Raw genomic sequence first — 72089 nt, 5'->3', positions numbered from 1 at the left:
ATACACTGTATTCACCCCCTTCTACAGTGTGTGTGTGACCTAACAATCCTTATTAAGCACTGCAGTTTGTTGAGAAACTGCAGTGTGGCTAGGCTGAGAAACACTCACCTCTCCAACCTTATCCTTAGGGCTTCTTTGATTTTCACCCTGTCCCTCATCTTTCTTGCCCACCTTCACACTCCCCTCTTTAGATTTGGTGGATTTTATAACTGATTTCTTTTGAAAAAAATCAGAGGGGGCTTTCTTAGCTTTGGATTTAGAAACTTTTGTTGGTTTGGTAGCTTGGATATGCAATTGTTGGGTCATTGACACAGTTGCCATAGCTACACTAGAAAGCAAAGAAATTTGTGTATAATCTACAGGGTCAAACTTCTTCTTGCTGGAATCTGACTTTCTACACGCACTGGCAAAATGCCCTGCTAAGCCACATTTGAAACATTTGAATTTTGATTTATCCACAATGTTTCTATTTGGCTTAGCTACTCCAAAGTTCTTCTTGAACTTGAGCTTGAAAAATATTCTGGAAAGGAATGCAAGATGTTCATCAATATCATCCATATCATCTTGGCTCAAAGAATCTTCATTTTCAGCTACCAGCCATTTGCCCTTGTTTTCACAGACCTTTGAAGTAGACTCAACAGCTTCTACCTTCACCTCTTTCTCCAACTCAGCAACCAGTGCTATGGAGCCTCCTTTCTTCCTTTCTTTCTCCATCCTCTCATCTTGCTTTATTTCAAGCACATAAGTTTTCAGGATGCCATACAGTCTCTCCAAAGTAAACTCCTTGTAATCTTGAGAGTTTCTCAATGAGACTGTCATTGGTTTCCATTCCTTTGGAAGAGATCTAAGGAACTTGAGATTGGAGTCTTTTGTCTGATAGACTCTTCCATACAACTTTAGAACATTTAGTAGTTTTTAAAACCTACTAAAAATGTCAGTGAGAGACTCACTATCTTCACAATGAAAATGCTCATATTGCTGAATTAACAACTGCATCTTATTCTCCCTTACTTGCTCAGTACCATCACAGATAATCTAAATTGTGTCCCAAACCTCCTTGGTTGTTTTGTAGTTAATGATGTTATCAAACATATCACCATCAACTCCATTGAATGATATATTCATGGCCTTCTTGTCTTTCGTGACTTGCTCAATATCAGGATCTGACCATTCATGCCTAGGCTTGGGAACATATGGTTCATTGCCTGTTGCAGCTCTCATTGGCACATGAGGACCTCTCTCTATGCAATCCACATAGGCCTCATCTTGAGAAAGAAGATGTAGGTGCATCTTCACCTTCCAATGGTGATAATTGTCTTTGTCCATAAATGGAATCTTGACTCCAACATCCTTCTTGTTCATCTTGCTGTTTTATTGTGATATTTAAACTCTTTGTACTTCAAGAGCATGCTCTGATACCAATTGTTATTCCCTAACAATACAACAAGAATTACAGAAGGGGGGTTGAATGTAATTCTGGCTCTTTTTTGGGATTTATGAAAAATGGTTCTAACTCAATTTATATCTAACTCTTTGATTTGCAAAGTGCGGAATATAGAGTTAAGTTAATCAAACATAAAGTAATAAAAACTCAGGTCTTTAAAACTTTCTGGTGGATTTGAATGTATCTACCATATATATATATATACATACATATATATATATATATCAAGAGAACCATGTGAAGTTTGAATAGCTCACAACTGCTTTACAAGTGAACAAACAAAACTACAGAGAAATGCTACAGGATACAGCTTACAAATGTTTCTCTGAAAAATGTATTTCCTTAATTTATTTGTTGTTGTTGTTCTACTTGCTACACTTGGTTTATATATTACCAAGTTTACATAGAATAAGATAAGATAATAAAATAAAACCTATCAAGTCTAACTCCATGCTGCTTCACTACTCTATTCCAGCATCTTTGAATATCTTCATAATAGCATGGAAATGGTAATGCTTCTTTGCTCTCAAAACCCTGCTAAACAGGCTGCCACATTCCTTTTGCAAACACTCGACGCATGTGACTGTGTTGTCACTGTCAACAGATATTTGAATTGATCATCCGTCGGGTACATGCTTATTATTCGTCGGGTAGCCTTGTTGATCATCCGTCAGGTAGCTTTGTTGATCATCCGTCGAGTAGCCATTTATCACTTGACTCTATTTCATTTGTGCAGAATTACAAGACATCTTATATTTACATTTAATCAACCTATTCTGCACATCTATTAGCAGTCCACATGATTCATACGCTACTACAGAATCTATACAAAGTTGTTTGTAGAAGTGTGCTACAATACTTATTGTTACATAAGCTACTCACCCGGTGGATATCAATTAGTCATCCGTCGGGACTATATTGAATCATCTGTCGGGACTATAATTGATCATCTGTCGGGTGCTACAAAACTCACTAAGTTAAATCTATTAGGGTGTTTTGTTTAGCTTATCATCAAGTGCACAACACATTCTTAACATATATAAATATTTATTTAGTTAGAGATAGATTATTATGATGCACATATATATCATATTTAATATATAGGTTTTTATGTTGATTTATTTTTATATATTTAATTTATATATATTTATAGTGGATTCAAATATTAGTATTAATGTAATACATATGAAATATCACCCAACTGTGTGATGACAAAACATTGGTAGGGTGTGACTAAATCATTGAGATCGACGAGGTCAGATAATATTTTTGTAATAATAATTTATTTATGTAATAATTTATATGTATTGTCATTTTTTTATAAAATAACATAATTTTATATTCTAGTTTCTCATGTATAAATATTGTATATATTATTATTATTATTATTATTATTATTATATATGTATGTATGTATGTATGTATGAACCTACTATTCAAACATAAATCTTATTCAAACTAAATATTTTTTATTATAAATATGAATATATTTTTATTTAATATTTATTATTCAATATTATAAGACTAATAGCTTAACACTCCTTTTGTTACGTCTTCAAACATAATCCATTAAATTAGTGACTCAAGGTTCAAGCTGGCTAGCCCCACTATTGTTAATACTTTGTTATAAATAATTCTAGAGATACCAAATTAGTACCCAAAATGGTTCACAAATGTCACTAGTCACTCAATTGTTTTTCGAAAATCATTACCAAGCCGTATATGTCGGTCCAGTTCGGTTTCTAGGTATTAACTGTAACTGAATCGTTTGGAACAATTTTTTTGGTCTGATTAACCGTTTATCAATTTCAATTTTTTTTTCAATTTTTTTTTTAATTTAATTATTTACCACAATGCTGAGAAAATTTTGTAGCTGCGATTTAATATTTTGAAATTTCAATCGGCAAAACAAAAATGAGTACTATTAATTATTGGAGAGCATGTTAACCATATTTTTACTAGCACATAGGTTCTACAATATTGTATAAATTAATTAAGGGGCTTCCCAGAAGATTCCATGAATGAACTATATCTAACACCAATGTGAATGATTTTACAAATTTAAAGTAGCTAAAACAAGACTCTAATATTAGGAGAATGGGGCACCACCGCAACTCTGCTGGGCTCTACATAATTAGAATTATGAAACCAAAGGTACAATAGGGCCTGCACTACTCATGTTTAGAAGTTTTCCTTTTCAAATTTCATATAAGTGTCATCTATTTTTTTATGTATAAAATTAATTAATAAACAAATATTTTTTAAATATTTTTAAAAAAAATAGAGGTTGGGTTTTTCGGTTCACTTATAAGGATAAAACCGTAACTGTTATTAAATTATTCCATCAGTTCGGTTACGGTTTCTTCATTTTTGTCGGTTTCGGGTTTTTACACTTTGGATTTTCGGTTTTTTTTGTTCACCCCTAAATAATAATAGTGGACCCCCTTAATCACATTCTCCCAAATTGTCAAGTCACCGTTGTCACGTCATTAAGTACCAAATTTTAGTACCCAATTTGTTAACTCTAGCACTACTATTTTCTTATTAGCTGCAGGGTCGGATAACCAAGCACACCAAAGTAACTTATATTAGTTATATTCAATAATCGATGATTTTGTATTTTTTTATTTCTTAATGTTAATTTATCAAGAAACTTGAACTTCAATATATTAATGTTTTAATTTTTTTTTTGTACTTTTAATATTTTATAGTAAGTGGTTGATCCGAAACTGAATCGTAATAACCGTAAATTATGCTTTTAACCGCAAAGTTGTTGTAGATGGAAATTTTTAAAACAGCTCTTCGCGATTTGGTTCAACTTTTACCTCAAAATTAATACGATCTGAACCGTGTACTCCTTCTAATGTATGCACAAGTATGTATATATGTATTAATGTATCTATCAATATATTAATTATAAATATATATATATATATATATTATGTAACAATTAATAGATATTAATAAATCAATGATAAGATAACGTAAAGATTATATGAATAATAATGTAAGCGTTAACATCTAAACTATTTACACTAAATTTTTGTTTGTAAAATATGTATATTTTTTATAATTATGTGTATTAATCATGTAATAATTAATTATTATTAATGGTTGAAATAAATAGTTAATTGATATTAATTAGAGGGATGCTTTAATTGAGGTAATAAAAGTCATAAGAATTAATGTGTATTAATCATGTAATAATAAAATTAATATTAATAGTTGAAATAAATAGTTAATGAATATTATTTAGAATATTTATAATAAAATTTACTCAGTGAACTTCCTGTTGTTGTATTATATTATACATGTTTAAATCCCGTGCGATGCACGGGTTCCGTTAATATTTAATTTTTTTTAATTTTTTTATCTAATTATATAATAATTTTAATATATTTTATATAAATATATAATAATTATAAATTTATAATATAAATTAATAAAAGAATTAGAATAAACTGTTGTCGTATTTTAGTAGGATAAGGGTTGATCATAATTTAACGGGATAAGGATTCTAATTCTAGTAGTTTAGCAATAAAGTAGTTTAACACTATTTATTTTTATTTTTAATAATCAAAATTAGGCATAACAGTTGAACTAAAATATATCTTATTCTCATTATTACAGTATAGTATAGGTTGATATATAATATTAGATAAAGTTATCAAAAAAATATAGTACATCAAGAAAAGTACCTATGTCCGATTAAGAATGGTGTTGGTTGGACAAAATAAGCCACAGGAGTTGTCGAGAAAAGAGTTGTCGTGTATAAAGCATTTTTCTCGAGAAAAAAGTGTATTACATTCGGGGATCTCACAAGTTCTCAACTATCCTTACTTAGTGTAATGCACCATTACATTTTTGTATGGGCTAATTATCATTTAGTTCATCAATTAAAACCAAAAGTATCACTTGAACTATTTTTTTAATTTCGGTCTCAATCGACACATTAATTAATTTAAAATATTCACTCCGTCTAAGTCAATCTAAAACTAACGGTCAACATGATGATATGGCAGTAACGGCTTTTTTTTGCTGAGTGGTTGCTGACATGGCCAATCAACGTATATATTTGTGTGTATATATATATATATACATTCATTCATATACATGTTCAATTGCATAACAAATCAATCTTTTATAACAATAGCATCCAAAGAGCATGTCATCTAATATCCCCTTTGTTCACAGCTCGGACAGTTCTGTTGTGCACTCAAGTGCAAAGATAAAAGAGAGGTTTTATTTTTGCGGCACACCATCTAGGATCCGAGTATCATGGACATTAAAAAATTCTGGAGAGCGATTCTTAATATGTACCCAGATCAAGGTACATTATATGCTAATATGTACTTATTTTGGTTAAATGAACGAGTTTTTCTTATTTTGGTTAAAAAAATTTGTAGGATATCAATGGATGCGATTTTTTTTTTGAGTGGTTTGATCCAAACTTCCATGGTAGAGCCAGAGACGTTATAACGGATTTGAATCATAGAAGAATATATTTGGAGGAAAAATTAAAACTTGCAGAGGAGAGACTTGGTGTGGAGGTTGAAAAAAAGAAGATGTTGAAGGTTCTGAACAAGAGGCTCTGCATAGTGTTGAAAATTTGTGGCATTCTTCTTGTCATATTAATTGCTATATTCTTTGGGAGGCATGAGAAAACAACAGCTAGTTGGCTCTATCTTAATTAGGTTCATGGTTGTTGTGATTTGTAGTTGTGAAATTAAATGTAGGTGGTTGTGCTGGTAGGTGTTAAAAATGGGGATGTGATGTTAAATGGTAGAAATGAAGAGAACAATGTCAATTATTATGTAATTGTACTATTAATGTTAAAAACTAATGCAACCATTCGACCATTATCATTGTGCTTGAAACATAATTTGCAAAATTCGATAGTCATTGGCATTTCATATTGTTCAAAAGTTTTCAAAAGTACATACCATAAACATGAAAGAGAATACTCTCTTTCAAAAAGGTAATCTTTTAAAAGATAACCATTAGTAATGTCTAAAGTTGCAGCAACATAACAAAATACTTGCCCTTGAAAAAGTACTGCAATTTACATATTTCTTGCTAGAACGGATTAATGAGATCTAATCATCATCAAGAGATAATGGATCATCAGGTGTTTTCTTGAAAGTGAACTTGTTCTTCAACCAAAGCCTACTGATCCTCCATAGTTGCACATCTGCATCTCCATTGTCCTCCAAACTGTCCTCCAAGCTTTCTTCCTCACTGTCTTCAATACCTCTAGCATTCACAGATAAAAGTTCATCCTCTTTCTCTTTATTATTCTCAATATCATCATTGTGCTCTGTTAGTGGTGGCTGAGATATTGCAGGGTGGTTAACAGGGGGTGTCCCTGCACTAGGTGTTCCTCTTGGCAGGTGGTTTCCAATGTTAAAACCAGGTGTTGGCATGAACAAATTACCTTTAGGAATTACCTGTTCTGAGGTACCAGCATCATGGCCATTTCTTGCCCTTGTCCTTTGGTTGACTAGCCAAGATGGTCTTCCTCTTCTCTCTGTTTGAGACTTGTACAACACCTTCTCTTTACTAACTTCTTTTGCTTTCTCCTTGCCCTTTGTAGTTGTTTGGTCTTTCATAGTAGGTGTAGTTGAAACTATACTCCGTGGTTCCCTTATAACAATGCTAGTTGATCTCCTCACTGGTAGTTTGCTTCTTGTTGCTTGTTTTTTAGTGTTATCTTTAAGGACTTTCTTCTTCTGTCATATTTTCTTGACCCTCAGATTCTAGCCTTGGAACATCCTTTGTTGGACAAGTTGTCCTCTTATGACTAGCCTCCTTGGAGATAGAGCAATGCACAATCCTCCCTTTATTGTATCTTTGAACCTCTGGTTGACCTTATTGTTCAGCTGCATCTTGAGTTTTACTCCTACTTTGAGTACCATCCTCCCAGTCCCCCTTCTTCTCATCTTTTTTGGCATTCTTCAGAGTTTCTTATGTTAGTGTATACTGAAAATATTTATTTGAAGTATGTACATTTATTTCTGGCCAGTTTATTTGAGAATCATTTGAATGTTTACATGTTGTCTAATATTATATATTGTGAACAATCTAGTATCAAATGGGATACAGAATATTAGATTGTTAAATACGGTTATATAATATAATAAGGGTCACAGCACAGGTGGTGTTGGACAATCCACTGGTATGGCTGTAGTATTATTTAGATTAGTTTATATTGACTAATAAATAATAATAGTATACTTTGTGTATATTGAACAGGATCAAATTTAGAATTGTTCCCTTAATACTGATTAAGAAGGAGAACTAAGATTCTATGTTATTATTAATGCTTAGGTTCTTAATCCGGAAATAGTAATTGACACGTGTATATTATTTACATGCTTTGATTTATATATGAAATAATTCTTTTGAATTATATCATTATATTTTGGGTGATGGAATTATATACATGGTGGATATTATTTATTGAAGGAATCCATGTCCTGATAATATTCGGGTTAATGATGTCCCCTTGAAAGCTCAAAAAGATTTAATTATGTGAAACCCTGCAGGTGGAATTTATTCTGGCATAATTAAATAAAGGTTGAGTGGATGATCAAGGATAAAAGATATTAATTAAATAAATTATCAGTAATTTATTTAATTAATGGACATATGATATTTTAAACATGGGGAATTTAATAAGCAAATAATATCGGAACCGAATTAATTAAATTACGGTATTAGGAAAGGTAGTGCAAATATTAATTCTTTAGTGGATTGAATTAATATTTAATTAGATTGGGCTAGGCTTAAGATGTAATTATAAGGTCCAGCCTAATTATCCATGGTCCCTATTATAGCCTATATATATTCTTATTCTCTTCTTGCTTGGAATTGTGTGAAAACATATTATAGCCACCAAGGAGCAAGAAGAGAGGATAACTTGAGAAGATGGAGGACACACTTCGCTCAAGGGAATTTGGGAATACAATAGAAGAGCGTGGAATCAACCATTAACAAGGTAATCCTCTTTTCGTAATCTTTATCGTAAAACGTAGGAACACCCTAAGTCCGTGGTTCCCAACAATTGGTATCAAGAGCCTGGTAATGGGTTCTACGTTTTATGATATAATGTCCATGTCGTAATTATATATGCGTGTATATATTGTTTTGCTTGTATTGGTTTTGATGCAGGTTGTTAATCAACTATTATGGCCATGTATATTTTAATTATGTGTTTGGATCCCACGTGGTTTAATCGTGGTTAATTTTTGTTTTGGTTTCCACGTGGTTTAATCGTGGTTGTAATTTACACGAGGGTTGATCGTGTTAGAATAGATTTTACAAAATTAGTTTTATATTAGATCTATTTTTTTTATAATTGTTCTGGATATTTTGTAATAGTTATGTGCGATCGGATATCAATTCCGGTAGTTTTTTGTTCCGCTGGGCGATTACATGGGGCTGCGACTACTGGGGTTGTTGGGGCTGCTGGGGCTGCTGCGGCAGCTGGGGCTGCTGGGTCTGCTGGGGCTGCTGCGGCAACTGGGGCTGCTGGGACTGTTGGGGCTGCTGGGGCTGCGGGGGCTGTTGCGGCAGCTGGGACTCCTGGGGCTGCCGGGGCTGCTGCGGCAGCTGGGGCTGTTGGGGCTGCTGGGGCTGCTGGGGGCGTCGGGGCGCGCTTGGGGCAGATTTTTTTTGAGAGCTGGATTTTTTTTCAAGGGCCATAATAGTGGAAAATTTATTTTAATTTTTTTCATTAAATTTTAATTATTGCTTTAATTTATTGATTATGTGTGTCGTTAATTATGTGTATAATTCTTTTAAAATAGCATGTTTAACTTAATTAGGACGACATGGACATAAAATTTATTTATTACTTTAATTAAATGTTATATGCTGCTAAAATTATGTGTGTATTTTGAATGCATGATTAGACATAATTATAACAACATAGGGCCCCATTTAATTTTAAAATTCCTCAATTTTAATAAAAAAAATTCTAAGTGGGAGAGGGAATTAATATAAAATTAAATCCCATGGTCTCCATTATTGGTTGTAGGTAATTTAACATAAAGACGAATATAAATTATATATACGTCACCCATCGTGGCATGTAATTTGTGGTGTCTAGAATGTTATAGAAATTACTAGAACAAACTTCTTAAATTAATAAATTTTGAAAGGAATAAATACGGATTTTCTTTATTTCTGATTTGGGGCGATTTTGTCAAAAACGGGTTCATCGAACTTGTAAGGCTGTGGGTTTTAAGCGAGACTGATGTGACTCCTCCACTACCTGGAAATCAAACCATTGATGAATATTGAATTGAAGTATTCTATTCAAGGCAAAATTACGAATATTGGAAGGTATACACGCCACCCATCGTGGCGTACCAAGATCCATAAATTTCGAATAATTTAAGATTTGATGATGGTATACACTTAGCTATGAAAAATAATATAATCCACCCCAACGTGGCATATTGTTTAGTAATAGGACCGAAGTAACATTTAAACAAAATTAGGTGGTATACATGTCACACATCGTGGCGTACCAGAAGCCTATGGTGTTTAGATGTTAGTGCATTAAATTTTAATAATTTAGATCTTAATAATTAATGCACCCTTATTTATGTGATGTTTTTATGCATGATTCTCAGGATAAAATGGGCTTTAATCCACTATTCACCATACTTAAGGATAACAAACTTACCGGACCTAACTATATTGAATGGAAACGAAATTTGGACATTGTGTTGACTGCTGAGGAGTACAAGTTTTGCACTTATGAACCCAAGCCTGAACAGCCTGCTGCTGATGCTCCTGAAGATGAGAAAGAGTATTATAAACGGTGGATTAAGGCTGATGAGATGTCGCGATGTTACATTCTGGCAGCAATGTCGGGTGTTTTGCAGCATTAGCATCAGTCTATGGCCACTGCTTCGGATATGCTCTTTAATCTCAAGGAACTTTTTGGAGATCATAATAGGGTTGCTAGGCAAGTAGCCATGAAGGCTTTAATGAACACTCAGATGGCTGAAGGCACACCTGTAAGGGATCATGTTCTCAAGATGATGTCGCATCTGAATGAGATAGAGATCCTTGGTGCTGAACTTGATGGGGAAACCCAGATTGACATTATCCTTATGAGATTATCCAAGAGTTTTGAGCAGTTCCGCTTGCATTACAACATGAACAAGAGGCAGTATAGTCTCGCGGAACTGCTGACAGAACTTCAGGCAGCTGAAGGATTATTTCGGCAGAGTGTTCAAGTGAATGTGGCTGAGAAAGGTTCTTCCTCTAAGTCGAAAGGTATTAAGAAGAAGAAAAAGGCTCAGACACAGAAAGCTGTGAAGGCAGTGGGAGTTCAGGGTGGTGTGAAAAAGCCTAAGGGAAAGTGCTTCAGATGCAAACAGTCAGGTCACTGGAAACAGGATTGTCCTCTTCCTAAGAAGACAAACAATACTGGTATGTCTCTTTCTCTAGTTACAGAAACATTTATAGCGGCTATATCTACGAGCACTTGGTGTGTAGATACAGGAGCTACTGATCATGTTTGTAATTCTATGCAGGGGTTCCAACTATCCCGAATGCTTAGAGATGGTGAGATATACGTGTTCATGGGAGATGCTACGAAAGTAGCAGTAGTTGCAGTAGGAGTTATTCATTTATCTTTTGGTTCTGATAGGATTTTGGTTTTGAACAATTGTCTTTATGTACCTTCTTTTAGAAGAAATTTAATTTCGGTTTCTAAACTTGCTTTGGATGGTTATAATGTTTGTTTGGATCGTAATGTTTCTATTATGATGAATAAACGAATTATATGTTCTGGTACATTGCAAGACAATTTGTATATAATTAATCCTAGTCAACCTGCACTGCAACTGCAATTTAGGGAATTGAACAACACATCTTCTAACTCTACTAAAAGAAAGGAACCTTCTAGTTTGAACCAAACATATCTTTGGCACTTGAGATTAGGTCATATTAACTTGAGGAGGATTCAAAGACTGGTAGTAGACGGGCCTTTAAGCTCATTGGCAGTGGAGCCATTTCCAGTTTGTGAATCCTGCTTGGAAGGTAAAATGACTACTAGGCCTTTCAAGGCAAAAGGGAATAGAGCCAAACTACTGTTAGAATTGGTTCACTCTAATTTATGTGGACCCATGAATATCCAAGCAAGAGGTGGTTATGAATATTTCATCACTTTCATTGATGATTATTCTAGATATGGGTAGGTTTATTTGTTGCACCGTAAGTCTGAGTGCTTTGATAAGTTCAAAGAGTACAAAGCTAAAACGGAGAAGCGACTTAATAAAAGTATCAAGTCACTACGATCAGATCGTGGTGGCGAATACTTGCTTGGAGAATTTAGGGAATATTTATCAGAAAATGGGATAGAATCCCAGTTAACTGCACCAGGCACACCCCAGCAGAACGATGTAGCAGAGAGAAGGAACCGGACTCTTTTAGAGAGTGTTAGATCGATGATGAGTTATTCGGATTTACCCAAGTCATTTTGGGGACATGCCTTAGAGACAGCAGCTTATCTTCTGAACTTAGTACCTTCTAAGTCGGTTCCTAAAACCCCCTTAGAATTGTGGACCGGGGACAAACTGAGTCTAAGACATATTCGAATATAGAGTTGTCCAGCACATGTGCTGAACAAGAACGCGACTAAGTTAGAATCTCGTACAGAAGTAAGGTTGTTTGTAGGCTACCCCATGGGAATGAAAGGATATTTATTTTATAGTCCGAAGAATCGGGATGTCATTGTTAGCACCAATGCAAGATTCTTAGAGGAGGAATATATAATGAATCACAAACCAATGAGTAGTGTCGTTTTAGAGGAACTAGTGGGAGGGACAAATAATACCCATGAAGCTGTAGTACAAGTAGAACAACCACAACATAATGTACAACCTGTCACTAATACCGCACCAGTGCCTCGTCGTAGTGGGAGGGTTGTTCAACAGCCTGATAGATTCATGTTTTTGGGTGAGTCTTCAAACTTGGTCTCTGGTGAACATGATGATGATCCCCGTACATACGAAGAGGCAGCACAAGACAAAGATGCAGATCTTTGGCAAAAGGCGATGGAATCTGAGATAGAATCAATGTATTCTAATCAGGTCTGGGAGCTCGTGGAACCACCCAAAGGAATAAAACCTATTGGATATAAGTGGATCTACAAGAAAAAGAGGGGATTAGATAAAAAGGTGAAAGCCTGGAAAGCAAGACTTGTTGCGAAAGGGTATACTCAGAAAGAAGGTATCGATTATGAGGAAACCTTTTCACCGGTAGTCATGCTTAAGTCAATCCGTATTCTTTTATCTATAGCAGCTCATCTCGATTATGAGATTTGGCAAATGGATGTCAAGACAGCTTTTCTTAATGGAAGTCTTGAAGAAACCATCTATATGCAGCAACCAAAAGGATTCATTAAGGAAGGCCAAGAGCATCTGGTATGTAAGCTTAAGAGTTCTATTTATGGACTTAAACAAGCTTCTAGAGACTGGAATATTCGTTTTGATCAGGCAGTCCAGTCATATGGATTTGATCAAAGTCCAAGCAAATCGTGCGTGTATAAAAGAAGTGAAGGTAATGCAGTGGTTTTTCTAGTACTATATGTAGATGATATTTTACTCATTGGAAACAATGTTGAGATGTTGTCATCAGTAAAGGCATGGTTGTTCAAACAATTTGACATGAAGGACTTAGGTGAAGCGACATACATCCTTGGGATCAAAGTTATAAGGGATCGCAAGAAAAGGATGTTGGCTTTATCTCAAGAGCCCTACATTGATGAAGTATTAGCTTGTTTTAACATGCAAAACTCCAAGAAAGGTTTTCTACCATTTAAGCATGGAGTTGCTCTATCTAAGAAGCAGTGTCCTTCGACACCTAAGGATATAGAGAGCATGAAAGCAGTTCCTTATGCTTCAGCATGTGGAAGCTTAATGTATGCTATGTTATGTATGAGGCCTGACATCTATTTAGCTGTAGGCATGGTTAGTAGATATCAGTCGAACCCAGGTCAGGAACATTGGAGTGCCGTAAAAACTATACTCAAGTACCTGAGAAGGACTAAGGAGTATATGTTAATTTACAAGGCCTCAGATCTATTTCTTTTGGGATATACTGATTCAGATTTCCAATCAGATAGGGATAAGAGGAAATCAACCTCGGGATATGTTTTTACTTTGGGAGGTGGAGCCGTTATATGGAGGAGTGTAAAGCAGAAATGCATTGCAGACTCCATCATGGAGGCCGAGTACGTGGCGGCCTCTGAGGCTGCCAAGGAGGCTGTATGGTTCAGGAACTTCCTTTTGGACTTAGATGTGGTACCTAATTTGCCTAGGAGCTTGACGGTGTATTGTGATAACACTGGTGCTGTGGAAAATTCAAAGGAACCGCGAGACCACAAAGCAGCTAAACATATTGAACGTAAGTATCATCTTATACGAGGAATCGTAAAGCGAGGGGATATAGTTGTGGCTCACATATCATCAGAAGACAACCGAGCAGATCCTTTCACAAAGAGCTTGCCAACCAAGGTTTTTGACAAGCATGTGGAAGCGATAGGAGTCAGATGGATGGACACATAGATTTTTATGTAATAGTGGATTAAATAAACACTGATGTACACATAGAATATTTTGAGTATAAGTGGGAGATTGTTAGTGTATACTGAAAATATTTATTTGAAGTATGTACATTTATTTCTGGCCAGTTTATTTGAGAATCATTTGAATGTTTACATGTTGTCTAATATTATATATTGTGAACAATCTAGTATCAAATGGGATACAGAATATTAGATTGTTAAATACGGTTATATAATATAATAAGGTTCACAGCACAGGTGGTGTTGGACAATCCACTGGTATGGCTGTAGTATTATTTAGATTAGTTTATATTGACTAATAAATAATACTAGTATACTTTGTGTATATTGAACAGGATCAAATTTAGAATTATTCCCTTAATACTGATTAAGAAGGAGAACTAAGATTCTATGTTATTATTAATGCTTAGATTCTTTTGATTTACAAATGTTTCTCTGAAAAATGTATTTTCTTAATTTATTTGTTGTTGTTGTTCTACTTGCTACACTTGGTTTATATATTACCAAGTTTACATAGAATAAGATAAGATAATAAAATAAAACCTATGAAGTCTAACTTCATGCTGCTTCACTACTCTATTCCAGCATCTTTGAATATCTTCATAATAGCATGGAAATGGTAATGCTTCTTTGCTCTCAAAACCCTGCTAAACAGGCTGCCACATTCCTTTTGCAAATACTCGACGCATGTGACTGTGTTGTCACTGTCAACAGATATTTGAATTGATCATCCGTCGGGTACATGCTTATTATCCATCGGGTAGCCTTGTTGATCATCCGTCGGGTAGCTTTGTTGATCATCCGTCGAGTAGCCATTTATCACTTGACTCTATTTCATTTGTGCAGAATTACAAGACATCTTATATTTACATTTAATCAACCTATTCTGCACATCTATTAGCAGTCCACATGATTCATAAGCTACTACAGAATCTATACAAAGTTGTTTGCAGAAGTGTGCTACAATACTTATTGTTACATAAGCTACTCACCCGGTGGATATCAATTAGTCATCCGTCGGGACTATATTGAATCATCTGTCGGGACTATAATTGATCATCCGTCGGGTGCTACAAAACTCACTAAGTTAAATCTATTAGGGTGTTTTGTTTAGCTTATCATCAAGTGCACAACATATTCTTAACATATATAAATATTTATTCAGTTAGAGATAGATTATTATGATGCACATATATATCATATTTAATATATAGGTTTTTATGTTGATTTATTTTTATATATTTAATTTATAAATATTTATAGTGGATTCAAATATTAGTATTAATGTAATACATATGAAATGTCACCCAACTCTGTGATGACAAAACATTGGTAGGGTGTGACTAAATCATTGAGATCGACGAGGTCAGATAATATTTTTGTAATAATAATTTATTTATGTAATAATTTATATGTATTGTCATTTTTTTATAAAATAACATAATTTTATATTCTAGTTTCTCATGTATAAATATTGTATATATTATTATTATTATTATTATTATTATTATTATTATTATTATTATTATTATTATTATTATATATGTATGTATGTATGTATGTATGAACCTACTATTCAAACATAAATCTTATTCAAACTAAATATTTTTTATTATAAATATGAATATATTTTTCTTTAATATTTATTATTCAATATTATAAGACTAATAGCTTAACACTCCTTTTGTTACGTCTTCAAACATAATCCATTAAATTAGTGACTCAAGGTTCAAGCAGGCTAGCCCCACTATTGTTAATACTTTGTTATAAATAATTTTAGAGATACCAAATTAGTACCCAAAATGGTTCACAAATGTCACTAGTCACTCGATTTTTTTTCAAAAATCATTACCAAGCCGTATATGTCGGTCCAGTTCGGTTTCTAGGTATTAACTGTAACTGAATCGTTTGGAACAATTTTTTGGTCCGATTAACCGTTTATCAATTTCAATTTTTTTTTCAATTTCTATTTTTTTTAATTTAATTATTTACCACAATGCTGAGAAAATTTTGTAGCTGCGATTTAATTTTTTGAAATTTCAATCGGCAAAACAAAAATGAGTACTATTAATTATTGGAGAGCATGTTAACCATATTTTTACTAGCACATAGGTTCTACAATATTGTATAAATTAATTAAGGGGCTTCCCAGAAGATTCCATGAATGAACTATATCTAACACCAATGTGAATGATTTTACAAATTTAAAGTAGCTAAAACAAGACTCTAATATTATGAGAATGGGGCACCACCGCAACTCTGTTGGGCTCTACATAATTAGCATTATGAAATCAAAGGTACAATAGGGCCTGCACTACTCATGTTTAGAAGTTTTCCTATTCAAATTTCATATAAGTGTCATCTATTTTTTTATGTATAAAATTAATTAATAAATAAATATTTTTTAAATATTTTTTTAAAAAATAGAGGTTGGGTTTTTCGGTTCACTTATAAGGATAAAACCGTAACTATTATTAAATTATTCCATCAGTTCGGTTACAGTTTCTTCATTTTTGTCAGTTTCGGGTTTTTACACTTTGGATTTTCGGTTTTTTTTGTTCACCCCTAAATAATAATAGTGGACCCCCTTAATCACATTCTCCCAAATTATCAAGTCACCGTTGTCACGTCATTAAGTACCAAATTTTAGTACCCAATTTGTTAACTCTAGCACTACTATTTTCTTATTAGCTGCAGGGTCGGATAACCAAGCACACCAAAGTAATTTATATTAGTTATATTCAATAATCGATGATTTTGTATTTTTTTATTTCTTAATGTTAATTTATCAAGAAACTTGAACTTCAATTTATTAATGTTTTAATTTTTTTTTGTGCTTTTAATATCTTATAGTAAGTGGTTGATCCGAAACTGAATCGTAATAACCGTAAATTATGCTTTTAACCGCAAAGTTGTTGTGGATGGAAATTTTTAAAACAGCTCTTCACGATTTGGTTCAACTTTTACCTCAAAATCAATACGATCTGAACCGTGTACTCCTAATGTATGCACAAGTATGTATATATGTATTGATGTGGATCTCTCCACAAAGAAAGAAATGAAGAAGAAGAAAAGGGATAAGAGAAGAAGAGGATATTTCAAAAAAACACGATCAATCCAGAAACGTGAACTTTGAATCTCAAATTGCTTAGATCAATCCAGAAACTAAGTAATTCAAATCTAACCTTCAAAACAATCCAGTAATTGAAGTTTAGAGGGAAGAAAAACTACTCATAGTTTATCTCAAAACAAAAGTTTTATATCATCCATTGTCTCCCTTAAAAGATTACATGAGAAGGGTATTTATAGGCTTAGACAATAACCCAAACCCAATAGGATTCCGAGATAAATTCAATATCAGCTTGAATTAGCCAATATCTGAATCCTTCCAGGAAACAAATTTAAAAACCAAATCCGAATAGAAAAAAGACAAAAACCAAATCCAAATAGGAAAATAAAATCCTAAGTGCTTAAAACAAGAAAAACCCTTTCAAGTGAAAGGTAAAAACTTGCAAGCAAAATTCGAATTAATAATTATATAATAATCAGCTACTTGTCCAACTTCATGCATCGCTCCTTTATTCCCTGTTGTCCAAGTAAGCTGCATAACCCATGTTTGCATCCTCTCCAATTGAACATCACCACAAGTACGCATAACCAAATCCAAATTAACATATTCATTCCTTGATCCTCATCATGTATTAATGTATCTATCAAAATATTAATTATAAATATATATATATATATATATTATGTAACAATTAATAGATATTAATAAATCAATGATAAGATAACGTAAAGATTATATGAATAATAATGTAAGCGTTAACATCTAAACTATTTACACTAAATTTTTGTTTGTAAAATATGTATATTTTTTATAATTATGTGTATTAATCATGTAATAATTAATTATTATTAATGGTTGAAATAAATAGTTAATTGATATTAATTAGAGGGATGCTTTAATTGAGGTAATAAAAGTCATAAGAATTAATGTGTATTAATCATGTAATAATAAAATTAATATTAATAGTTGAAATAAATAGTTAATGAATATTATTTAGAATATTTATAATAAAATTTACTCAGTGAACTTCCTGTTGTTGTATTATATTATACATGTTTAAATCCCGTGCGATGCACGGGTTCCGTTAATATTTAATTTTTTTTAATTTTTTTATCTAATTATATAATAATTTTAATATATTTTATATAAATATATAATAAATATAAATTTATAATATAAATTAATAAAAGAATTAGAATAAATTGTTGTCGTATTTTAGTAGGATAAGGGTTGATCATAATTTAACGGGATAAGGATTCTAATTCTAGTAGTTTAGCAATAAAGTAGTTTAACACTATTTATTTTTATTTTTAATAATCAAAATTAGGCATAACAGTTGAACTAAAATATATCTTATTCTCATTATTACAGTATAGTATAGGTTAATATATAATATTAGATAAAGTTATCAAAAAATATTTAGTACATCAAGAAAAGTACCTATGTCCGATTAAGAATGGTGTTGGTTGGACAAAATAAGCCACAGGAGTTGTCGAGAAAAGAGTTGTCGTGTATAAAGCATTTTTCTCGAGAAAAAAGTGTATTACATTTGGGGATCTCACAAGTTCCCAACTATCCTTGCTTAGTGTACTGCACCATGACATTTTTGTATGGGCTAATTATCATTTAGTTCATCAATTAAATCCAAAAGTATCACTTGAACTATTTTTTTAATTTCGGTCTCAATCGACACATTAATTAATTTAAAATATTCACTCCGTCTAAGTCAATCTAAAACTAACGGTCAACATGATGATATGGCAGTAACGGCTTTTTTATGCTAAGTGGTTGCTGACATGGCCAATCAACGTATATATTTGTGTGTATATATATACATTCATTCATATACATGTTCAATTGCATAACAAATCAATCTTTTATAACAATAGCATCCAAAGAGCATGTCATCTAATATCCCCTTTGTTCACAGCTCGGACAGTTCTGCTGTGCACTCAAGTGCAAAGATAAAAGAGAGGTTTTATTTTTGCGGCACACCAGCTAGGATCCGAGTATCATGGACATTAAAAAATTCTGGAAAGCGATTCTTAATATGTACCCAGATCAAGGTACATTATATGCTAATATGTACTTATTTTGGTTAAATGAACGAGTTTTTCTTATTTTGGTTAAAAAAATTTGTAGGATATCAATGGATGCGATTTTTTTTGAGTGGTTTGATCCAAACTTCCATGGTAGAGCCAGAGACGTTATAACGGATTTGAATCATAGAAGAATATATTTGGAGGAAAAATTAAAACTTGCAGAGGAGAGACTTGGTGTGGAGGTTGAAAAAAAGAAGATGCTGAAGGTTCTAAACAAGAGACTCTGCATAGTGTTGAAAATTTGTGGCATTCTTCTTGTCATATTAATTGCTATGTTCTTTGGGAGGCATGAGAAAACAACAGCTAGTTGGCTCTATCTTAATTAGGTTCATGGTTGTTGTGATTTGTAGTTATGAAATTAAATGTAGGTGGTTGTGCTGGTAGGTGTTAAAAATGGGGATGTTATGTTAAATGGTAGAAATGAAGAGAACAATGTCAATTATTATGTAATTGTACTATTAATGTTAAAAACTAATGCAACCATTCGACCATTATCATTGTGCTTGAAACACAATTTGCAAAATTCGATAGTCATTGGCATTTCATATTGTTCAAAAGTTTTCAAAAGTACATACCATAAACATGAAAGAGAATACTCTCTTTCAAAAAGGTAATCTTTTAAAAGATAACCATTAGTAATGTCTAATGTTGCAGCAACATAACAAAATACTTGCCCTTGAAAAAGTACTGCAATTTACATATTTCTTGCTAGAACGGATTAATGAGATCTAATCATCATCAAGAGATAATGGATCATTAGGTGTTTTCTTGAAAGTGAACTTGTTCTTCAACCAAAGCCTGCTGCTCCTCCATGGTTGCACATCTGCATCTCCATTGTCCTCCAAACTGTCCTCCAAGCTTTCTTCCTCACTGTCTTCAATACCTCTAGCATTCACAGATAAAAGTTCATCCTCTTTCTCTTTATTATTCTCAATATCATCATTGTGCTCTGTTAGTGGTGGCTGAGATATTGTAGGGTGGTTAACAGGGGGTGTCCCTGCACTAGGTGTTCCTCTTGGAAGGTGGTTTCCAATGTTAAAACCAGGTGTTGGCATGAACAAATTACCTTTAGGAATTACCTGTTCTGAGGTACCAGCATCATGGCCATTTCTTGCCCTTGTCCTTTGGTTGACTAGCCAAGATGGTCTTCCTCTTCTCTCTGTTTGAGACTTGTACAACACCTTCTCTTTACTAACTTCTTTTGCTTTTTCCTTGCCCTTTGTAGTTGTTTGGTCTTTCATAGTAGGTGTAGTTGAAACTATACTCCGTGGTTCCCTTATAACAATGCTAGTTGATCTCCTCACTGGTAGTTTGCTTCTTGTTGCTTGTTTTTTAGTCTTATCTGTTTAAGGACTTTCTTCTTCTGTCATATTTTCTTGACCCTCAGATTCTAGCCTTGGAACATCCTTTGTTGGACAAGTTGTCCTCTTATGACTAGCCTCCTTGGAGATAGAGCAATGCACAATCCTCCCTTTATTGTATCTTTGCACCTCTGGTTGACCTTATTGTTCAGCTGCATCTTGAGTTTTACTCCTACTCTGAGTACCATCCTCCCAGTCCCCCTTCTTCTCATCTTTTTTGGCATTCTTCAGAGTTTCTTATGTTAGTGTATACTGAAAATATTTATTTGAAGTATGTACATTTATTTCTGGCCAGTTTATTTGAGAATCATTTGAATGTTTACATGTTGTCTAATATTATATATTGTGAACAATCTAGTATCAAATGGGATACAGAATATTAGATTGTTAAATACGGTTATATAATATAATAAGGGTCACAACACAGGTGGTGTTGGACAATCCACTGGTATGGCTGTAGTATTATTTAGATTAGTTTATATTGACTAATAAATAATACTAGTATACTTTGTGTATATTGAACAGGATCAAATTTAGAATTGTTCCCTTAATACTGATTAAGAAGGAGAACTAAGATTCTATGTTATTATTAATGCTTAGGTTCTTAATCCGGAAATAGTAATTGACACGTGTATATTATTTACATGCTTTGATTTATATATGAAATAATTCTTTTGAATTATATCATTATATTTTGGGTGATGGAATTATATACATGGTGGATATTATTTATTGAAGGAATCCATGTCCTGATAATATTCGGGTTAATGATGTCCCCTTGAAAGCTCAAAAAGATTTAATTATGTGAAACCCTGCAGGTGGAATTTATTCTGGCATAATTAAATAAAGGTTGAGTGGATGATCAAGGATAAAAGATATTAATTAAATAAATTATCAGTAATTTATTTAATTAATGGACATATGATATTTTAAACATGGGGAATTTAATAAGCAAATAATATCAGAACCGAATTAATTAAATTACGGTATTAGGAAAGGTAGTACAAATATTAATTCTTTAGTGGATTGAATTAATATTTAATTACATTGGGCTAGGCTCAAGATGTAATTAGAAGGCCCAACCTAATTATCCATGGTCCCTATTGTAGCCTATATATATTCTTATTCTCTTCTTGCTTGGAATTGTGTGAAAACATATTATAGCCACCAAGGAGCAAGAAGAGAGGATAACTTGAGAAGACGGAGGACACACTTCGCTCAAGGGAATTTGGGAATACAATAGAAGAGCGTGGAATCAACCATTAACAAGGTAATCCTCTTTTCGTAATCTTTATCGTAAAACGTAGGAACACCCTAAGTCCGTGGTTCCCCACAATTGGTATCAAGAGCCTGGTAATGGGTACTACGTTTTATGATATAATGTCCATGTCGTAATTATATATGCGTGTATATAGTTTTTGCTTGTATTGGTTTTGATGCAGGTTGTTAATCTACTATTATGGCCATGTATATTTTAATTATGTGTTTGGATCCCACGTGGTTTAATCGTGGTTAATTTTTGTTTTGGTTTCCACGTGGTTTAATCGTGGTTGTAATTTACACGAGGGTTGATCGTATTAGAATAGATTTTACTAAATTAGTTTTATATTAGATCTATTTTTTTTTGTAATTGTTCCGGGTATTTTGTAATAGTTATGTGCGATCGGATATCAATTCCGGTAGTTTTTTGTTCCGCTGTGCGATTACATGGGGCTGCTGCGGCAGCTAAGAGTACTGGGGCTGTTGGGGCTGCTGGGGCTGCTAGGCCTGTCGCGGCTGCTGGGGCTGCTGGGGCTGCTGCGGCAACTGGGGCTGCTGGGGGCGTCGGGGTGCGCTTGGGCAGATTTTTTTTGAGAGCTGGATTTTTTTCAAGGGTCATAATAGTGGAAAATTTATTTTAATTTTTTCCATTAAATTTTAATTATTGCTTTAATTTATTGATTATGTGTGTCATTAATTATGTGTATAATTCTTTTAAAATTGCATGTCTAACTTAATTAGGACGACATGGACATAAAATTTATTTATTGCTTTAATTAAATGTTATATGTTGCTAAAATTATGTGTGTATTTTGAATGCATGATTAGACATAATTATAACAACATAGGGCCCCATATAATTTTAAAATTCCTCAATTTTAATAAAAAAAAATTCTATGTGGGAGAGGGAATTAATATGAAATTAAATCCCATGGTCTCCATTATTGGTTGTAGGTAATTTAACATAAAGACGAATATAAATTATATATACGTCATCCATCGTGTCATGTAATTTGTGGTGTCTAGAATGTTATAGAAATTACTAGAACAAACTTCTTAAATTAATAAATTTTGAAAGGAATAAATACGGATTTTCTTTATTTCTGATTTGGGGCGATTTAGTCAAAAACGGGTTCATCGAACTTGTAAGGCTGTGGGTTTTAAGCGAGACCGATGTGACTCCTTCACTACCTGAAAATCAAACCATTGATGAATATTGAATTGAAGTATTCTATTCAAGGCAAAATTACGAATATTAGAAGGTATACACGCCACCCATCGTGGCGTACCAAGATCCATAGATTTCGAATAATTTAAGATTTGATGATGGTATACACTTAGCTATGAAAAATAATATAGTCCACCCCAACGTGGCATATTGTTTAGTAATAGGACCGAAGTAACATTTAAACAAAATTAGGTGGTATACATGTCACACATCGTGGCGTACCAGAAGCTTATGGTGTTTAGATGTTAGTGCATTAAATTTTAATAATTTAGATCTTAATAATTAATGCACCCTTATTTATGTGATGTTTTTATGCATGATTCTCAGGATAAAATGGGCTTTAATCCACTATTCACCATACTTAAGGATAACAAACTTACCGGACCTAACTATATTGAATGGAAATGAAATTTGGACATTGTGTTGACTACTGAGGAGTACAAGTTTTGCACTTATGAACCCAAGCCTGAACAGCCTGCTGCTGATGCTCCTGAAGATGAGAAAGAGTATTATAAACGATGGATTAAGGCTGATGAGATGTCATGATGTTACATTCTGGCAGCAATATCGGGTGTTTTGCAGCATCAGCATCAGTCTATGGCCACTGCTTCGGATATGCTCTTTAATCTCAAGGAACTTTTTGGAGATCAGAATAGGGCTGCTAGGCAAGTAGCCATGAAGGCTTTAATGAACACTCAGATGGCTGAAGGCACACCTGTAAGGGATCATGTTCTCAAGATAATGTCGCATCTGAATGAGATAGAGATCCTTGGTGCTGAACTTGACGGGGAAACCCAGATTGACATTATCCTTATGAGCTTGTCCAAGAGTTTTGAGCAGTTCCGATTGAATTACAACATGAACAAGAGGCAGTATAGTCTCGCGGAACTGCTGACAGAGCTTCAGGCAGCTGAAGGATTATTTCGGCAGAGTGTTCAAGTGAATGTGGCTGAGAAATGTTCTTCCTCTAAGCCGAAAGGTATTAAGAAGAAGAAAAAGGCTCAGACACAGAAAGCTGTGAAGGCAGTGGGAGTTAAGGGTGGTGTAAAAAAGCCTAAGGGAAAGTGCTTCAGATACAAACAGTCAGGTCACTGGAAACAGGATTGTCCTCTTCCTAAGAAGACAAACAATACTGGTATGTCTCTTTCTCTAGTTACAGAAACATTTATAGCGACTATATCTACGAGCACTTGGTGTGTAGATACAGGAGCCACTGATCATGTTTGTAATTCTATGCAGGGGTTCCAACTATCCAGAATGCTTAGAGATGGTGAGATATACGTGTTCATGGGAGATACTACGAAAGTAGCAGTAGTTGCAGTAGGAGTTATTCATTTATCTTGTGGTTCTGATAGGATTTTGGTTTTGAACAATTGTCTTTATGTACCTTCTTTTAGAAGGAATTTAATTTCGGTTTCTAAACTTGCTTTGGATGGTTATAATGTTTGTTTGGATCGTAATGTTTCTATTATGATGAATAAACGAATTATATGTTCTGGTACATTGCAAGACAATTTGTATATAATTAATCCTAGTCAACCTGCACTGCAACTGCAATTTAGGGAATTGAACAACACATCTTTTAACTCTACTAAAAGAAAGGAACCTTCTAGTTTGAACCAAATATATCTTTGGCACTTGAGATTAGGTCATATTAACTTGAGGAGGATTCAAAGACTGGTAGTAGACGGGCCTTTAAACTCATTGGCAGTGGAGCCATTTCCAGTTTGTGAATCCTGCTTGGAAGATAAAATGACTAATAGGTCTTTCAAGGCAAAAGGGAATAGAGCCAAACAACTGTTAGAATTGGTTCACTCTGATTTATGTGGACCCATGAATATCCAAGCAAGAGGTGGTTATGATTATTTCGTCACTTTCATTGATGATTATTCTAGATATGGGTACGTTTATTTATTGTACCGTAAGTCTGAGTGCTTTGATAAGTTCAAAGAGTACAAAGCTAAAACGAAGAAGCGACTTAATAAAAGTATCAAGTCACTACGATTAGATCGTGGTGGCAAATACATGCTTGGAGAATTTAGGGAATATTTATCAGAAAATGGGATAGAATCCCAGTTAACTGTACCAGGCACACCCCAGCAGAACGGTGTAGCAGAGAGAAGGAACCGGACTCTTTTAGAGAGTGTTAGATCGATGATGAGTTATTCGGATTTACCCAAGTCGTTTTGGGGACATGCCTTAGAGACATCAGCTTATCTTCTGAACTTAGTACCTTCTAAGTCGGTTCCTAAAACCCCCTTAGAATTGTGGATCGGGGATAAACCGAGTCTAAGACATATTCAAATATGGGGTTGTCCAGCACATGTGCTGAACAAGAACGCGACTAAGTTAGAATCTCGTACAGAAGTAAGGTTGTTTGTAGGCTACCCCATGGGAACGAAAGGATATTTATTTTATAGTCTGAAGAATCGGGATGTCATTGTTAGCACCAATGCAAGATTCTTAGAGGAGGAATATATAATGAATCACAAACCCATGCGTAGTGTCGTTTTAGAGGAACTAGTGGGAGGGACAAATAATACCGATGAAGCTGTAGTACAAGTAGAACAAACACAACATAATGTACAACCTGTCACTAATACCGCACCAGTGCCTCGTCGTAGTGGGAGGGTTGTTCAACAGCCTGATAGATTCATGTTTTTGGGTGAGTCTTCAAACTTGGTCTCTGGTGAACATGATGATGATTCCCGTACATACGAAGAGGCAGCACAAGACAAAGATGCAGATCTTTGGCAAAAGGCGATGGAATCTGAGATAGAATCAATGTATTCTAATCAGGTCTGGGAGCTCGTGGAACCACCCAAAGGTATAAAACCTATTGGATGTAAGTGGATCTACAAGAAAAAGAGGGGATTAGACAAAAAGGTGAAAGCCTGGAAAGCAAGACTTGTTGCGAAAGGGTATACTCAGAAAGAAGGTATCGATTATGAGGAAACCTTTTCACCGGTAGTCATGCTTAAGTCAATCCATATTCTTTTATCTATAGAAGCTCATCTCGATTATGAGATTTAGCAAATGGATGTCAAGGCAGTTTTTCTTAATGGAAGTCTTGAAGAAACCATCTATATGCAGTAACCAAAAGGATTCATTAAGAAAGACCAAGAGCATCTGGTATGTAAGCTTAAGAGGTCTATTTATGGACTTAAACAAGCTTCTAGAGACTGGAATATCCATTTTGATCAGGCAGTCCAGTTATATGGATTTGATCAAAGTCCAAGCGAATCGTGCGTGTATAAGAGAAGTGAAGGTAATGCAGTGGTTTTTCTAGTACTATATGTAGATGATATTTTACTCATTGGAAACAATGTTGAGATGTTGTCATCAGTAAAGGCATGGTTGTTCAAACAATTTGACTTGAAGGACTTAGGTGAAGCGGCATACATCCTTGGGATCAAAGTTATAAGGGATCGCAAGAAAAGGATGTTGGCTTTATCTCAAGAGCCCTACATTGATGAAGTATTAGCTCGTTTTAACATGCAGAACTCCAAGAAAGGTTTTCTACCATTTAAGCATGGAGTTGCTCTATCTAAGAAGCAGTGTCCTTCGACACCTAAGGATATAGAGAGCATGAAAGCAGTTCCTTATGCTTCAGCATGTGGAAGCTTAATGTATGCTATGTTATGTACGAGGCCTGACATCTGCTTTGCTGTAGGCATGGTTAGTAGATATCAGTCGAACCCAGGTCAAGAACATTGGAGTGCAGTAAAAACTATACTCAAGTACCTGAGAAGGACTAAGGAGTATATGTTAATTTACAAGGCCTCAGATCTATTTCCTTTGGGATATACTGATTCAGATTTCCAATCAGACAGGGATAAGAGGAAATCAACCTCGGGATATGTTTTTACTTTGGGAGGTGGAGCCGTAATATGGAGGAGTGTAAAGCAGAAATGCATTGCAGACTCCACCATGGAGGCCGAGTACGTGGCGGCCTCTGAGGCTGCCAAGGAGGTTGTATGGTTCAGAAACTTCCTTTTGGACTTAGATGTGGTACCTAATTTGCCTAGGAGCTTGACGGTGTATTGTGATAACACTGGTGCTCTGGCAAATTCAAAGAACCGTGAGACCACAAAGCAGCTAAACATATTGAACGTAAGTATCATCTCATACGAGGAATCGTAAAGCGAGGGGATATAGTTGTGGCTCACATATCATCAGAAGACAACCGAGCAGATCCTTTCACAAAGAGCTTGCCAACCAAGGTTTTTGACAAGCATGTGGAAGCGATAGGAGTCAGATGGATGAACACATAGATTTTTATGTAATAGTGGATTAAATAAACACTGATGTACACATAGAATATTTTGAGTATAAGTGGGAGATTGTTAGTGTATACTGAAAATATTTATTTGAAGTATGTACATTTATTTCTGGCCAGTTTATTTGAGAATCATTTGAATGTTTACATTTTGTCTAATATTATATATTGTGAACAATCTAGTATCAAATGGGATACAGAATATTAGATTGTTAAATACAGTTATATAATATAATAAGGTTCACAGCACAGGTGGTGTTGGACAATCTACTGGTATGGCTGTAGTATTATTTAGATTAGTTTATATTGACTAATAAATAATACTAGTATACTTTGTGTATATTGAACAGGATCAAATTTAGAATTGTTCCCTTAATACTGATTAAGAAGGAGAACTAAGATTCTATGTTATTTTTAATGCTTAGGTTCTTAATCCGGAAATAGTAATTGACACGTGTATATTATTTACATGCTTTGATTTATATATGAAATAATTCTTTTGAATTATATCATTATATTTTGGGTGATGGAATTATATACATGGTGGATATTATTTATTAAAGGAATCCATGTCCTGATAATATTCGGGTTAATGATGTCCCCTTGAAAGCTCAAAAAGATTTAATTATGTGAAACCCTGCAGGTGGAATTTATTCTGGCATAATTAAATAAAGGTTGAGTGGATGATCAAGGATAAAAGATATTAATTAAATAAATTATCAGTAATTTATTTAATTAATGGACATATGATATTTTAAACATGGGGAATTTAATAAGCAAATAATATTGGAACCGGATTAATTAAATTACGGTATTAGGAAAGATAGTGCAAATATTAATTCTTTAGTGGTTTGAATTAATATTTAATTACATTGGGCTAGGCTCAAGATGTAATTAGAAGGCCCAACCTAATTATCCATGGTCCCTATTGTAGCCTATATATATTCTTATTCTCTTCTTGCTTGGAATTGTGTGAAAACATATTGTAGCCACCAAGGAGCAAGAAGAGAGGATAACTTGAGAAGACGGACACCACACTTCGCTCAAGGGAATTTGGGAATACAATAGAAGAGCGTGGAATCAACCATTAACAAGGTAATCCTCTTTTCGTAATCTTTATCGTAAAAGGTAGTAACACCCTAAGTCCGTGGTTCCCAACATCTTAGGCATATTTGGAGGAAGCATTTCAGTTGTATTGTGTAACTCCCAAAAATCTTCTCCTCTAAGTGCTTCTATTGAATGACCATATGCCCTCAAGTATAGTTCCCTTGTAAAGTAATGTGACACATAAGACATGGGTTGATGCCTCCTGTCATTTATAGCTGCAACATCATGTGCACATAGAACACCTGTTAAGTCCCAGACTCTGCAAGCACATGTTCTTTCCTCTAAATCAACTATCACGGACCTTGTTCCTTTTCTAATCATGAAACTTCCTTGACCATCCCATGTAGCTTGCCACTCCCTTGATACTCTAACTGCAAAGTCAAGCTTCCTCCTAATTACTGGGCATATCTGATGTTGGCTAGCTTCCATCCTCTCTCTATTCAGTCTCCCCTTCTCATTAGTTTAAAATGAATCTCCTGAAGCATGTTAAGCACTGATATAAACCTTGCAAAATAAAGTAAACTAATTTAAAAATCATATATTATAAATTGTTCATAAATAAAGACTAGTTAAGAACCATAAAATACAAATTTATAATGAATTACCTCTCATTAAGTATCCATGAATTGAATGACTCGGACATGTTGTTGTTAACATTGTCTGTCTTTGGAGTTGTTGAGATGTAAGCATTTGTCCAGCTTTTTGCATCAAACTTAGCCAAGTGAGCATGAGCTTTCTTGGATAGCTTTCTCAAGCCCCTTATTTACTTTCACATGAGTTGCAGGGTAGGTGGTTGTTGCTGCAATCCAAAATTGCCTCTTCAATAGTCCAGTACCAAACCTGCAATTATAGATTGATTAAGTAACTTCAAGAATTAAGAAACTGAAATAAAATATGAAAATTTCACATACATTACCTCTTTTTAAAGTTTGCAAACATGTGCCTTACACATAGCCTATGCTCAGCTTCTAGTAAAAACTCCCTCATAGCATTCTCCAAGCCCTATTTAAATACCATATTTAAAAAGTGTGCCATATATATGAACCAAACACATAAAAAAACATATAAAGATTTAGATGTCACCTTTTGTTGATCACTAATAATTGTATAGGCATTCCCATTTCCAAGATCAAGGTCATCTCTCAACAGGTCTAGGAACCATCTCCAACTGCTGGTATTTTCAGATTCAACTATTGCATAGGATACCGGGAACATTTGATCGTTCCCATCCCTACCAACTGCACTTAGAAGTTGGCCTCCACACACGGTCTTCAAAACACAGCCATCTAACCCCAAAACTGGTCTATAACCACTTTTTCAACCTTTTTTCAGCGCATAGTAAAAAATGTAGAGCCTTTAGAACGTGTTGGGAGAGTCATCAGTTAACCTGTTTGTTTTGATCTCAACCCTATTCTTTGGGTTGTTCTTCAGTAATTCATATCCAAAATCCCAAACTTTGCTATAATGTTCCTTCAAAGCATCTACAACACCTTCCAAATCTTCCTTCCTCACTCTTATAAGCTTGATCTTTGGCACTTCAACCTCTAAATCATCTCTAACAGTCTTCATCATTTCTTTTACTTTCCACTGAGGATTTTTTCTGATCCTATCACCATATAGTTATGTAAGGTATTTGACAGTGATAAGTTTGTTGTGGTAGGGTTTACTACATAGATGGCTGTCTACCAATGTCTTAATCCGAACAACATGGCTATCTTGCAATCTGTTGCACCATATATAAAAAGGGCATCCCTTCTCACAAGCTACCTATGCTCTGTCTTTATCATTTGCGATGAAGTGGAGAGCCCTTAGTTCTTTTATTTCGTAGTCTTTCACAACTTTTTGAAATTCTTCTATTGACTCGAATCTCAATCCAACACTAAATTTCACATTCTCCAGCTTGTGCGGATAATGCACCGGTAGCTTCTTCCTTTTACGATTACCAGGTGAAATTCCAACAAATCATTTCTTCACATTTTTATCTTCACTGGAAGATGGAAGTGATCTCAGCAAATCACTATCAAACTCATCTTCACTAATATAACAGCCCGCACTTCCGAATTATTAATTCTAAATCCAAACTAATACAAAATACAATTTATTAATCCAAAATTCTATCACAATAGTGTCTATTACAAAAGCGCAGCTAAAAGCGGGAGTCCAAAATTCATTCTAAATCCTCGAAACTCCAATACTATCCAATTCGAACTCTTAGGCGAAACCTAAAATTGTAAGTAATGAGCTACAAAGCGCTGCAAGAAAACAATTGATCCAACTAGTAGGCCAAGTAACATGTACACGGATAATAAAATATGATAAGCTATACGATATACGGAACACATAATTTCGATAAACTTTCTTACTCTTATTCAATATACACAATACACATAACACATTGTTATGGACCAAAAACTAAGGTATAATAATTATTATATCTATTACTAAGGAACGTGAGCTTCGAGGCTCGATTTGACTGCTCTTGTATTTCGTGACTCAATCTGCCTTAACAAGATGCCTACGTACCTTGCTGATTGCCAAGGATCAAGTCAAAAAATGTAGTTCTGATTTGTGGGGTGAGGCCCCTTATATAAATATTGGGAGTCCCTGAATTGGACTTGGGCTAGGAGACTTGGTGGGCAAGTCTTAGAATTAGAATGGACTTTGGAGTCCTAAGAGGTAGGAAGCTGATTCCTTATCCTACTAGGTTCCTTGGAGGCCAATCTACAAGGATTTATTTCTCCACTAGGACTCATCTTATCAGCTGACTTATCCCTTATTAATTTATTACCAAAAATAATTAATATTCAGGGTTTTGGGCCTTCTTTGTTCCATCAGGCCTGATCTGGTCCATCAGGCCTGATCAATGTGTTAACCTTTTTGGTCTGAATGTCATACATCTTCCTATTGGGCCTTGTAGCCCAAATCATGTGTAATTAATGCAATATTAACTACATAATCAGGATTTATGTTAGATATATTTGATAATGTCATGGCTAATATGATTTATGTTTAGTTTTCAGATCTTACTTAAACAGGATAAATCAGTACTTACTGGAAGTCAGGACTTAAGGATATCAGTACTTATATTATCAGGAGATAATCATCAGAAGATGGATATCAGAACTTAAGTGCTGAAGGACGTTTAGATAAGGACAGTAGCTGATTAAAGGAAAGAAGATCGAGATAAACATAAGAAGAGATATGCATGAAGAAGGAATTCTATAAAGAATAGAATACTTGGAAGAAAAGATATTTGATTGATATATTTTAGGAAGCAGAATTATATTCCATATCAATTAGCGATTATCTTGTAACTGTGTAGTATATAAACACAGACATAGGGTTTACACTATAAGTGTTATCATATTCGAGAAGATTATTCGTATTAACCCTAGCAGCTCTCGTTATATTTGTTCATCACTGAGAGGTAACAGTTCCATACTATAACAGAGTTTATTGTTTCAATAAAGTTTATTTTCTGTTACTTGTGATATTAAAGTTCGATTTGATTGTACTTTACACTGTATTCACCCCCTCTACAGTGTGTGTGACCTAACAATTTATTTATTCCCTATCATTTCCCCCCCCCCCAACTTTTGGAAAACACTGGCTAGGTTTCGCAGAAGTTAAGTTTACTTGTTCCCTTACAGGGTATCATTTTGCGTAAAGCGTGGAGCGACCTACGCATTTACAACAATTTGCTTTTATCCCTATTAATTAGGAACTATCTTAATTTCCAGGAATTTTCCCTGAATTCTGGGATTTTTCCTTAATTTTCTGGAATTTTCCCTTAATTATGGGATTTTTCCCTTAATTCTAGGATTTTTCTTTGATTTCCAAGAATTTTTCCCGTAATTCTGGGATTTTTCCTTAATTTCCAGTAATTTTTCCCTTAATTCTTTTATTTTTTATTTAATTTTCTGGATTTTTCCCTAATTTCCTGGAATTTTTCCCTTCATTCTAAGATTTTTCCTTAATTTCCAGGAATTTTTCCCTTAATTCTGGGATTTTTCCTTAATTTTCTGGATTTATTCCTCATTTTTTGAAAATATTCTTATTTTTTCAGAAAATATATTAAGGAATTTCCTTATTTTTAGGATTTTATTTCCTTCATTTTTTCTTCTTTTTTCTTTTTCTTTTTCTCTTTTTTTTATACCTGGTTCGACCGGGATCCTGGTCGAATAAGCCATATGTTTGCCCTGGTCGACGGGGTTTCGAGCAAGAAGCTTTCGACCTCAAATCCTGGTCGAATTTCGGCTAGGATTTTTTTTTTAATATCTCCTTTTTTCGACCAGGAGTCCTATTCGACCAGGATCCTGGTCGAATTAAGGTCCTATATGCCTTGATCGAAGGTTGTTTCGACCTGAGGTGTTCGACTTGGAATCCTGGTCGAATTTCGGTCAGGATTTTCTCCTCTCTTTTTTTATCAAGAATCTTAACCTTTTGGGTCAGGATTTATGTTTCTTGACCGAATTAACCCCTTTTTCTGCCCTAGTCGAAGCCTTTTTGACCTCAAACACTTTGATCAGGATTTCAATATGATTTCTGGTTGAATTGGGTCATGATTTTTGCATTTCTTTTTTGAATAAACAACTTCTTGGGTCCCTACTTTCCTGGGCTTTTCCTTTGGGCCAACCCTTTACTGGGCTTTTGTTTTAGGCCTTGACTTTGGTCTTTCTAACCAATTTTTGGGCCCTTTTCTGGGTTTGTTTTATTTCCAAGCCCAACAATATTTAATTTCATTATTTTTCTTGAACTGGGCTTTTCTAGGCCCAATTAGCCTTCTTTGTGCCTATATAAGAGTGAAATGGAAGAGTGATTTCCTCAAACTTCTCATTTCACTCATTTCTTAAACTCTTTCCTCTTCTCTCAACACTCACAACACTCTTCCTTCTCTAAGAGTTTCCGGCCATCTCCAAGCCTTTTTCGGCCTCCTTCCTTCCAAGGTTTCAAGGTTTCCTTCAACCTCCATCAATGGCTGATAAGAATTCCGAGAGAGCGGCTAAGATAGCCTCGGCTTCAAAAAGAGGTAAGGATGTCGAAATCCGCTCTTCTTACATGTTGTTGATAGATATGATTAATACTAGGGGGGACGAATATCCTTCCACTGCACATCTTGACTCTTTTAATCATTACAACACATGGCACAATAAAGATTACGATAAGTTAAATGCACGTTATAATGTTCGTCCTCCCCTTAGGCTAGTTCCAGTTTCTGGTGGCGACCGTACTTGCCACTGGAAACCCGATACTCTTTTCGTTTACATAGATGCCCTAGATGCTGGGCTTAGGTTTCCTTTTCATCACTTCATTCCTAAACTTATAGCTGATTTGCAAATTAACCCCTGTCAGCTTCCTCCAAACTCCTGGAAGAACATTTTATGTTTCATGGTTTGTTGTCTTAGGGGAGGTTTTCCCCTATCTATAGCTGTCTTTAGGAAGATTTTCCAATGTTATAATAGTTCTTCGAGTATTTGTGGTTGGGTCTACATCAAACAAAGGCCCAAGTGTAAGCACATCTTTAACAGCGCCTCCATTCCCGACAATAACCAACATTGGAGGAATATTTTTGTCGGGTTAAGGTGGGAGAATGGTGACTGGGGCACCCTCTTCAAATCTTCCTTCGGGAAGGTCAGTGATGGTAGCCTCAAATCCATTCACCTAACCCCCGAGGAAACTATCATCTATGATGAGCTTACTCGGGATGATAGTGCCACTACCAGCTGGACTCTTTTAGAGGAATTCTCCCTCATCCACGTGGGGCTATCCTTTGTTTCTCAACAGGGTATTTTTCTTCCCTTCTCTTTTTTACTTTCTTTCATGCATTATTGACACCACTTATTTTGTTTTTTCTTTCGTTTTGCAGCTGCTAAGGAAATCAACGAGGATAATGTGCCTCTCGTTGAGGAGACTTCCAGGATGACGAAGGATCGCCTTGCGGGTCTGGATACTCGAGGAAAGGCTACGGAGCCTAGCTTCCTATGGAAGCACAAGGAGCCCATGATGGAGGTTCCAGCTGGGTAGCTGATGCCCACAGTGCCCCTATTACTGTTGCTGCTCATGTCTCTGTTGCTACGAGCGCATTTCAGCCTCTTTGGGGATTCCGCCGAGGGGATACCGTGGTTAGATCCATGAAGCACGCTTGGGATTGGTCCTACCATGTTATAACTCTCAAGGACTTTACTGATGTGGTTGCTACCCCTGACCTGGAGAGGATAAAGCTCATGGGAGCTCAGTCCCTAGCCTCGGTATGACCTTTTCTTGAAATTTTTCTTTCTTACTTGTAGCATTCACTTGCCTTACACTTCTGTTTATTATTTCATTTCAGTCTAATGCCTACTTCCAAGGCGCTGTGAGGCAAGCTGAATCATGGAAGAGGGCTTCTGACAAAGCTGATAATTTCCTCAGGAGGCAGCAGAAGAAGTAAGCCGCTTTGGAGCGGAAGCTGAAGCGTAAGGAGGAGGAGCTCGAAAAGTCCAATGCTGAGCTGGTGGTGCTAAGAGCGGAGAAGGACAGAGTGATTGATGACTACTTGGACTCAGAGGAGTTTACCCAGTCCATGAGGGTGAGGGACGACTCAGTCTTCCCTGGGTTTTTTAGGACTGGCTGGGACACGGCCTTTGAGACCATGAATGAGGCCTGTCCCGATATTAACCCGGCGGACTATGTATGCCCTGATGACGAGGCTTTACTACAGAGGTTTCGTACCCGAGTAGTTGTCTCGGATCGTATCCCTCAGGACCCACTTCTTCCTCCTCCCGGGTCATCTTCCAGGCCTGCTGCGGATGATAGCTCTTCCTCCTCCGAGACGACAGAGACTTCCAGCTAGAGCGGAGGAGATGTTGATATGGATGTCGAGGGCACCTCTGCTCCTTAGAGTTTTTCCAGCCCTGCGTGGCTTATCTATTTTATCTTGTCTTCGAGACTTCGTTTATCAGACTTTGTATTATTTATTTGAACTAGTTTTATCTATTGAACTTTATGCTTTCATCTTATGTACTTGGTTTACTTGTCTTGTTACTGGAATTCGAACATATTTTGAAAACTTTCTCAATTTCACAAACTGTTGGGATTCATCCCTTACACAGGTCTTAATAAACCTCAAAATAAAACTAAAACATGTAAATCCTAAGCAAGCAAAGCTTCAAGGTGCTTTTCAACCTACTTGTCATCTTGACAAGTGAGAATCGTGATCAACCGCCTTACACATAGTAAATCTTCAGGTTTTGTGCGTGCCAAGTTCTCGGGACTTCAAAGCCATCCATAGTCTCAAGCTTGTAGGTTCCTCATTGTTGAACTGTGTTCCATTGTCAGTGACTAGGATGCGGGGAATTCCATACCGGCACATGATAATTTCCCACAGGAATTGTGCAACCTGCTTAGTTGTAATTTTGTCCAAAGGCTTGGCTTCAATCCACTTAGTAAAATAATCAATGGCTACAATCAGGAACTTTCTTTGTGCTGTGGCCATGGGGAAAGGCCCAAGTATATCCATTCCCCACATAACAAAGGGGATAGGTGAGTTGATGGAGGTCAGCATCTTGGGGGGTTGTCTAACGACAGGTGCATTATGGCGCCCCAAAACCCGGGGTCAGGAGTCTCGGAAACCACGCTATCTAAACTCACACAACTCACACTACAATATGTAAATACTCACGCTTCACGACCTCACACTTAACACACACACACACTACAGGTTATTGTCTTGGAAACGAACCATCATTACTAGAGAAATTTTATTACAACCCAAATGCAATTAGTCTTACCGGGGGTGACCTTTAAGTAAGGTTAATCCGCCGGCCGAATATACGCTTCTTATTTCTTATTTTACATAAACTATACTTATAAATAAGTCGAACTATAAACAACTGAAAACTAATCCAGCTTATCCCGACTACCTGAGGTACTGCACCAAACAATCTACGGAACAGCTGGCCATTTCCTACCCGTTTCCAGGCTGTGGTTCTCATGGCAGGCATCTTGATTCACTGTTGTGTTGCGTCAATTTAAGAAAACAAGTGTGAGCTAAGATGCTCAGCATAATAATGTACAGTATGAAAATGACTGTATAATAACATCATATATTATATATATGTTTTATTTAAAAGTAGATTTCTCGGTGTCCCACACCATCTTATGAGAATAATTCTTTTAAGGGGTTTTTATAACCTGCGAATACCTTAATAGTAATCCCACCACCTAGGCTTAGGTTACGGTATTGCATATCAATTCCAATTGGAAGATTTTGGACATCTCACAGGAGCCACCGCATACGATGATCAGTCGTCCTACGGAAAGTAACCTTCTTTACTAGTAAAAGGACTAATACCGTCATCTCTCGGGTATCACCCTGGCCGCATTCGGGCTACGTGTCCCATTTTCGGGTATACACATACTTCACAAGTTCCTGAGTACACAAAGTACCTTCGCCTGCGGTACCTTTGGTAGCCCATCCAGCACACGTAGTACCAGAGTCTACCCCTTCATTGTCCTTCAACAGAATTCTATCCATCCCGGGAACTTGAACCACATCGAGGTTCCCCAAGCGTTTTGCTTGTTAATAGAGATAATTTATCTTTTTAGAATATAAGTGTATATATGTATATACGTACTTCCGAGAATTTCGGAGGAAGTACTAGGGATGTGAGTTGACCGTTGTCAACAGATAATTTATAAGGGGAAAAGTTTCTTCTTGAAACTATATTCAATATGATAATAAGTCGGGATAATATTCACCGACGATGAGAAATTATTCGAATGATACTTCTAAATCAGAAGGTATATCAGGATCTATGATCTTTAAATCAATAACAATCCTTAAATAAATAATCATTAATTAAATAGTAATCTATAAATAATTAAATGATAATTGATATTCATCATACCTCGAATGAGTTATTCTTTTAAAAGATTTATTTAAATAGTGTTCCTCAACTAGTTTGTGTTTACATAATTAATAATCTATAATGATTAATCGGGTTTGAAATAAATAAACATTGAAGTATACTACTCCTATAATAAAGGAATACGTATATAATATTTAATATCCGAATCAATAAAATATAGTTGAGGGAATATGCTCATTGGGAAATCGTTTTAAAAGTTCGAGGTGTTTTAATGTTTCGTAAGTGGACGATGAGTCCCTTTTAAAACGTACTATTATGGACTTATATCCGTCCTATAATATCTCTGGAACGATTCCCGGGTTTTATCTTAAATCCCGCCCGACCCTCGGTCTTCTATCGTACATTACGCTTAAAGCGAAATAACATTTCACGATATATACTTATCGTACAACATCGCTATATCATGCGAAAATTCAAAACTACGTATCATGGCAAACATAGTATTTATACGATGATAGTAAAACAATCTTTTCACAACACAACAGTAAAATGGAGTTGGGTTTGTAAACTTGCCTGGGTATCTCGAGGTGGAGGATGCTCTAGGTTCCGCTAGGAAATCTATAACCATAAACACATTTTATTTCGTTAGGTTCCGTCCTAATTCACGGTAATTCGCACTCATGCGCTACTCATTATACACCCTCTCAACTCATACTACCCTTAACATTTCTTTTATGTCATAAACACTTTATGGTCACTTCATTTTCCTAAGTATCTTGAGTTCATTCTCATTATCGTTGTCGGCTCCACTTAAGGATTCTTACGGTTTCTACTCGCGCGGTCTCGGCTCCAACATTTTTATAAAATTGAGAAATCATTATTTTCACTTGAAATTTTTATGACAGTTAGGAAACTCCACATGTTACTCTCTGTAAAATTTCATGATTTATTAATACTTTTAAGTCTATCCTTTATATTTTCAAAGTTCGTGATTTGTAGCAGTTTTTGTCGCGTAAAACACTTTTACTAAAACGATCATAACTTTTGATCCGTAAATCAGAATTAAGCGATTCAAGCGCCTAAACGATCCTTATAACATTGTCTATCTTAAACAAAGGGTATTTCTCAAGAATTTACAGTTTAAAACTTCGAGACTTTCTGCAGAAACTTAAAGTTACGGTTTGTTGTTTTTAACGAAGTTACATTTACGATCGGGATTTCGTTTATGCCTTAACTATCAACACAACCACCAACAATCATCATATCATCATCAACACACAAACTCCTCTCAAGAACATCATGTTCTTGAGGCAACAACAACCAACCTTAAATCTACTTAACTTAATCATCAAGATTTCATAAACAACACTTAGTAAGCTAGGTTTACTAACACCCACTAAATGGATCTTAAACATGAACCTTAAATAAAGTTAGGCCAAAGATTTTTACCTTTCTTGAAATATTGAGATGTGTTCTTGAGTATGGTGGAGGCTTGGAAGTTCTTGGTATGATTTTTGGAACCTAAAACCACCATTAAAATCAAGAAACCAAAGAGAGGTTACTATTCACACTATTCACTGGTGAGTTTCTTGAATTTATTCCATTGATCAAACCTTGATAAAAAGAGATGAAAGATTTTTCTTACCTTAGTTTAGTTGCTAGGAGGCTTGGGAAATAATTGTGGGATTTTACAAGAACTAGAGCTTGGAGTTTTGAATTGCAATTCCTTCTTTTTTTCTTCAAATAGCCGAATGGGAGCAAATGGGGGTGGGGGGTATTTATAGCCCTTGGTTGCTTCTCTTGGATGAATTCTAGGTTGCTTCTTGGAAGGTGACTTTATATCTTTGCAAGTTGATCTTTATTCTTCCTAGGATAGCTTAGGTTTATTCCTTGTCTCCAAATCCATGGACAAATCTTTGTAGCTTGCTAGCTTACAAGCTAAACTACAAGGTTAGCTCCTTAGCACACTATTTGCTAGCTAGCTTGGCCATCCTAGGGTTAGCTTACTATTTGATTAAGTAACCATGGTTACTTCCTTACCATGGTTTAGTTAGTGCGTTATGTTTAATTAATCGTTTACGCGTTCGCTCGGTTACTTAAACGTTCTCCGCAATACTTATTCGTAAATGGTTCGTAATGTAATTCTTTTCGTATTTATTCCTTATATTTTTATTTATCCTAATTGAATATAAATCTGTAGGATTTTAATCTCGTAATTATATTGTGATTCCCGTAGTCCTTGATAAGTCGTAATTACGGTTGTTTTTCAAAGTTCGTTTTCTTCGAAAACTAATAGCGTTTATATACACTTATTTGGTACGTATAGTCGTAATATCTATTCCGAAACTCATTTTCTTATGCATTATATAGTGTGGGCTCAAAAGTTTTTTCCGTCTATCAGGGTTACTATTCATTAAACATTTTACAGGGTCTCAAAAATTCGAGTTATTACAGTCTTCCCCTCTAACAAGGATTCCTTCCCGGAATCAATTAGAAAAATAAGTGGGGATATCTATTCCTCATGGTGTCTTCAAGTTCCCAAGTTGATTCCTCAACATTTTGATTTCTCCACAAGATCCTAACTAGCTTCACCGTTTTGTTCCTCACCACTTGTTCTTTCTGGTCCATTATCTTAACAGGCTGCTCGATGTAGGTCAGATCTAGTTGTAAATCTACCTGCTCATACTCTATTATATGTCGGGCATCGGCATGGTACTTTCTCAACATAGATACGTGAAACACGTTGTGTACTTGTTGCAAATTAGGAGGCAAGGCGAGCTCGTAAGCTAGAGGTCCTATCCTCCTCAAAATTTCAAAGGGTCCTATGAATCTGGGACTCAGCTTCCCTTTCTTTCCAAATTTCATCACTTCTTTCCATGGAGATACCTTCAATAACACCGAATCTCCTAATTCATATTCCCTATCCTTCCTGGTCTGATCGGCATACTTCTTTTATCTGTCCTGGGCTGCTGCCAGTCTCTTCCTGATGAGTTTCACCATTTCTCTGGTCTGCTGGACTAACTCTGGTCCTAATAGCTTGTGTTCTCCAACTTCATCCCAACACAGGGGAGAGCGACATCTTCTCCCGTAAAGAGCTTCATACGGGGGCATTCTTATGCTAGCGTGATAGCTATTGTTGTAAGAAAATTCTATCAGGGGTAAGTGATCATCCCAATTTCCTTTGAAGTCGATGGCACATACTCGCAGCATATCTTCTAGGGTCTGTATAGTCCTTTCGCTTTGTCCATCCGTCTGGGGGTGGTAAGCGGTACTCATGTTTAGTCTGGTACCTACACATTCCTGGAAGCTTCTCCAAAATCGGGAATTAAACCTCGGGTCTCTATCTGACACTATGGCTACAGGAACGTCATGTCTTATTACAATTTCCTTCAAGTAAATATCTACCAACTTATCTACGGTGTACCTTTCGTTGATTGGTAGGAAATGTGCGGACTTGGTCAGTCTATCAATGATAACCCATATAGCATCGTGATTGGTCTTTGTCCTAGGTAAGCCTGTCACAAAATCCATGGCTATGTGTTCCTATTTCCATTCCGGAATTTCTAGGGGTCGTAACAGTCCACTAGGTCGCTGGTGTTCCGCCTTCACTCTTTGGCATGTCAAGCACTTGCTAACCAACTCCACTACTTCTCTCTTCATGTTAGGCCACCAATAATATTCCTTAAGGTCACGGTACATTTTCGTACTTCCTGGGTGGATTGAATATCTAGAGTTGTGCCCTTCATGCAACAGCTCGTCCTTTAATTCTTGCACATTCGGAATCCAAATCCGGGACGCATACCTCATGATCCCTTCCTCATCCTTCTCGCATCTCACTTCCTCACCGGTCAATGTCCCTTTTTCCTCGCTCATCTTCTTTTCCTGACATACTCTTATCTTTGTAGTCAGTTCTGGTACTAGCTTAATCTCAAATAATCCTTCCGTTCTCTTACCGGTCATTCTTACGTCGATTTCCATCTTCTCAAATTCCTTAACTAATTCCTCCGATGTCGTTATCATTTTGAGTCTTTCCTTCCTACTAAGGGCGTCAGCCACCACATTGGCTTTACCCGGGTAATACAAAATTTCACAGTCGTAGTCCTTTATCAACTCTAACCATCTCCTCTATCTCATGTTTAGTTCCTTCTGAGTAAAAATATATTTGAGGCTTTTATGGTCAGTGTAGATCTCACATTTCTCACCGTATAGGTAATGTCTCCAAATTTTTAGGGCAAATACTATGGCTGCTAATTCTAGGTCATGCGTAAGGTATCGGCTCTCATACTCCTTCAATTGTCGAGAGGCATACGCTATAACCTTGTCATGTTGCATTAGTACACATCTTAATCCTTTAAGTGATGCGTCTCTGTATATCACAAACTCTCCCTTTCCATCGGGAAGAGCGAGCACTGGTGCTGACACCAGCCTCTTTTTTAGTTCTTGAAAACTCTCTTCATACTTTTCCATCCATACAAACTTTTCTGCCTTCCGGGTAAGTCTAGTCAATGGACCGACTATCTTAGCGAAGTCTTGCACGAATCTCCGGTAATAACCTTCTAAACCTACGAAACTTCTAACCTCTGTTGGGGTTGCTGGTCTTTCCCAATTGGATACCGCCTCTTTCTTGGCGGGGTCAACTAAAACTCCTTTGCTACTCACCACATGTCCTAAAAACTGAACTTCTCTCAGCCAAAATTCGCACTTCGAAAACTTGGCATACAATTTCTCATTCCTCAAGATTTCTAAGACTATCCTCAAATGTTCCGCATGTTCTTGCTCTGTCCTTGAGTAGATCAGAATATCATCTATAAAAACTATCACACATATGTCCAGGTACTTTTTGAACACTCTGTTCATCAAATCCATAAAGGTTGCGGGTGCATTGGTTAATCCAAACGACATGACTAAGAACTCATAGTGTCCATACCTAGTGCGAAAAGAAGTCTTTGGTATATCTTCCGGTTTGATTTTCAACTGGTGATATCCTGTCCTTCAATCTATTTTGGAAAAATGTACAGCTCCTTTGAGTTGGTCGAATAGGTCGTCAATTCTGGGAAGAGGGTACCTATTCTTTATAGTCAGCTTATTCAGCTCTCGATAGTCTATACATAATCTCATGCTGCCGTCCTTTTTCTTTACAAATAGTACTGGTGCTCCCGATGGTGACACACTGGGCCTTATCATTCCGTTATCTAATAATTCTTGCAGTTGAGAAGCTAGTTCTTTCATCTCAACTGGGGCTAACCTATATGGGGCCTTGGATACGGGTGCCGTTCATGGTGCTAACTCTATAGCGAACTCGATTTCTCTGTCAGGTGGTAATCCTGGTAAGTTTTCTGGAAATACATCCTCGAATTCGTTTACTATGGGTATGTCCTGTATGTTGGGGACCTCCTTCTGGGTATCTATCACATAAGCCAAATAGGCCTCGTTACCTTTCCTCAACAATCTTTTTGCTTGAAGCATGGTCAAAAATTTATGGTTCTGTCGTTGACCTTTAAACACTACTTCTTTATCATTCTGCACTCTTATCTTAACTTTCTTCTGTTCACAATCTATTTGCACTCCGTTACGGGATAACCAATCCATTCCTAAGATCACATCAAATTCTCCTAACGCGAATGGTATTAAGTCGACCTCGAAAATCTCCTCTTCTAATTTCAGCTTGCACTTAGGGTATATTTGATTTACAGGGATTATTTCTTTGTTTGCTATTTCCACTCGTAATACCTCACGTATGGGTATGGCATTAAGTTTTAACTTGCTAGCAAAATCTTGAGATATAAAAGACTTGGTTGCTCCAGAATCAAATAGGACATTTGCATGTTTCGGACAGCATCCTGAACAGTCATGTTGAAGGTCCTAGCGGCTGGAGGTCGGTTAGATGCAGCTCTACTCATTCCTGAGGCTGGGGGCTTCAACGTTGGGCAATCCCGCTTCATGTGTCCTACCTTCCCACATTAGAAACACGTTACTTTGGGTCGGGTGCAACTGTTGGCAAGGTGCCCGATTTGGTCAAACAGGTAACATCTCAGAGGGGCTCTTGTCTGGTTACACACTCCAAGGTGCCTCTTCTTACAGGTTTGACATTCTGGTATTGGGGCACGTGGTTGGCTATAAAATATTGCCCTAGATTGTCCGCCGCCCTGGCCAACGCTCTCACTTGGGGCCTTTCTGAATCCGGGGCCTCTTGCAGATTGGGACACCGCTCCCCTGACGAACCTACTTGGAAGACTCCTATTTCCGGTTCCTATTCCTTGGCTTCCTATCTTCCTCTTCCTATTCTCCTTTTCTTTCACAGTCTGCTCACTACCAGCTTCAACAATCGAGGCTTTCTGTACTAAGGTGGCATAGTCTGTCAGTTCTAACACTGCTACTCGGTTCTGTATCCATTGTTTCAGACCAAGCTAGAACCTTCGCGCTTTCTTTTCTTCAGTATTCATAAACTCAGGCACAAATCTAGACAACTCAGTAAATTTGGCCTCATATTCTGCCACGGTCATCTTATCATGTTTCAACTCCAGAAACCTAATCTCCATCTAGGTTTCCGTAAACCTAGGGAAGTACTTGTCTAAGAACAGTCGGGTAAATCTATCCCATGGGATCACAGCATCAGTTTCTAGGTTTCGTTTGGACTCCCACCAATAGTTAGCTTGTCCTTTCAACATGTAAGAAGCGAAAATGGTCTTATGTCGTTCCTCAACTCCTAGTATCTCGAAGGACTTTTCTATCTCTTTGAGCCAGGCCCGTGCTTCAACGGGGTCAGCAGATCCTAGAAACTCTGGGGGTTTGAGGGACTTGAAGTCTCTAAAGACAGTAGATGCAGTCTGTTGGGCAGCAGGGGGCTGTGGTGGAATAGGCTGTTGGTTCAGATTTGCTCTTAGCAGTTCCATAAATTCATTCACGGGGTTCCCTCCCTGATGGGTATCCTCAGCCTCTTCTTCTATATATTCTTCCTCATCATATTCATTATAGTCTATGTTTTCTTCACTTCCCTCATTTACTACTGGGTCACCTCGTTGTTAGTTAACAAACTCTGCGGGCTATGCCCTGGTTCCTCTTCTACGGGGTGGCATTATTCTGATAAGGAAAATTGGTCACATGATTATGACAGTTAGGTTATTTTATTCATATATAAGCATGTCATTTATTATTTAACAGGTTTTAAAAAGTGCATTAATATAGACATCAATTCTTTAATAACTGCTTCGATATATATTCATAAGATCTCCCAATTATATCTTGGGGATGAAACAACTAGCCGAGTTCATACATGCCTGATTACAATCTATTACTGCTAGTTCTAAATACTGAAAGGAAAATACATAAGCCGTGTACCCTGAAAGGCTAGGAACGCTATCTACTACTAGCAATCCTATCAAAATTGGTGACAAGTCACTCAGCCTTCTTCAAGGTCTACATCTAGTCACTAATCTCTCAGTCACTATCACTGCGAGTGAGGTCACGCACCCTCCTCATCGCTCCTGCAATCATCATCTCTGCATCGACTACCGGGATGTATCCTCCCACTGATGTCATCCTCATCTGAACCCTGGTACGGAGCTCGATCCCATCGATCTCTCTACGGGCTATGGCTGGGGAAGCAGCTCTGAAGTCTCTGGGGTATCCTAGTCGGGTAGCTCTCTCAGCTGTCAGTGTCTGGCGTAACTCAGCAATGCGGGCAGACATCGCCGTGATCTCAGCGTTAAGCTGACTCACTACCCAGTCATGTACGGCTACATGCATGGTCGCCGGTGGTGGTAGAGGTGAGTCTGGGTCACTAGAGGATATGTTCTGGACCTCATGAAACTGTGCTCGTATCGCCTCCTCATCATCATCATCTGTATAGGACATAGGGCTCTGGATCCCTGGGGGTGGTGTAGGAGAGCGAATAGCCTGGTGTGGGTACATCTCTACATCTCTCCATACTATGCCATTAGCTACGGGGACAGGAAGCTCAGTCTCCTTTTCTAGGACATCCTCGGTAGGGTCATTGTCTGAATCATCAATGGGTGGGCTCTCTGGCTCGGGAATAGGGTTATGCTCAGGAATCATCAAATCATCAACAGGGTCAACCTCCCTCCTACGCTCCACTGGTACCAGACACAATAGGCAAGGTGTTACTAACTTAGAGTTGGAATTCTCTTGAGGGTAAAACAGTCAAGACTACCCGTGTAGCCCGACGACGAACTCGACTTGAGCTCTAATTGATTGTTTTATTATTCTTAGGTCTACATATTTTATATCCTATCGTTTCCAAGATTTGATAACCTAAGGCTCTGATACCATTTCTGTGGCGCCCCAAAATTTGGGGTCAGTAGTCTCGGAAGCCACGCTATCTAAACTCACACAACTCACACTACAATATGTAAATACTCACGCTTCGCGACCCCACACTTAACACACACACACTACAGGTTATTGTCTTGAAAACGAACCATCATTACTAGAGAAATTTTATTACAACCCAAATGTAATTAGTCTTATCGGGGGTGACCTTTAAGTAAGGTTAATCCGCCGGCCGAATATACGCTTCTTATTTCTTATTTTACATAAACCATACTTATAAATAAGCCGAACTATAAACAACTGAAAACTAATCTAGCTTATTCCGACTACCTGAGGTACTGCACCAAACAATCTACGGAACAGCTGGCCATTTCCTACCCGTTTCCTGGTTGTGGTTCTCATGGCAGGCATCTTGATTCACTATTGTGTTGCATCAATTTAAGAAAACAAGCGTGAGCTAAGATGCTCAGCATAATAATGTACAGTATGAAAATGACTGTATAATAACATCATATATTATATATATGTTTTATTTAAAAGTAGATTTCTCGGTGTCCCACACCTTCTTATGAGAATAATTCTTTTAAGGGGTTTTTATAACCTGCGAATACCTTAATAGTAATCCAAGCACCTAGGCTTGGGTTACGGTATTGCATATCAATTCCAATTGGAAGATTTTGGACATCTCACAAGAGTCACCGCATACGATGATCAGTCATCTTATGGAAAGTAACCTTCTTTACTAGTAAAGGGACTAATACCGTCATCTCTCGGGTATCACCCTGGCCGCATTCGGGCTACGTGTCCCATTTTCGGGTATACACATACTTCACAAGTTCCTGAGTAAAGTACCTTCGCCTGCGGTACCTTTGGTAGCCCATTCAGCACACGTAGTACCAGAGTCTACCCCTCCATTGTCCTTCAACAGAAATCTATCCATCCCGGGAATTTGAACCACATCGAAGTTCCCCAAGCATTTTGCTTGTTGATAGAGATAATTTATCTTTTTAGAATATAAGTGTATATATATGTATATACATACTTTCGAGAATTTCGGAGGAAGTACTAGGGATGTGAGTTGACCGTTGTCAACAGATAATTAATAAGGGGAAAAGTTTCTTCTTGAAACTATATTCAATATAATAATAAGTCGGGATAATATTCACCGACGATCTGAAATTATTCGAATGATACTTCTAAATCAAAAGGTATATCAGGATCTATGATCTTTAAATCAATAACAATCCTTAAATAAATAATCATTAATTAAATAGTAGTCTATAAATAATTAAATGATAATTAATATTCATCATACCTCGAATGAGTTATTCTTTTAAAAGATTTATTTAAATAGTGTTCTTCAACTAGTTTGTGTTTACATAATTAATAATCTATAATGATTAATCGGGTTTGAAATAAATAAACGTTGAAGTATATTACTCCTATAATAAAGGAATACGTATATAATATTTAATATCTGAATCAATAAAATATAGTTGAGGGAATATGCTCATTGGGAAATCATTTTAAAAGTTCGAGGTGTTTTAATGTTTCGTAAGTGGATGATGAGTCCCTTTTAAAACGTACTATTATGGACTTATATCTGTCCTATAATATCTCCGGAACAATTCCCGGGTTTTATCTTAAATCCCGACCGACCCTCGGTCTTCTATCATACATTACGCTTAAAGCGAAATAAGATTTCACGATATATACTTATCGTACAACATCGCTATATCATGCGAAAATTCAAAACTACGTATCATGGCAAACATAGTATTTATGCGATGATAGTAAAACAATCTTTTCACAACACAACAGTAAAATGGAGTTCGGTTTGTAAACTTGCCTGGGTATCTCAAGGTGGAGGATGCTCTAGGTTCCGCTCGGAAATCTATAACCATAAACACATTTCATTTCGTTAGGTTTCGTCCTAATTCACGGTAATTCGCACTCATGCACTACTCATTATATACCCTCTCAACTCATACTACCCTTAACATTTCTTTTAAGTCATAAACACTTTATGGTCACTTCATTTTCCTAAGTATCTTGAGTTCATTCTCATTATCGTTGTCGGCTCCACATAAGGATTCTTACGGTTTCTACTCGCGCGGTCTCGGCTCCAACATTTTTATAAAATTGATAAATCATTATTTTCACTTGAAATTTTTATGACAGTTAGGAAACTCCACATGTTACTCTCTGTAAAAATTTCATGATTTATTAATACTTTTAAGTCTATCCTTTATATTTTCAAAGTTCGTGATTTGTAGCAGTTTTTGTCGCGTAAAACACTTTTACTAAAATGATCATAACTTTTGATCCGTAAATCGGAATTAAGTGATTCAAGTTCCTAAACGATCCTTATAACATTGTCTACCTTAAGTAAAGGTTATTTCTCAAGAATATACAGTTTAAATCTTCGAGACTTTCTGCAGAAACTTAAAGTTACGGTTTGTTGTTTTTAACGAAGTTACGTTTACGATCGGAATTTCGTTTATGCCTTAACTATCAACACAACCACCAACAATCATCATATCATCATCAACACACAAACTCCTCTCAAGAACATCATGTTCTTGAGGAAACAACAACCAACCTTAAATCTACTTAACTTAATCATCAAGATTTCATAAACAACACTTAGTAAGCTAGGTTTACTAACACCCACTAAATGGATCTTAAACATGAACCTTAAATAAAGTTAGGCCAAAGATTTTTACCTTTCCTGAAAGTTTGAGATGTGTTCTTGAGGATGGTGGAGGCTTGGAAGTGCTTGGTATGATTTTTGGAATCTAAAACCACCATTAAAATCAAGAAACCAAAGAGAGGTTACTATTCACAAGTGAGTTTCTTGAATTTATTCCACCCGTCAAACCTTGATAAAAAGAGATGAAAGATTTTTCTTACCTTAGTTTAGTTGCTAGGAGGCTTGGGAAATAATTGTGGGATTTTACAAGAACTTGAGCTTGGAGTTTTGAATTGCAATTCCTTCTTTTTTTCTTCAAATAGCTGAATGGGAGCAAATGGGGGTGGGGGGTATTTATAGCCCTTGGTTGCTTCTCTTGGATGAATTCTAGGTTGCTTCTTGGAAGGTGACTTGATATCTTTGCAAGTTAATCTTTATTCTTCCTAGGATAGCTTAGGTTTATTCCTTGTCTCCAAATCCATGGACAAATCTTTGTAGCTTGCTAGCTTACAAGCTAAACTACAAGGTTAGCTCCTTAGCACACTATTTGCTAGCTAGCTTGGTCATCCTAGGGTTAGCTTACTATTTGATGAAGTAACCATGGTTACTTCCTTACCATGGTTTAGTTAGTGCGTTACGTTTAATTAATCGTTTACGCGTTCGCTCGGTTACTTAAACGTTCTCCGCAATACTTATTCGTAAATGGTTCGTAATGTAATTCTTTTCGTATTTATTCCTTATATTTTTATTTATCCTAATTGAATATAAATCCGTAGGATTTTAATCTCGTAATTATATTGTGATTCCCGTAGTCCTTGATAAGTTGTAATTATGGTTGTTTTTCAAAGTTCGTTTTCTTCGAAAACTAATAGCGTTTACATACACTTATTTGGTTCGTTTAGTCGTAATATCTATTCCGAAACTCATTTTCTTATGCACTATATAGTGTGGGCTCAAAAGTTTTTCCTGTCTGTCAGGGTTACTATTCATTAAACGTTTTACAGGGTCTCAAAAATTCGAGTTATTACATGCATGCTTCTGGCAGCGGTCACACTTCTTCACATACTATTTGGCATCAGCCATCATTTCTGGCCAATAGAAGCCCAAACGAGTTATCCTATGAGCTAGTGCTCTGCCCCCCAAGTGTTGCCCACAGATACCTTCATGCACTTTTTCAAGAGCCAATCATGCATCATCGGGCCTGAGACATCTTAAGTAGGGAACTACATAAGATCTTTTATACAAAATCCCATCTATCAAGGAGTATCTTAGTGCTGGAACAACCAACTTCCGTGCTTCAGTAGCATCATTTTACAACCAACCGGTTTGAATATGGGTCTTAATGGGATCTATCCATGACGTCCCCAGACCTATAGGAGCTAAAAGCTTAACATCAATGCTCTGTGTCTTCAGAACGCGGTAGTATACACTTCCTGAACTTTCCTCTATCTCAGATGAAGCAAACTTTAATAAGGCATATGTCTTAGCATTTTCCTCCCTTGGAATGTGCTCAACATGAAATTCATCGAATTGGGTCATCACGGCCCTTACTAGGGGGACATACTTAGCCATCGTATCATCCCTTGCCTCAAACTCTCCCTTCACCTGAGATATGACCAACTTCGAGTCTCCACAGACCTTCAAGTTCTTGACTCTCAGTGTCCCTGCTAGGCCGAGGCCAGCTATCAGAGCTTCATATTCTACCTTATTGTTTGTGGTCGGGAAGTCTAACTTCATGGCATACTCAATCAAGAACCCATCAGGGCTTTGTAAAACTAAACCTGCTCGACTTGAATTTGTTTTTGATGCTCCATCAAAATAGAGAACCCATTATTTTTTCTCCTTATCATCCTGTCCTTTGTCCCCCTTATCAACTTCCTTGTCTTGAGGTATGGTATCTTCCTGCCCCCCGACTTCTTGGTTGGGTATGGTACATTCCACCACGAAGTCAGCCAATGCTTGGGCTTTTATTGCCGTTTGTGGCTTATACTTGATGTCGAATTCTCCCAGCTCTATTGCCCACTTGATCAACCTCCCACTAGCATTGGAACTATGAATGATATTTCTCAGGGGCTGCTTTGTTAGCACCTCAATCTTCTGAGCCTGGAAGTAAGGACGCAACTTTCTCGAAGCCATTACCAAGGCTAAAGCGAACTTCTCAATAATTGAATAATTCAACTCAGCTTCATACAGAATTTTACTAACATAGTACACGGGTTTATGGATTTTTAGTTCCTCTTTAACCAATACAGCGCTCAAGGCGCCCTCTGAAACGGCCAAGTATAAGCATAAAACTACATTCGAAACTGGCTTGGCCAGCAACGGGGCCTGAGCCATATATTTCTTTAATTCCTCGAATGCCTTCTGGCTTTCTTCACTCCATACAAAATCTTTAACATTCTTTAAAGACTTGAAAAACGACAAACACTCGTCCCCAGATTTGGAGATGAATCCTCCCAACACTGCAACCCTTCCAGTGAGCTTTTGAACATCTTTAATAGTTTTTGGTGATTCCATGTCTAGGATTGCCTTTATTTTGTCGGGATTGGCCTCGATTCCTCTCTTGGAGACCATCAATCCCCAAAAAATTCCAGATCCTACTCCGAAAGCACACTTTGTAGGATTTAAAATCATCTTGTGGTACCTCAGGACCTCAAAAGCCTCCCTCAAATAGGTTATATGGTCAGTCTTCACTAGACTCTTGACTAACATGTCATCAACATAAACTTCCATGGTCTTGCCAATAAGATCCTTAAAAATCTTATTCACCAACCTTTGGTGGGTGGCTCTTGCATTCTTAAGACCAAATGCCATAACAAGATAACAATAAACACCAAAGTCAGTGATGAATGATAGCTTCTTGCCTCTCTGGAGCAAAACTCCTTTTCTTTTGCTTCACTGTCTTCCGATTCGGATCCACGTTCAACTTTCGAGTAATTAGTTTCGGGTCTATGCCTGGCATATCAGCTGCCGACCATGCAAACACATCACTATTTTCTTGTAAAAATTTTACCAACTTCCCTCTAAGGGGCTCCTCTAGTGTGGCTCCAACGAAAGTCACTTTCTCAGGATCCTCGGGAGCTAAAGGAATCGAAACCAAGTCTTCAGCTGGCCTTCCCTCTTTTCTCATCATTTTCTCGAATATCCAGATCTTCAATAGGCAGAACTTGCCCCCCAACTCCATCTGCCCTCAGTGAGGCCACATAGCAACTTCTAGCCATTTTTTGATCTCCTCTTTCTTCTCCAATCCCATTTCGGGTGGGAAACTTCATAATTGAATGGTAGGAAGAAGGGATTGCCTTGAAGGCATGTATCCCTGTTCTTCCCATGATAGCGTTATAAGTCGAACTAGCCTTTACCACCACAAAGTCCAACATCTGTGTTGCTTGCCTTGGTTCCTGTCCTATGCTTGTTAGCAACTTGATTATCCCTTCCACGGAGCACTCCACTCCCGCAAATCCATATATCGACATGTCGGTTGGGGTCAATTGGGAGTCATTATATCCTATCCTTAAAAAGGTGTCATGGAGCAAGATATCCACTGAAGTACCATTATCCACAAGGACCCTCTTAATCGGACTGTTTCCTATTATAGGTGTTATGACCAGCGGGTCGTCATGAGGAAATTTCACACCCTTTAGGTCAGAATCATCAAAAGCCATTGTTACTCCTATCTCTTCCTTCCCCAGTGTACTTGTTCAGCCTTCCTTTTCGAATGAGGAATTCTATTTTATCTTTCAGTTGTCTACACTTATCGGTGTCATGACCAACATCCTTGTGAAATCTATAATATTTGCTCTTGTCTAGCTTGGCAGGATCTACCTTCAAGGGTTTATGCCAATAAATATCTTGGTCTTTCTCGATTTCCATCAAGATCTGGCTTCTAGGAGCATTTATCTTAGCGTATTCAGCGAACTTTTGCCCAGTTCCTCCCTTCTTAGGGGTTGAATCAGGGTTTTGCTCGGTTTTAGGATACTTATCCTTAGCAATATACTCCAGATCAGTTTTCCGCTTCTTGCCTCCAGCGGGCTCGTTGCTCACTACGGTCTTCCTCATGCTCTCCTCCACCTTGATGTACTTTCCGGCCCTATCTTGGAGCTGCAGCATGCTTTCAGGGGGCGCTTTGTCAAGGACATCTTGAAGAACTCATCCCTAGTTCCCTGTTGCAGTGCTATAATTTCTACCTTGTCATCAAGGTTCGGTACTTTTAAAGCTTCCTTCGTGAAATGATTCAGGTAGTCTCTCAAAGATTCCTTCGCTCCCTGCACAATGCTCATGAGGGATTTTGAACTTTTCTCATGCACTCTCCCGCTGATGAACTGCTTAATAAAAGCCTGACTTAATTCTCTGAAGGACCCAATGGAGTTCGGGGGTAAACGACTATACCATCTTTGAGACATACCCGACATGGTTTGAGGAAAGGCCCGACACTTAGTTGCGTCATTCACGGGCTGCAACAACAGTGCATTGGAGAATGTCCTAACATGATTAGCGACATCTCCTGTGCCATCATAAGCTTTGATAGTGGGCATCTTGAACTTCCTTGAGATATGGGCATTCATTATCTCTCCAGTGAATGGTGGAGTAGGATCATCAGAAACTCCAAGGGGAAGAAGATTGCTTGGATCAGCTCTTGGGACTACAGCCCTTCTTTGTGGCGGACCATCCAGGTCTATGATTGGAGGAGAATTTCTCCCCCTAGGTGGTAATGGGGGCCTTGGAACCTGGTGCGCCTCCAAGTCGCACTTCAGCCTTTTAATCTCAGCCTCATGGGCCTTGATTCTCTCATGCACTTCTTGGGGATTCACCCCTCGGGTGCTCCTAGGATGTTGGTTACCATCAGCCATCGGTTCTTTGCCAGCACATCTCCTCCTTGGGGCCACTTTAGCATCTGAATATTCGGAGTCTCTCTCAGTATAAGGACCAGAAAATTACTGATCCTCCGGGATAGGAGCCAAACCTTGTATGTAGGGGTGTATTTACCCCCGTGCTTCACTCCGCCCAGTATGTCCACTTCCTCCAACCTCGGGGTAAAGGGGCATCCCAAAAGGGGGGTTAGTTGTTACAACAGTTGAATATTCGTACCCAATGGGTCGAGAATTCACAGGTGTATGTAGTTATTAAAGTTGGGGATTCGTACCTTGAGGAGCTGGGGGAATCGTCCCATGAGGTTGAGGTTCAGTTGCCCCAACCTAGGCTCCTCCTTGGGTGACGGCATAGGTTGAATGTGGAGGCACCTCCATGGTTAACAAAATCGTTTGGGTTATCCCCGCGGGTGTCCCTCCTTCAAGGACGCTGCTTGTTCTCCGTGTTCTCGCCATGGTTATTGTTATGCTTTCCCAATGACGGCGCCAAATTTTATGGATTAAAAACTAAGGTGTAATAATTGTTGTATCTATTACTAAGGAATGTGAGCTTCGAGGCTCAATATGACTGCTCTTGTATTTCGTGACTCAATCTGCCTTAACAAGATGCCTACTTACCTTGCTGATTGCCAAGGATCAAGTCAAAAAATGTAGCTCTGATTTGTGGGGTGAGGCCCCTTATATAGATGTTGGGAGTCCCTGAATTGGACTTGGGTTAGGAGACTTGGTGGGCAAGTCTCAGAATTAGAATGGACTTTGGAGTCCTAAGAGGTAGGAAGCTGATTCCTTATCCCACCAGGTTTCTTGGAGGCCAATCTACCAGGATTTATTTCTCCACTAGGACTCATCTTATCAGCTGACTTATCCCTTATTAATTAATTATAAAATTAATTAATATTCAGGATTTTGGGCCTTCTTTGTTCCATCAGGCCTGATCTGGTCCATCAGGCCTGATCAATGTGTTAACCTTTTTGGTCTGAATGTCATACATCTTCCTATTGGGCCCTGTAGCCCAAATCATGTGTAATTAATGCAATATTAACTACGTAATTAGGATTTATTTATTCCCTATCACACATAAACAACAATATTTCAAAATCCATAATTCATGCCATGACCACTACAACCCGGTGATAACGGTCCTAAATTTTCTGAAAACTGTCACTACAATCCGGTGACTACGGACCTAAATTCTTATTCGATATTTTCACAAATCATGACACAAATCACAGATCCAAAATTATCGTCTGGACACCACACATATATAATAATACATATACGATAACATATAAGAGTTTCAAATATATCATCACTTAGCCCATATTTTAATAATTAAATATATACACATAACACACAATTTTGAAAATACTCGAAAACTTACCTCCAAACCTGACCAGATCTGAAATTAGCTTTTTTGACCCTTTAAACGATATTTTTTTGAAAAACACTAAACACAAAGTTTTAGAGAACGAAAAGACCTTTCTGAAAAGTTCAGAATCAACGAATTCTGAGTTACGATGAATTTTCTACGAATTTTACAAGATTGCTGATTTTGGTGTATAAAACCCTACGAATTTTAATAATCCAGACGAGGAAGACGAATATGGTGTATTTATAATGATACAAAAATCTATATCTTAAACTAGAAGTTATCCATATTAAAATCTGAGCGGAAGTCCAAAAGTCATTCCAAATCCTCGAAACTCCAATACTATTCAATTCGAACTCTTAGGCGAAACCTGAAGTTGTAAGTAATGAGCTACAAAGCCCAGCAAGAAAAAAATCGATCCAACTAGTAGGCCAAGTAAAATGTACACATATAACAAAATACGATAAGCTATACGATATATGGAACACACAATTTCGATAAATTTCTTACTCTTATTTGATACACACAATAGACATAACACATAAACAACAATAATTCAAAATCCATAATTCATGCCACGACCACTACAACCCGGTGATAACGGTCCTAAATTTTCTGAAAACTGTCATTACAATCCGGTGACTACGTTCCTAAATTCTTATTCGATATTTTCACAAATCATGACACAAATCACAGATCCAAAATTATCGTCTGGACACCACACATATACAACAATACATATACGATAACACATACGAGTTTCAAATATATCATCACTTTGCCCATGTTTTAATAATCAAATATATACACATAACATACAATTTTAAAAACACTAGAAAGATCGATTGAAAACTTACCTCCAAACCTGACCAGATTTGAAATTAACCTTTTTGACCCTCCAAATGATGTTTACTTGAAAAACATGAAACACAAAGGTTGTAGAGAACGAAAAGACCTTTCCGAAAAGTTCAAAGTCAACAAATTCTGACTTACGATGAATTTTCTATGAATTTTACAAGATTGCTGATTTTGGTGTATAAAACCCTACGAATTTTTAATAATTAAGATGAGGAAGACGAATATGGTGTATTTACAACGATACAAAACCCTATATCTTAACCTACAAGTTATCCATATTAGAATATGATTCAAATGTTAGGCCCATTGGTCTAATTTAAATTTTAAATCCTAATCCTTATATAATTTTAATACTTTTTTCTATTATTCTGTTATTTATCTAATTCTAAAAATTATGGGATATTACAACTACATAGAAGGTGGTCATTGTTGTCATCATTTCTCTCCACTTATCTGTTATTTTCTCTACTAACCTTCTTTGAAATTTCAGCCTCACCTTCCTCCCTTATGTCATCAGAATCCCAATCTTTACCAAAATCAAATTCTCCCTCTTTCTCATAGCCCTCTTCATCAAAATCTTCATCATCTCCATTGTCCTCTGTTAGGTCCAAATATACATACAAAGGGGGGGTGAATGTATGTTTTTTCATTTTTCGTTAATTAATTGCAGCGGAAAATAAACCTCGAAAATAAAATAAACAAACACTAAGAGATTCATGGAATAATTCTTTTTATTAAGAAATTAAACCGTAAAGGTTTGCTTACAACTCTGAATATAAATAATGCAAAGCAACAAATATAGAGAGAACCAAAATAATAGTAATCAATTTGGGGTTCTATCTATCACTCTAAAAATTCAAGGCTTCTATCAAAAGATTTTAAATACAATCAAGAGAGTTTTAAATAATGAGTGTTACAAGTTTGTAAGGCTTTAATGGTGTGAAGTAAATTGGGTAGCACTTCTCTCCTTAATTTCAATAAATGAAATCAACCCACTCTACAAGAAAAATTCTGCAGAGCTTTAATGGTGTTTTGATGAGAAGTGTTATTTTCCAATCTGCTAAAAATTGGTTTTGTAGTGGTAGAATTGTAGGAGAGATAAACAGACTATGTGGTTGACTCTTGTCCATTTTTTGAATTGTACAGCCTGTATTGCGATCAGAGTAGTAGAATTGCACTTGAAATAAATTCTGTGGCGATTTGTGGGATATTTCTTTCTTTGCTGCACAACCACATGCATGTGGCAGAAAATTGATTTACGCAGGAGAAAGAAAAATAAGTCGCCATAGAGTGAAAAATCCAGCCGCCTTTTCCTTAAACTAATTCGCCTATGGCGATCAACTATGGTTCATAAACAAAGGAAACTTTAATTTATGATTTAACATACAGATGCAGGAGGAGAGAGTCACCACACGTGTTGTCTATGCGCGAGAAAAAGAAAACCCAGCCGCAACCACTTATTTATTTTTGATGCAGTTAAATCGTACATCATGCATGTGAGTGGAGAATGTCCATGCAGAACAAGAAATGTGCTAGGGGACAAGTGCAGAGCACGCGCCAGGAACTAAACAAGGAACCGCGCATCTGGGCGTCATGCGCGCGTGAGGAAAGGTTGAAAGAAAAATAAAAACGCTGCCATACTTTTGATTTCTTCAGTTTTGTACATATTTGATTTAATTGTTTTGAATCATGTGGACCCCACCATGTGTGGCTTGTACTACTCTCACGAATAGAAAACAACAAATGGTTGTTATATTTTTCTTTTTCTTTTGTACTCAAACATAAACGTGAACATATACTGCCAATTCCTCATTTGATTTTCTTGTTTTCTCGCGGGTCCCGCGGGCTTTATAATCAAATAATTGCACTCCCCAACTGCTGCTCATGGTTTCATTTGATTTGTCAACTGATTGTTCGGTTTCTTTTGCTGAAATAAGAGGTATATCTGCCTGCATGCATGCAATAATATGGCTGGACTTTTTAGGATTAAAACGAAATAAACGTTGATTATTAATTCAATTAAATAAGTAAATGAACTTGATTTCATTTATTTATTTAATTAAAAAGCAAATCTCAGTTTAATTTTCAAAAACAAAAGTTGATATTAAATTAAATAAATAAATGTTTTGAGATTCATTTATTCATTTAATAGAAATCAATTTTTAATTTATTAATTTTAAAATCAATTGTGATATAAAATTAAATAAATAAATGAATTGATTTCCATTTATTCATTCAATAAAAATCAGTCATTGATTAAAAATTAATCCTGTAAATCCTTGAGTTGTACTCCTCTGTATCTGCAGGTCTTCTAATCTCCGGGATTTTGTACCACATAATATTTCCAGACTCCTCGAGTACAAAAACCACCTAACAATGTTCCTTAAAAATAAAACTATGTTTCCTTTCATGGATCACTGACGTCTCGTGCACGGGTCTGGTTCACAAACGACTAGTTCCGCTCTCAGGCCTTCGTATTATGCCCGTATAAACCACTGTTAAGTTTTCTACCAAATATAACCAACTACACTAGGAATCCTTGATGTCTTCACACTGATTCTGATAACTGCTTCGAATGACTCCAACCTTATTACTCCGATGCCTGAACATATTAATGAACTTCATACAGATCATTGTTGACGTCTTCTTCACTGCAGCTAACAAAACCTTTTGTGCATATACCCAATATCCAATCTGTACTGATCCTAGTGGAACATAGATTATTTCAAAGTCCTTATTTTATATTGAGTTATCCAAACCAGTATTGTTGAGATAAACTTACAGCTTCAATCTTGCTCAACAATATCCCCCTATTTGACTGTTACACCTGACGGTCAAATAATAATGGAGAAGCAACAGTTTGGAGGATAACTTAACTAACCTTATCCAAAAATCTTCAATCAGCTTTTAACTTTCAATCCGGGACTTGGAAGTAAAACTATCTTATATCTACCACATCTTCTATACACATTCAGCTTCAGCAGAGAACAAATTCTTCTCTCCCTTATGTAAAGTTGTAGATAGATACGTACGTCTTCCAAATACTATCTTCAATCATCTTCAGATCTTCCCATAAAGCACATAGACAGCATTTTGGAACTTAGAACCGAAGCCCAATAATATCTCCCCCTAAGATGAAGAATCCCTTCCTTAGTACAATAAAGTTAGAAATCCCTCTTCATAGTTACAGAAAGACTATCAGTCCATAATTCCTTCACAATCTCTCCCCCTTAGTTGAGCAATCCTTCAAAATATATTCAGAGTAAAACCTTAGGATCAACCAACTAAGTGAAGAGACTATCTGGTAACCATTCCTCACAGTGCAAGTGTGTGATTTCTGTTTAGTGATCTCACATTGTGTTTCACTCCACTCTACACTCAAGTGTTTGTCACTCAGTCTCCCACTGTGTCACTCACTCAAAGCACCAAACATCCAAGTGTACCTGCAAGAAAATCCTTTTCATAGAAAAGTTGCCTTCCACCTTCAAGGATAGAAACTCTCAGTCAAGAGATTCAGAAATGTTCCTCCTGAGAGGGGAAATTAGGATTCTTTTAAGTGGCAGAATTCATGATATCCCTCAACTTCCATGAAGAAGTATACCTTATAAACTCATTAGTTGATATCTGAGTCCTCATTTACAAGTTGCTATTTTGACCAAGTCAAAATCATAACCAGATTTGAATTCTGGGAAGATAACCAGTGATCAACGATATGCCATTAGGGATCAAAGATTTCTTCTGAAATCTGTGAGGAATTATCAAAGTAACCAACCAAGATCATATGTTATTATTTAAAATCAGAGATAAAGATTAGAACATGATCCAGGATTTCAACCTATTACCATTGACCTTGATATGGTTTGACAATGATTGCTACATCAATACCTTTCTTGTGTGTGTGAATCTCACATGTGCATTGGAAACATTTTAACCAAGGAGTAGTGACTCTTATACAGATGCCCTGGCTGACAAGCGAATTTTCAATAGATAACATTCTGTTAGGAGAATGCACCTAGTAACTGTTTATATGCCTTTTTCAGCTCTATATCCTTTTGAGAGAATACCGATGGGCTTCCAGATGTCTCATGTTATACATACTCCACTTCTTTGTGAGAGACAGAGTTGTAGGGTTGACCTTTCCTTCCTTATATGGTGCTTCTTGGCACTATCTTCCTCATTCTCAACACAATTCCAAAACCAAATGGTAATTTTGTCTGATAACTGAGTTGATATCTCAAGAAAGTTAAGTGAATCAGAGCAAAATTTGGGGGATGTATCAGAGTAAGGTAATGGAATACTGTTTGAGAAGTGTTTGGTTCTAATGACTTGGGATAGAACCTATGAGGTGTGATAGGCTCTTAGTCAGTTCCTACAACCACTGAGGGTGTTGAAGATCACAAACATCCGAAGTACAATATCAGAGAATTTGATGATCAAGAACAGAGTAGTCTCAGAACTAGAGATCTTTTACCTTTACTTACCATCATATGGATTCATGAAGGATGTCTCAGATGATCACGCTTTCTGATTCTTTTGACAATGCTACTTAAACAAATCTCATCAACTCAAAATAGTTCTAAGTTAGTCCAATACAGATCAATATTACCGAGGAAAGAGGTGAACATTATTTTAAGCTTATAAGACATGCATGAGGTAATCAGAGTATAAAACATATATCAGAATTTAATATTCAGAAAAATATATAAGCATAACAAGATCATAAGAGTTAGACATAAGATCAACATATATGTCATACAATCAACCATATCACAACTATTACTAGTTATGCTGCATATTTATTCTAGCACTAGACAGACAAAGTTATTCTAGCATGAACAGAGAATCAGAGTGACCAAGGAGTTTGTTGTCATAGTTTCCTAGGGTCCGAGACTCCAAAAATCATACAGAATTACTCAGAAAAATGATACAATCACAAAGAATATGATCAGAGATGTGTGTGGGTGCTAAAATAATTATCAATATCAAGAGTGTTTGCATCTGATAAAATATATAGCATGTAAATATTTAAACAACTCATATATTGCATCAAAAACTCTAACTTACTTACCACTGTCATATAACATGTAAAGCATGGTAATCAGTTAGCTTCAAAACAAGTTTACAAACATGAATATATATATATAATGAATAGATATGTAAACTTACTTTCCCCTCAAAGCATCATCATAGGGGTAGTAAAGTTTACCCGCACCAAATTACATTTGTTGATTTCCAATTAATTGGACAAATTCAACATGCCAAGTTCACTAACCAACTTATTGAAGGTAACTTCATCAAGTGGTTTCGTGAAAATGTCTGTAATTTGTTCTGTTGTGGGAACATAATGAAGTTCCACAATTTCATTCGTTATATGCTCTCGAATGAAATGATACCTTATATCAATATGTTTGGTCCTTGAATGCTGAACAGGGTTATTTGAGATTGCTATGGCACTTGTGTTGTCACAGTAGATAGGAATATTCTTCAAATCAAGTCCATAGTCTCGGAGTTGGTTTTTCATCCAAAGAATTTGAGAACAGCAGCTACCAGCAGTAATGTATTCAGCTTCAGCAGTAGATGTAGAAACTGAATGCTGCTTCTTACTAAACCAAGAAACCAATTTTCTTTCAAGAAACTGACAGCTTCCTGAAGTACTTTTAAGATCAATCTTACAACCAGCGTAATCAGAATCTGTGTAGCCGATGAGATCAAAGCCCGTATCTTTAGGATACCAGATACCTAGATTAGGTGTACCCTTCAGATATCTGAAAATTCTTTTAATAGTTATCATATGAGATTCCTTCAGATCAGCTTGGAACCGTGCGCACAAGCATGTAGCAAACATAATATCCGGATGACTCGCAGTCAAGTAGAGTAATGATCCAATCATGCCTCGATAATAAGTGATGTCCACCATCTTACCAGACTTATCTTGATCAAGTTTTGTGGCAGTTGCCATCGGAGTCTTTGCAGGTGTTGAATCTTCCAACTGATATTTCTTTAAAAGATCTCTGATGTACTTCGTTTGACAAATGAAGATACCATCTGATTTCTGACTCACTTGTAGTCCAAGGAAGTAGTTCAACTCACCCATCATACTCATCTCATACCTACTATGCATAAGCTTAGCAAACCTTGCACAAAGTGCATCATTCGTAGACCCAAATATAATGTCGTCAACATAAACTTGCACAAATATGGTATCATCTTTATGATTCTTATGAAATAGAGTCGTATCTATGACACCTCTAGTGAAACCATTTTCAAGAAGAAATTCTGAGAGAGTTTCATACCATGTTCTCGGTGTTTGCTTTAGACCATAAAGAGCCTTGTAGAGAAAATAGACAAAATCTTCAAACTCAAGATCTATGAAACCAGGAGGTTGCTCCACATAGACCTCTTCTTCAAGCTCACCGTTCAGGAAAGCACTTTTCACATCCATCTAATATACCTTGAAGTTTGAATGTGCTGTAAATGCTAAAAACATCCTGATGGATTCAAGTCTAGCAACTGGTACAAAGGTCTCATCGTAGTCAATCCCTTCTTCTTGAGAGTATCCCTTAGCAACCAGTCTCGCCTTGTTCCTTGTTATAATTCCATCTTCATCAAGCTTGTTTCTGAAAACCCATTTAGTGCCAACCACTGATTTGTCTTTAGGTCTGGGTACAAGCTTCCACACTTTCTGTCGTTCGAACTGATTGAGTTCCTCTTGCATAGCAATCACCCAATCAGGATCTCCAAGAGCTTCATCTACTTTCTTTGGCTCCATTTGAGATAGAAACCCAGAATATAAACATTCATTTGCTGTAACTCTTCTAGTCTTGACTCCACTGTCAGGATTACTAAGTATCAAGTTCTGAGGGTGGTTTTTACTCCATACTCTATGTCTTGGTAGACTAGCCCTTGATGATTCAGCATTTCCAGAGATGTGTTGAGTCTGACTATCGGATCTTTGTTCTGCTCCCCCTGAGTTGTTGCCAGCTTGATCTACAGAATCTGAAGCTTGAGGACTAGTCCCTGAGATAGAGTGACTTGTCTCATGACCATTACCTTCAGAATCTGCATCAAAATTATGATCATCAGGATCATTGCCATTGTCATTGTTGTCTGGAACAACTTCAGGTTCATCTTCTCCATCAGAAAGATCTTCAACATCAAGATTATCACTATCATCTTCCTTCTGAATACTTGGGAGCTTGGCGTCATCAAATGTTATATTAAGGCTTTCCACAACCTTTTGATCACTAATCACATACACCCTATAAGCCTTTGACTCCAGAGAATAGCCCATAAAGATACCTTCTTCAGCTTTAGCATTAAACTTTCCAAGATGCTCATCGTCCTTAAGCACAAAGCACTTTCCTCCAAACACGTGAAAGTATTTCACTGATGGTTTCTTGTTGGCCATTAACTTGTAAGGGGTCTTCTCATATATCTTGTTGATCAGGGTTCTTTTTTGAGTATAGCATGCAGTGTTAACTGCTTCAGCCCAAAAGTAAGTAGGAAGATTGGCTTCATTAAGCATATTCCTTGCAGCTTCAACCAATGTTCGATTCTTCCTCTCAACCACTCCATTATGTTGTGGAGTCCTTGGTGCTAAAAACTGTCTTGAGATGCCCTTCTCGACACAGAACTCATTCAGCTTTGCATTTCTGAATTCTGTTCCATTATCTGATCTGATTGTTCGCACAAGCACCCCAGCTTCTAACTCAATCTTATTGATGTGATCAATAATCATATCAGGTGCTTCATCCTTTGAATGTAAGAATAACACCCACGTATATCTGGAATAGTCATCAACAATCACTAAGCCATATTTCTTTCTAGACATAGACATGACTGGAACACCCCCAAATCCGGGGTCGGGGATCCGGGTTGTCATGAGTTCCATTTTCCTTAATAACACCCAATCTTAATAATTAATCAACTACTCTGTACTATGACCCCACAATAAACACACACACCACAAGTTATAATCTCAGAGATGAACATCCAAAAATAATCACAAGTCATTTTATTCCACAATTATCTGCCAATGCACCTTAAAAGGTTTTCTGAATAAACTTACATTTCTTTGTCATTATTACAATTCATAAATATACATAATCTGATACATCAAAAGTTGAAAGCCTAGCCTATTGGTAGTTCCTACCTCAGCTACAGCGACATCAACGCCTATAGGAAACTGCGGAACGTTTCCTATCCGCTCGCGAATTGGGAGCTTGGTCCTGTTCATCTTGTCTATCTGATGTTGTGTGATCAAAGAAGAAAGGAAGGGTGAGCAACAAGCCCACCAAAATAATATGTATAATGATTAACAATATATGAGCCTTCTCATAGTACTCATGAAAGTCTTGGTCAAAAGAAATGAACCAAGTTGATATCTTAATGCGATGAAGTCGCAAAATATTCAGTATATATATATACATATATACTTTTCAAAATATGGGAAGTCCTCTTCCATGCATAATACACACAGAGTTCCAGTGTATAACTGTATAAAAATATCGTTGCAAGGTGATCTCATATATCTAACCTTGTCTCAACGTTTTTCCGAAAATCTTTGTCATGCATAAGATAATCATTTACTAGATATAAATTTAGAAGATGAAGTTACAAGATACTCCAATATACTTATATCTTTTCCAAATACTACTTGAACTACCACCGTTCAAGTTATAATTAGTTTCAAAAGTTCATCACACTGATGAGACTACAAGATAAGACTTGAATAGATTCAATCTTTGAAATATTTTGAAGGAAATGAAGTTATGATATACTTCATTAAGTCCCGATATATATATACACCTATATATATACATACGTTTCCTGAAAACCTCTGTCATGTAAAGTATGAACAGAATTGCAATATCCAATAAATTTGGAAAGGAAAGAATTTTGGCATAAACCTGATATCTTGCTGATCAGGCAAAGATACCAATAAGTAACCTTTTCTACTAGTAGATGGATGAATCCCCCACCGGTCATCACCCTGGCCACATAAGGACCTTGTGCTGGACCTCCACCCGGCCTCTTACGCGTTGATGGACTGCCACCCATCCACTTACACTTTGATAGACCGTACCCCGGCCTGTCGCTTATGCCGACTCAATTAGATGGGCTTACTTCCCGAACGTTGGGTAAGTAATCAATTCATTTGTTTTCTCAAAACAGCAACCACGTTGCGAAAGGAAAATACACCACAGAGCTAGATCCCCCAGGTTTTGAGCGAGTATTTAAATCCCCTTTGAAAGGAAGATCTTAAATATAAAAAAAATGAGTTTTGGGGTCCACTCTAACTTTAAAAAAAATCATTTTGAAGACTCGAAAACATTTTTTTAAGAATGTTTGGAGTACTGTTGATTTATTAAAATAAATCTGTCCCGATATATTAGAAAATATCTGAATATTATTATTTAAATAATATTCTCATAAAGATAATCCTTATAAAAATAATCGAAGTAGAAGTTTTAAAACTTATACTTGAAATGGATATTAAATAACCAAAGATATACTTATATGAAAGTACTATCTTTATTTGAATAATCGAAAATAAGTTTGATTATCGACACCTTATTCTTTAATAAAATAAAGAATATATCTCAGCAAATAATCGGAGTCATAGATCCTCAAATGAATATTCAAATAATATTCAATAAATAAAATAAGCTGAGTCATAAGCCCTCGAATGAATATTCGAAATAATATTCAATAATAAAATAAAGGAGTCATAAGTCCTCGGATGAATATTCGAAATAATATTCAATAATAAAATAAAGGAGTCATAAGTCCTAGGATGAATATTCGAAATAATATTCAATAATAAAATAAAGTTATCGAATAAACCTTATTCGATTAATAATTTTGAAAACTATAACCATATATATATATAAATATATATATATAAAATCTACTCGGGATCCTCGACTCCCGGTTTTAGAAAATATTTTCACCTTTGGGTCCCTATACTAAGGGTATATGCAAATTACTGATATTCTCTAGCATAGGTATTATCAACTGAACCAACAGATATATATGGCAAGAATACGAAACAGGCATGCATATATATACCATATCAGCATGCTTCAATATATCGCAACATTTGCTAATTATCAACATGCATCTATCGCAAGATAATGCATATACATATATACATCACAACAACAGTATAACGGGTAGAAAACTTGCCTGAGCGACTGGGGGTTACGAATGGCTCGGGACGAGTCTGGTAACCTATAAGCAACAAGTAAGTTGGAATTAAACCAAAGTCACTTGTAAATCTATACTCTAACCAACTCAGACTCTAACGCTCGTTTTGCGCTTACTGATTCTCTTAAGTCACTCGAGTACCCTCGGCTCCACCATTTTTAATAATTTAACCATTACGAGTTTTAAGGCGATTCCTTCGCGAGTGTCTTACCAACTGCCTATTACACCTTACATAATTGTTTCATACTTCAATTAGTCCTTTAAGGTCTTTAACCAAGGTTTCAAAGTAAGGCGAGGGGTAATGGTTCGGTCGCGAAACGGCGTTACTTAAAACGGTCATTTCTCCTAAACCGTACATCGGAATCAAACGAACTACATATCAAAACGAAGCTCGTAACATGAACTATCTAATCATGGCAATGGTCAAAACCTAGCAGTGAGTTCAAGGGTTCTGATGTTAAAAACAAAAACAGTCTACGGTAAATCGGGCATTACGACGGCTATATTTACGCGATTTCCCAAATTTAAACCATTCCAAAACAACCACCAATCAACCCCAAATCAATCATACAACCAACATCCATCCAAAACACACTCCAACAGCCCCAACAACTCAATATTATCAACTTTATACTACCCTCAAACATGAACTAAAAGCTATACTTAAGTTCATTAACCAATAATCATGATTTACAACTTCAAACTCATTACAAATCCAACCACACTCTAAGTATACCAGGATCATGTTCCTCATGAACTATAACAATCAAAACCATTCCTAATACTCAAAAGTAAAGCTAGGGTTTGAAGTTTTATACCTTCTTGAAGCTTTTAATCAATGAAAGATCCTTGGAATGCCCATGGAAGCCTTCAACTATGCTTAAGCTACCTTGTCCTTACAAATAAAATCAAGAATCAAAAATTTGTTCTTGAAAGTTACTATTCACCCTAAACTTTTAGGAATTGATTAACTAGGTAAACCTTGGATTCTTGGATCCAAACTTATAGCATAACTAAGTTATGAATTATGGAAGCTAAAGAAACAAACCTTATAATTTTTGAAGGTGTGTAGCTTGAGTTTTTGAAAAACTCCTCCTTGTTTTTCTTTCAAAAGCCGAGAGCAAGATGAAGAAGATGAAAAAAAATTTGTGTTTTGCTTTGATTTGTTTTGGTTGGTTGTTTTAGCTTGCTTTTGGTTAATTACCTTTTTAACCATCAACTTTGTGTGGTTTTAAATCAACCACACCTCCTTCCCCCTCATGTCATGCTTATGTCACATTTGTTATGTCATCATCCCTTACTTGCCCTCTTCTCATTGGTTGGGTGACATCATCCCCTCTAATCTCTTTGATTAGCTTCCTAATTGTTTGCCTAATGACCGCTGATCTGTTATACGGTTCGCTTAACTTTCGTTATCGTTTCTCGTTTGAGGGATCATACCCGGGATCTTATTACTTGGGTTCCCTTAACCTTTCTCAATATATTATATTCCTTTTATGATCCTCTCTTATAATCCTTGAATTTAAATCCTTTTTAATCATGTTACCTTATACTCAATTCTTTCCGTATCTAGTGGATTTCCGGGAAAAATCAAAGTGTTCGGAATTGGATTCTGACGATCTTTACATACACTTATATACCAAATAGAGTGCCAATAAAATCTCAGAATATCCATAAAAGAACCCCTACCTAGTGTGGCATGAAAAGTTTTCTCATTCTGCAAAAACACTATTCATAAGGGTTTCAAAAATTTTCCAAAAATTGGGGTTATTACAGTCTCCCCTCCTTAAAAGGATTCCGTCCCGGAATCAGATAGAGAATGAATAGGGATACTCTCTTAGCATTGCACTTTCTAACTCTCGAGTAAATTTTCCCACATTGCGGTCCTTCCATCAAACTCTGAATAGTTTGATAACCCTTCTCCTAAGCACTTGTTCCTTTTCACTCTATAACCCTTCCTGGTTGCTCCATATAGGTTACGTCGGGTTGCGTGTCTATGCGCTCATATGCCCCTATTTATCTGGCATCCGAATTATACTTCCCTAACATTGATACGTGGAACACGTTATGAACTTGCTACAGGTTCGGGGGTAGGGCTAGCTCGTATGCTAACTTCCCAATACGTCTTAATACCTCAAAGGGTCCAGCAATTCGTCGGCTTAGCTTTCCTTTCTTTTTTTTTGAACCTCATCAATCCTTTCCAAGGGATACCTTTAACATTACTAGGTCCCCTATTTCCTATTCTTTGTCCTTTTGTGTCAAATCAATATACTTTTTATGTCCATCTTGGGCTACTACCAGCCGTCCTCTGATTAGATCTATTATATCCCTGGTCCTTTGGACTACTGCGGTCCGAGCATCTTGCGCTCTACAACTTCATCCTAACATAAGGGAGATCGACATTGTCTTCCCTCAAGGATCTCATAAGGCGATACCTCAATACTGACATATGATCTATTGTCGTAAGAAAACTTAATCTGTGTTAAGTGATCATTCCAATTTCTTTCAAGTCTATTGCACAGACTCTCATTATAGCTTTTAGCATTAGAGCTTTTGCTTCTCAATACCCATTCTTTTCCAGTTCGTAATCGCTACTACCTTCCGTTCCTAATATTATACTGGTTATACTTTTGCTCGTTAGCGTTCTATAACCTTTTAATAACCACGTCAACCTTAGTATCACGAATGTGTTTCCATTCCGAATACCACCATAACTTTACTACTCCTTTTTCAGCTGTTTCTATTTTCCAAAATTTGATCAATCATATAGAAGTAAAGGAATTTGTTGAGAGATCACTATGATCATGAACACTTGTTCTATTGCATAATTAGTACAGAAGGTGGCCAGCCTTTAGTACTTGACAAGCAATTAAACAATAGTTGGTATCCTACTAGGCTTCTATCACACAGATAGATAGTCATTCGGCAATACCTCCCCTTTTGGAAGGGTTGTTCTTCTCAGCTTATACAAAATGAAAAGAAGAGAAAAGAACGAATTGAAGAGAATTGTATATATGAAAAAAAAATATACTGCCACAAAATATCTGGCTTGGAACCTACCTCTGAATTATAGAGGTTTGTCATAGGAGAACAAATCATATACGTATATATATCAACATCAAGTATTATCACATCACATTTCACATGCTTAACTATTTTTGCTATTCCGTCCATCATTCTATGGACCCTTGCTCTTCCTCGAGCTTATACACAATCACCTTTGAAACTCCCTCGATATCGAAAATCGAATCTGGGATCTCATTCTAGACATCATCGTTACTAGAATCCTATGCTTGCACCGCAACCTTCCTCATATAGTAATACGACTCTCTTTTCATAAGAGGGAATAAATATTCAATAGGTAGATACTCTACTTAATTAGTCTATCAATGATAACTTATACACTACCACGATCCGATTAGTGGTACTTAATCTCAACATCCATTCCAATACAACTCTCATGGTTGTAATCAGCTCATTACTCGCAGAATCATTGCTGCCTTACTATGGTCCACCACTGACCTACTGTCATCATTCACTTTCCATGAAATCTTAATATCTAACCATACGGAGTCCATATATGTCGTATAAAATTCTTCTAAGGAGGTAACCTAATCACCATTCATGATTCATGAAGAACACTCCTGATCCTGCCATATATACATGACATGAAGCAGATAAAATTGCAGAAGAGTTTCAATCAAAGCAACGATAGCAAGTTAATACCATTCTTAATCTTATGCCTTCGATAGAAGACTTAACTCAAAGGTTCGTTTAGTCCTTTTGAAACATGGTCCAGGCTCATTCTCAAGATAGTACCTTCTAAGATAGATAGCCCGCTCATGGCGATTACACGAATTAAACCTTTACAAACTACTATTACGGTTGGGTATTGCACAGTCATCAGAAGGAATGTCAATCTTCCAAACCATAATAAAACCTGCATAGCGTTAACCATCATCACTGTATTCCTTTGGCACAAGCGCCTATAATTATCCTCTTACCTTTAAAGTGTCGGCCACCTCTTTGGCCTTTCCTGATAGTAAAATTTCCTTACAGTCAATGTCATTTTAACCACTTCCAAATAAATTTTCTACCTCATTTCAATCACTGCTTATGTGAAGATGTTTTCCTTAAAATCTGATGAGTAAAAAAAAATATCACCATTTTTTTCCATAAGTTATTGCCTCAGTCTTTAGAGGTTAATCACTGTCACGAATGACTCTCAATCATACTTAGAACATCTTTTATCTTAGGTCCTAATTTCCCTGAACAATTTCAACCTTTACTGGTTCGATCCATACTTTCTCGTGGTTTAACACGTGCCCCACTTGGCATCATTATAATTATGTCATATTTCCTTTATCAACATTTATATTCTTGAGAATTTTGAATATTACCTTTCTCCTTGTAAAACCTCTAAGGTTATCCTTGAATCGTTCCTCCTGTATTCCCTAGATACAGGGCATATCAAAATACCCTTTACTAATACTAGAACCATTATCTATATGTTTCTGAAAAATTTTCTCCACTGATACTTAAAGGTCATCATTACCTTAATATTTTCCAATTCATACTGTCAAAACTCATACTATCCCTATTAAGGGTGAAATGCCAACCATCATGCATTCCCCTATGGTTCATTTTAAGTTACCGATGTTCTATCCTTAATTCCACCTTTAAAAAGGTACATGCATCCTTCTATGGATAAATCAAGTCATATATCCCTGATAAGGGGGTCTTATTCAATCATTCCCACCTCGATAGTATATTTCTAATTTCATAATAACATCTGTATTCAAAATGAGGTCAATCAATATGACCTCCAAAAGATAACAACGATTATCCGCTTTTCTTGCCTAATTTGGTAATGATAACAAGGATGTTCTGGAAGATATTGGTCGTGTTCAACGTGAACTTCTTCTTAATAATTCCTTATTTACTTTTGTTGTTTATCCCAACAGTCATCTCAATGTTGGGATAACTCTCATACCTGGCGTCTCCCTTTTTGGGTATCGAGCCACCGGTCTTACATTTCACATTCTTGAAGGTCACTTCCTTCATCCAATTTTCCTACTTTCTTACTTCCTTGTCTCCTCAGTTTATCCGCGTCTCATTATTTATCCTTCGAACTATCTCAAGGTTTCCTCGAATCCTCCCAACTTACAGGAGATAAAATATATGTATCTCTTATGCCTTCAACCATCAATTTTAACTCATGGTGAATCACCCTCATCCGGAAAAATGCATACTTTTCTATTTCTATTGCTACGAGTCTTTAGGGTTTCCTCATACCCAACTCCCTTATCATTCCTCAAACTCTATTGCCTTTATATTCCTTTCCACTTCAGTTTCTTTATATTTTCCTTTCTCTTATCATTATTTCATGAACCCACTAATCATTGACTTCAAGCATCACATCGTTCTGGGATTCTTGTCATCAGAACGAATCTTGACAACTTTTACAACTTAGATTCATAATTCATCATACTTGTGTGCCTTTGTTCTGGCTCTAAAGCTTTTACACTATCTCCATAACCTTGGGAAGTACTTTCCTGAAAACAATTGACTGAACTTAAATCAGTTTATTATAATCTCTTGCTCCGTGCCTTCCTTGGCCTTTCACCAGCGGGTGGCCTCTCTCTTAGGAGGGTAAGTGACAAAAACAGTCTTTTGTGATTCGTTAATCATTTAGAATCTCAAATGATTCCTATATTTCCTTTAGCCGGGCTCTTGCCTCGACTGGGTCAACCTGTTCCTTGGAACTCTGAGAGCTTAGCGACTTAAAGGTCATGAAAGAATTTCCTACCGCATTGTTTCCTCAAGTTGGTGGTTGGGGATAATAGTCTAAGTTCTGTCTAGAAAGGTCCATAAATTTTCGTATAGGAGTACCGTCTCGGGTCTCCTTTCCTTACTCGACTTATGTTTCCTTAGTCTGAACATTCCCTCCTCCTCCCCATAATCGGGGTCATCCTACATATTTTAAACCCTCATTTTCCACTTCATCATGTTATGGGTTCCTTCTATCTTAATGGCGACCTCCCTGACTATCACGTTCAGGGTTTGCTCTAAATCTTATTCCTCAAACTAGCTTTCATCTAAGATCTCATCTTTAAGCTCTTGAACATTTGGAACCCAAATTCTGTAGGAATACCTCATTATTCCCTTATCATCTTTCTCGGTATTAATCTCTTATCTATTTGTTGGCTCTCTGCCTTCATTCATCACTTTTTCTGGCACAATCTGTTCTTTTCCAATAATTCGGGCTATATTGCAATCTCAAACAGCTTTTCGGTACCGGCTCCGGTTACCTTCACTTCTATTTCCATTTTCTCAAAACCTCTTATAAACTCTCTCAAAGATATTATCATCTTGAGTCTCTCCTTTTTACTAAGGGCATCAGCCACCATATTGGCTTTCCCTGAATAATAAAGAATCTCCCAATCAATATTCTTGATTAGCTCTAACCGCCTCTTCTGGCGTATGTTGAGTTCTTTCTACGT

Source organism: Apium graveolens, chromosome 6 (genome assembly GCF_009905375.1).
Source record: "Apium graveolens cultivar Ventura chromosome 6, ASM990537v1, whole genome shotgun sequence".
NCBI lineage: Eukaryota > Viridiplantae > Streptophyta > Magnoliopsida > Apiales > Apiaceae > Apium > Apium graveolens.
This window is presented reverse-complemented; position numbering follows the sequence as displayed.